Source organism: Macaca mulatta, chromosome 7, assembly GCF_049350105.2.
Source record: "Macaca mulatta isolate MMU2019108-1 chromosome 7, T2T-MMU8v2.0, whole genome shotgun sequence".
NCBI classification, from domain to species: Eukaryota; Metazoa; Chordata; class Mammalia; order Primates; family Cercopithecidae; genus Macaca; species Macaca mulatta.
This window is the reverse complement of record NC_133412.1, coordinates 179,011,784-179,082,195: the sequence shown is the minus strand read 5'-3', so window position 1 is coordinate 179,082,195 and position 70,412 is coordinate 179,011,784. Positions and strand designations below refer to the sequence as shown.

Genomic DNA, 70,412 nt, shown 5'->3' with positions numbered 1-70,412 from the left:
AGCAGGCATGTCACATGGTAAGAGGGAGCAAGAGAAGAGAAGTGGCATGTCCCAGACTTTTAAACAACCAGTTGTCATATGGACTAACTGAGGGAGAATTCATTCATCACCTGGGGGATGGTGCTAAACCATTCATGAGGGGTCCAGCCCTGTGATCTAATCACCTCCCACCAGGCCCCACCTCCAACACTGGGCATCACATCTCCACATGAAATTTGGAGGGACACATGTCCAACCCATTTCACCACAGGAAGCTGAAAGAGGCGGAGGGTCCTCTCCTGGAGCACTCAGAGAGAGACAGCCACCAACACCTTGGTCTCCAACACTTGATCTCAGACTCCTGACTTCCAGAACTCTGAAGACATTAATTTTTCTTGTTTGAAGCCACATTTGTGATATTTTGTTGCAGCAGCCACAGCACGGATGTAGCTGGTAACAGAGTTCTCTAGCCTCCAAAATACAAGCCTCGGGTAAATAACTATTGAATTTGACCACATGGAAATCAGGAAGAATGTAATGAGCATCATCAACAGACTGGATGACCTGGGAGACCGTGGCAAGTTTAAAGCTAATCGGAAGTTGGCAACCAAAAAATCCTGTCTTGCAAATTGCCAGGAAATTGCCACGAAAAACTTTAGAAAACAGGGTTAGAGAAAAGATGGAGAAACCCGGATGACTCCCTGGTTTCTGAAGAGAGGCTTAGGCATTTAAGTGAGACTGACGAGACTCCACACTGTACCCTTCAGAAGGGCAGACACTCATGAGATCGTCAACCACGGCTCCCTCGCTGGGAGGCAGACACAGAGCTGGAGGCGGCGGCCACAGTTTAAACTAGGTGGACAAAGAAGTGTCAGCACCGGGACTTGCAGGAGGCCTGGGAAGGAGCAGGCGGCAGTGGGGCCTGGACAGCCCTGGGGAAAGGAAGTTACTCGGAGGAGACCAGGGACTTGCATTCGGGCCAAAACCAAGGACAAGAGGTCAGCTGGTCCCAGGGAACTCTGGAGCCCAGCACCCCACCATGGGTGCAGGCCCTGACAACCCCACAGAGGGCTGTGGGCACCGGGCACCAGCCTGCGGGGGGTCTGAAGGCTGCTGCCCAGCCACACACGTCCTGTCTCTGAACAAAGGGTCCAAGAGGCAGCTGCAAACTCGCCCTCCTCAGAGCGGCCCGTTAGCTTCAGCTGGTGTTGGCCCCCGGTCACCACACATGCCCTGACAGTGGGGCCTGGCCTCAGAAAGGGGCCCCTCCATTTGTATTTTCTGTCTGATCCTTGACACAGTGCGGACACCAAAGACCAAACCCTAATCTTGATTCACATACTCTGCAAAGAAATGACTAAGACTAGTTCTTCCAGAGGTCAGTTTTAGAACATGTTTATTCTAATTCTGCCTTATCTCTATGCACCAAGAAAAATATCTGCACGTCTGTAGTAAAATGGGAAGGTACCTTCATTTTGTTTGTATATTAAAGAAAACTTTTAAACTATATCACGTTTTAAAACTTGGTTTTGTGTGTTTTGGATGCTTATAACATTTACCATAATAGATCATTTGGATGATGCAGTCAGAGTCTTCTGACAGAAAGCAGATCAATGGATTCCTGGCAATCAGGGAGGCGTTGATTGCAAAGGGGAGAGACTCTTCTTGTTACAACTGTTCGTCTGGATTACAGTGGTGGTTGCAAGACTCTGCATTTGTTGAAACTCACATGTAACAGGATGCATTATACTGAATGCAAACTACACTTGAATAAATATGACTTTTAAAACTTAAAAAAGTTGGAGAGTGGTTCACTGCCCCGGCTTGAGGCCCCCTGGCCACACTGCCTGGCCAGCCAGCCCCCACCCCAACCAGCGCTTGCCTCCAGCATCCCGACAGCCTCCTGACCCCCAGCTTTGTCAGCCCTGGGCCGCTCGGCACCCTCAGGAGTGCAGCCGTCCGGGAGCAGCTCGATGAAGATGTGGAGCCCAAAACTGGTGCCGCATCACGTCCTCCTGCCCCCACCAGCCACACACAGACGTCAAAGCTGCACTGTCCTCACACACGCTGCCCCCACCCACCCTGGCAGGGCCATTCCAGGCCTGCGGCAGGAGGGCAGATTCTCCCCTGTCACGACAAGCATACCTGCACACACCCCAGCACACACCCCAGCACACGTGCACGCGCACACACACACACACACAGGTGTGTACAGCTGAGACACAGCCCGTTCTCATGCAGTCTAGTCCCTGTCACTGAGGGAAAGGGGCAGCACTGTGGGACCACAGGAGGGGCAGCTGGACACAGAGCCAGGCCCTGGTGAAGGCCCAGGCCACTGGGGGAGACTGCCAGCATGGCTGGGCGTGAAGGCCAGAAGAGGGCAGGAGGGGCTGGGACACTGTGCCTGTTGGGCCTAGGTGGGAACACGCCAGGCAGGAGAGGAACAGCCCGGTCCCTCACACAGGAAGAGGTGGAGGCAAGAGCAATTTCTGGAGGCTGGGGCAGGGCCACCACCGCAAGGAAAAGCAGAGCAGGGTGAGAACGGACATGGGACTCGGAGCTGAGCAGGCCTGGTGGGCCCCAGGAGGGAGACACAGAGGACTGGGGGATCTCAAGGTTGGCAGAGGCCAGAGATGGAGCCCCAGCTGGGACTAGACCTGGGCTTATGGGAGCTGCAGGTGACCTGTTCTCCTTCCTGGGGGCCCACCCTGCCCAGAACCTGCAGCCCAGCACAGCTTGGGGCATTGGATAGAACCAGCAGAGAGCTGACCAGGCACTGAGGCCCCTGCCCCAAATGCCCATAGCCTGGGGAAAATGAGCAGGTAGATGTGGGCGGGGGGGCAAGTGGAGCCCCAACCACACCCACACAGTGCACACAGAGTCACCGGGACTGGAGGGGGCAGGAAGCGCGCCATCCCTGTGTGGTTTCTCTCCTAATCTCACCCTGGGTTTCTCCCACACTTGATGCAGGTGATGTTTAGCCGAGATTGTGGACGAAGAGTTGGTGCTGGAAGGGGTTAGCCATCTTGGAGGTGTTGCTATGGGATGCAAGGATTTTGCATGTGAGAAGGATGTGATCATGGGGGAGCGGAGGGCAAACTCTCACGGGTTAAAATGTGTTCCCCTATAAATTCATGTGGTGAAGTCCTAACCACCAGGATCGCAGAATGTGACCTTGTTTGGAAACAGAGTCTTTGCAGGTGCAATCAAGTTCAGATGAGGTCACCCTGGAGTAGGGCGAGCCTCTGATCTGATATGACTGCTGTCCCCATCAAAAGGGGGAATCTGGGCACAGACAGCATGTGGGGAGAACGCCCTGTGAAGATGGCGCTGCTTCCACAAGCCAAGAGCAGCAGAGATGGCCGGGAACGCCCAGCAGCCAGGAGAGAGCCTGGGACAGACTCTCCTGTCACACAGAGGAGTCAGCCTCCATCCCACATGCCCGGCCTCCAGAAGCAGGACAGAATAAACTTCTGTTTCAGCCACGCAGTCTGGGGTGCTGTGTTGCCAGGGCCGCAACTAACAGATACGGGTGTTGTCCTGATCCGCCAGCCCCAGAGGCTGCACAAGAACTCCCTACCCTAGCCCAGCACAGTCTCCCCGGCCCCCTGGGTGTGCCATGGGCAGTGTGGGGCTCCTCACTCCATCCTCCCCCAGTCTGGGAGGTTGAGCCCATAATGAGTTCCATGGGGTGAAGCCAGAGCTGGAGGCGGGAGCCAACTGGGAGCGCACAGCCAGAGATTGGATTTCCCCAGGGACCCACACGTGCACCTCCACCTGCCTCCTAGACATTCTCTCTGAGGGCACGGCTGGTGCCAGCTCGGGGATCCAGCAGGGACACAAGGGAGGGATGGATCCCTGTGGAGAGCACATTTAGTGGGAGCGACATGATTTCCCCTCGAAGTGTCCATTCTAGATGCTTCCTGTTCCATGCTGGATGCTTCCTGTTCCATGCTGGATGCTTCCTGTTCCATGCTGGATGCTTCCTGTTCCATGCTGGATGCTTCCTGTTCCATGCTGGACACTTCTTGTGCGACACCTCCTCAGGCTTTTGGTCTTCCCACTCCCTCTGGCTTCATCCCGTCCCCTCCTACCTCCCACCTCCACATCAGTCCTTGCCCAGCTCCTCCCTCTCTCCAGAGCTTCCGCCTGGCAAGGTCCCTGCTGAACTCAGTCCAGGCTCCCCCAGCACAGATGGGAACCTTGCACCTGCCCTTGGCCCTCCCCACTTTGCATGATACCAGCACCCCCAGGCCCCAGGGAGACCCCATTTCTCACTCTACTGCTGGCCCAGTGGCCCTGGAGTCCCACTGCAACTCGGGTGTGCCCCTGGCCTCTGAGGAAGCTGAGTGCCCTGCCCCTAGCCAGGCCATCCCCTCTGCTCAGCCCTGCCCCGACCCCGTCCCCTTACCTGCACCACAGACTCTGGCTGACTCTGCCCAGGCCCTGAATGGGCCCCTCTGACTCCCCTCTGCTGGGACACTGCCCTGCACCACCTCCACTCAGCTTCAGTGTGTTCATCCACCTGTTCCATGTCCCCTCGGTCCCTAGGAGCAGAGCTGGTGGCCCTGGTTCCTGGCAGTCCATCTTGTTCCTTCTGGAGCGCCAGCCTCAGGGGCCTTCCTGCCCAGGGTACACTCGAACCAGCCCTGGGACCCTCCTGGTCTCAAGCACACATTTCCCCTGCAGCCCGACCCACCCCTGCCTGTGAGCTCAGCCCTGAGCCCTGGAGCGCCTTCCCTTCTCCGTCCCAGCTCGCCCTTGCCAGCTGCTCAGCGGGATGGGCTGACACTCCCCTCCCTGCACCATGAGTGAGGGCCACCTGGAGAGACGCCCAGGCAAAAGCAGCCACCAGGGCCCAGTGGGGGCCAGAAGGCTCAGGTGGGAGGCCCACGTATTGAGAGGCTGAGACCTAGCCAGTCTCAGTCCAGCCCCAGGGAATCAGGGACAGAGAAAAGAGCAGCGCACAAGGTCCAGGCTCCCCACCTTCTCCCGTGAGTATGGGGGCACCCACCACCCCCATCCCCACACACCCAGGAGGCAGCCTCGGCTGTGTCTGGACTCCCCCTCGCCCTCTGACACACAAACCACCAGAAGAAAAGGGAACTTCAGGAAGTAAGCAGTGCCCCCGGTTTCAATCCTGTTCTTAGTCTTTGCAGGGTGCAGGGGTGGAGTTCCCACCTCTGGGGACCTGGGACCTGAGCTGTGATTTCCTAGGAAGACAAATAGCGGCTGACAGCGGGGGCGGGGCCACCCACATGTACCATGATAGAGCAGGAAGGGCTGGGACCCCCACCTCAATGAGTGGGGTCAGCACAGGGCAGGAGCACAGGCTTGGGAGGAGAAGGACAGAGCCTGGGGGCAGCCGTGGGTCCCCTGGACCTGAGCTGCCGAACAGGCTGCAAGGGGCTGGGGAGACGCTGGGGCGAGGCCGGCCCCACATGGAGGCCCAAGCGGAGCCAGCATGGGGGAGGTGGGCAGGCTTCAGGCACCGATGCCCACCCAGTGCCAGACGACGGGGCCCGCGGGCAGGTGCTTCCCAGCCAACAGGGCAGGACGCACTAGAGGCTGACGGAGGCCTCCAGGACCACCGGGCTGGGATCACGAGGAACATGACGGGATGCGGCAGAGCCGGCCGTGGGGCGATGCTAGGATGGCCAGGACCGACTTGAGCTGAGGAGGCAGCAGAGCGAGGGAGGAGGAGAGGACCCAGGGAGGGGTTGTCCAGGCCGGCAGCAGCACCGGAGCCCAGGGCAGGGTCAGCAGTGCTGGCCGTGGGGCCCTCTTCTCAGCCAGGACCAAGGACAGCAGGTGAGCCGGGAGCAGAGCAGGGAGGGTGATGTGGCAGCAGGACAGGAGGGTGGAAGTGAAGGAGCCTAGAGGCAGAGGCAAGGACAGGGGACGGACAGGGGCTGGGCTCAGAGCCAGCTGACGGGGCTGGGGCACCTGCTGGCGGGGAGCAGGGCTGTGGTCAGCAGCGGAGAGGAGCGGAGAGCTGTGCTGAGTGCATGGGCGGGAGGAGGGAAGAGCCCAGGGAGGCCCAGAAAGGCCCAGAGCACAGCAGGCCTGGGGCGAGGAAAGGGGCTGAGGCTCTGTGGGTTCCGGGAGCTGACCCAGCAGAGCAGAGGCCACTGAGGAGCTGAGGTTCAGGAGAGGCTTCCAGAGCAGGAGCAGTGCCGGGACGGGAGGATCCAGGAGCTCATCCAGGAGGGGGACATGGGCAAGGGCAAGGGGCTCTGCTGGGGAGACCTGACTGGACACGGGGTGCTCCACAGCGTAGGGAACAAGCCAAGTGCCACAAAAACAAAAATGAGGCCAGAAAAAAGAGCCCAAACCTGGACACAGGGTGCCAGGACAGGCAGGGGGCAACAGTGGCCTGAGTGACGTTGCTGCCCCGGGTTGAGGGAGGGTAGAATGAGCAGGGGGCAGGCATTGGAGCTCAGGGGACCGGGACCGAGCAGCCGCAGGTGAGCAGGGGCTGGTGGGGGGCAGGATGAGCAGGGAGCAGCTCCTGGAGCTCTTAGAGCCAGGGCAGAGCAGTTGCAGGTGAGAAGGGCTCAGTGGGAGATGAGCAAGTAGGGGCAGCTCCGGGAGCTCTGGGAACCAGGGCAGAGCAGCCCCAGGTGAGCAGGGGCAGGGGGGAGGCAGGACGCGCAGGGTGTAGCCCCTGGAGCTCAAGGAACCAGGGCAGAACAGCCTCAGGTGAGCAAGGCAGGTGGGAGACTGGAGGAGCAGGTGGCAGCTCCTGGAGCTCAGGGGACCAAGGCTGAGCAGCTGCAGGTGAGGAGGGGCAGGTGGGAGGCAGGAGGAGCAGAAGCCAGCCCCTGGAGCTCAGGGAACCAGGGCAGAGCAGTCGCAGATGAGCAGGGCTCAGGGGGAGGTGGGCAAGCAGACGGCAGCTCCTGGAGCTCAGGGAATCAGGGCAGAGCATCAGAAGGTGAGCATGGCTGGTGGGAGGTACGTGAGCAAGAGGCAGTCCCTGGAGCTCAGAGGATGAGGTAGAGCAGCTGCAGGTCAGCAGGTGCTGGTGGGAGGCAGAATGAGCAGGAGGCAGCCCCGGGAGCTCAGGGGACAAGGCAAGAGCATCGGAAGGTGAGCAGAACTGAGGCTTAGCCTCAGGGAGCCAGGACAGAGCAGCTGCAGGTGAGCAGGGCCGGTGGGAAGCAGAGGGAGCAGGTGGGCAGCCCCTGGAGCTCAGAGAGCCAAGGCAGATCACCCGCACGTCAGCAGGGGCTGGTGAGAAGCAGGAGAAGCAAGGGGCAGGCACTGTAGCTCAGAGGACCAGGGCAGAGCAGCCGCAGGTGAACAGGGGCAGGTGGGGGCAGGAGGACCAGGCGGCAGCTCCTGGAGCTCTGGGGACCAGGGCAGACCTGCTGCAGGTGAGCAGGGCGGTGGGAGGCAGGACAGGCAGGGAACAGGCACTAGAGCTCAGGACACAGCAGCCACAGGTGAGCAGGCCGGTGGGAGGCAGCACTCAGTTCCTACACTTTGGCAGGAGCTGGGCAGTTGCTGGCAGCCGACAGCTGAGGGCTGGTGAAAGCACAGTGCAGCTTCCTGGTGCAGGGAAGCGGGTGTGAGCCCATCCCACTGAGCAGTTGGCAAGGGCGAGCTGGGATGGAGAAGGGAAAGCATTCCAGGGCTCAGGGCTCAGCTCACAGGCAGAGGCAGGTCTGGATGCAGGGGGAACGTGTGCTGAGACCAGGGCTGGCCCCAGTGGACCCTGGGCAGGAAGGCCTCTGAGGCTGGCGCTCCAGAAGGAACAAGACAGGCTGCCAGGAGCCAGGGCCACCAGCATAATGAAGCTGAGTGGAGGTGGTGCAGGGCAGTGTACCAGCACAGGGGAGCCAGAGGGTCCCGTTCACAGCCTGGGCAGAGTCGGCCAGAGCCTGTGGTGCAGGTGAGGGGAAGGGGTAGTGAGCAGGGCCCTGGGGCTGAGCAGAGGGGATGGCCTGGCTGGGGGCAGGGCACTTAGCTTCCTCAGAGGTCAGGGCACACCTGACCTGCCGTGGGACACCAGGGCCACTGGGCCAGCGGCAGAGAGAAATGGGGCTTCCCTGTGGCCTGGGGGTCCTGGCGCCATGCAAGGTGAGGAGGACCAAGGGCAGGTGCAAGGCTCCTACCTGTGCGGGGGGGCCTGGGCTGAGCCCAGCAGGGACCTTGCCGGGTGAAGCTCTGGAGAGGGAGGAGGTGGGCTGGTGGCCGAGAAGGCCAGGCCAGGGCTGGGAGGGTGAGGGTGTGGGGACTCAGCCTCCGGAAGTAATGGAGGACACTGGGGAGGCAGGGGGCATCGATGCACTCAGGGCCCTGACCTGGGCTGGTGCACACTGGGGCTAAGGGAAAAGGGGGGAGATGCTGAGGAGGGGGCTCCCGGGGGCTATTCCAAGGCAGGAGGTTCCGGGGCCCTGGGGCTGAGGGTGCCGACCCTATGCAGTGTCTGGCCCCTCTGCTGCACAGAAAAACAGGGCCCTGGAGGGCAGAGGGCAGGCTATGACCAGGGCCCTGGGCAAGTCAGGCCCACTCACTAGGGGAGGGCCACGCTGGGGCGGCAGGGTCAGGGGCTGCAGGGGCCTCGGGGGACCCATGAGAAGCCCTCTGAGAACAGTGGCCACTGGTCAAGCCAGGCACCCATAAAAGGCTGGAGTGGGGCCGACGGGCATGAGCCGTTCCTGAGGTGGCACCGATGGCCAGAGCCGAGGCCAAGCTAGAGGCCCTGGGCTGTGCTGACTCCCTGCAGACACAGAGCACTAACCCGGCTGCCCAGCCCCGCCTCCTAGGCTGCAGGGGTGCCTGCAGAAGGGCACCGCAGGGCCGCCACTCCTGCAAGCCTTCTGGGGCAGGCTGGGCCTGACCTTGCCTTTGGGGCAGGGAGGGGGCCAAGGTGAGGCAGGTGGCACCAGCCAGGTGCACACCCAATGCCCGTGAGCCCAGACACTGGTCCCTCGCTGAGAGACAAGAACGGAGGGGCCTCTGCGCCCTGGGCCCAGCTCTGTCCCACACCGCAGTCACATGGCGCCACATCTCTTGCAGCCTCCACCAAGGGCCCATCGGTCTTCCCCCTGGCGTCCTCCTCCAGGAGCACCTCCGAGAGCACAGCGGCCCTGGGCTGCCTGGTCAAGGACTACTTCCCCGAACCCGTGACTGTGTCATGGAACTCAGGCGCCCTGACCAGCGGCGTGCACACCTTCCCGGCTGTCCTACAGTCCTCAGGGCTCTACTCCCTCAGCAGCGTGGTGACCGTGCCCTCCAGCAACTTGGGCACCCAGACCTACGTCTGCAACGTCGTTCATGAGCCCAGCAACACCAAGGTGGACAAGAGAGTTGGTGAGAGGCCAGCGAGGGAGGGAGGGGGGGTGTCTGCTGGAAGCCATGCTCAGCCCTCCTGCCTGGACAAACTCTGGCTGTGCAGCCCCAGCCCAGGGCAGCAGGGCAGGCCCCGTCTGTCTCCTCACCCAGAGGCCTCTGCCCACCCCACTCGTGCTCAGGGAGACAGTCTTCTGGCTTTTTCCACTAGGCTCTGAGCAGGCACAGGCTGGATGCCCTTACCCCAGGCCCTGCACACACAGGGGCAGGTGCTGGGCTCAGACGTGTCAAGAGCCATATCTGGGAGGACCCTGCTCCTGACCTGAGCCCACCCCAAAGGCCAAACTCCACTCCCTCAGCTCGGAAACCTTCTCTCCTACCAGATCCCAGTAACTCCCAATCTTCTCTCTGCAGAGTTCACACCCCCATGCCCAGCATGCCCAGGTAAGCCAGCCCAGGCCTCGCCCTCCAGCTCAAGGTGGGACAAGTGCCCTAGAGTGGCCTGTGTCCAGGGACAGGCCCTGCCCGGGTGCTGACGCGTCCACCTCCATCTCTTCCTCAGCACCTGAACTCCTGGGGGGACCGTCAGTCTTCCTCTTCCCCCCAAAACCCAAGGACACCCTCATGATCTCCCGGACCCCTGAGGTCACGTGCGTGGTGGTGGACGTGAGCCAGGAAGACCCCGAGGTCCAGTTCAACTGGTACGTGGACGGCGCGGAGGTGCATCATGCCCAGACGAAGCCACGGGAGAGGCAGTTCAACAGCACGTACCGCGTGGTCAGCGTCCTCACCGTCACACACCAGGACTGGCTGAACGGCAAGGAGTACACGTGCAAGGTCTCCAACAAAGGCCTCCCGGCCCCCATCGAGAAAACCATCTCCAAAGCCAAAGGTGGGACCCGCGGGGCCCGAGGGCCACGTGGACAGAGGCCGGCTCGGCCCACCTTCTGCCCTGGGAGTGACCGCTGTGCCAACCTCTGTCCCTACAGGGCAGCCCCGAGAGCCGCAGGTGTACATCCTGCCCCCGCCCCAGGAGGAGCTGACCAAGAACCAGGTCAGCCTGACCTGCCTGGTCACAGGCTTCTACCCCAGCGACATCGCCGTGGAGTGGGAGAGCAACGGGCAGCCGGAGAACACCTACAAGACCACACCGCCCATGCTGGACTCCGACGGCTCCTACTTGCTCTACAGCAAGCTCACCGTGGACAAGAGCAGGTGGCAGCAGGGGAACGTCTTCACATGCTCCGTGATGCATGAGGCTCTGCACAACCACTACACCCAGAAGAGCCTCTCTGTGTCTCCGGGTAAATGAGTGCGACACCCGGCAAGCCCCCGCCCCCCGGGCTCTCGGGGTGGCGCGAGGATGCTTGACCCGCACCCCGTGTACATACTTCCCAGGCGCCCGGCATGGAAATAAAGCACCCAGCGCTGCCCTGGGCCCCTGCGAGACTCTGATGGTTCTTTCCGCGGGTCAGGCCGAGTCTGAGGCCTGAGGGGCACGAGGGAGGCACAGCGGGTCCCACTGACCCCACGCTGGCCCAGGCTGTGCACGTGTGCCTGGGCCACCTAGGGTGGGGCTCAGCCAGGGGCCGCCCTCGGTGGGGCTGGGGGCTTTGCCATCGAGGCCCTCCCTCCAGAAGCAGCTGCCCTGGGCTGGGCCACCAGAAGCCTAGGAGCCCCCTGGGGACAGGCACACAGCCCCCGCCTCTGTAGGAGACTGTCCTGATCTGTGAGCTCCCTGTCCTCAGACCCCTTGCCCACTCGGGGGCATGCCTAGTCCATGTGCGTAGGGACAGGCCTTCCCTCACCCATCTGCCCCCATAGCACTAACCCCTGGCAGCCCTGCCCAGCCTCACACCCGCATGGGGACATAACCGACTCCTGGGGACATGCACTCTCGGGCCCTGTGGAGGGACTGGTCCAGATGCCCACACACACACACTCAGCCCAGACCCATTAAACCCCGCACTGAAGTTGGCCGACCACACAGCCACCACACACACACACACACACACGCGCGCACGCCTCGCACAGAGCCTCACACAGGCAACCTGCACAGCACCCAGACCACAGCAAGGTCCCCACACACGTGAACACTCCGCGGACACAGGCCCCCACGAGCCCCACGCAGCACCTCAAGGCCCACGAGCCACTCAGCAGCTTGTCCACACGCTGACCAGCTCACACAAACCCAGCCCTCCTCTCACAGCAGAGACCCTGCAGCCGCCGCACACACACAGGCCCCCACACACAGGGGAACCCACGCCACATCGCGTCCCTGGCTCTGGCCCACTTCCCAGTACCGCCCTTCCCTGCAGCTGGGGTCACCTGAGGGGTGGGCTTCACCATCCTCCTGCCCTCTGGGCCTCAGGGAGGGACACGGGAGACGGGGAGTGGGCCCTGCTGAGGGCCGGGTCGCTATCTAGGGCCGGGTGTCTGGCGGAGCCCCGGGGCCAAAGCTGGTGCACAGGGCGGGCAGCTGCGGGGAGCTGACCTCAGGACACTGTTGGCCCATCCCGGCCGGGCCCTACATCCTGGGCCCAGCCACAGAGGGAATCGCCCCCAGAGGCCCGAGCCCAGCGGGACACGGCACTGACCACCCCCTTCCTGTCCAGAGCTGCAACTGGAGGAGAGCTGTGCGGAGGCGCAGGACGGGGAGCTGGACGGGCTGTGGACGACCATCACCATCTTCATCACACTCTTCCTGCTAAGCGTGTGCTACAGTGCCACCGTCACCTTCTTCAAGGTCGGCGCACGTTGTCCCCAGCTGTCCCTGACACTGTCCCCCATGCTGTCACAAACTGTCCCTGACACTGTCCCCCAGTCTCTCAAACTGTCCCTGGCACTGTCCCCCATGCTGTCACAAACTGTCCCTGGCACTGTCCCCCATGCTGTCACAAACTGTCCCTGGCACTGTCCCCCAGTCTCTCAAACTGTCCCTGGCACTGTCCCCCACGTAGTCCCCACCTGTCCAACAGTGTCCCCCAGGCTGTCTCCACCTGTCCCTGATACTGTCCCCCATGCTGTCCCCACCTGTCCCTGATACTGTCCCCCATGCTGTCCCCACCTGTCCCTGATACTGTCCCCCATGCTGTCACAAACTGTCCCTGACACTCTCCCCCAGGCTGTCTCCACCTGTCCCTGACACTGTCCCCCATGCTGTCACAAACTGTCCCTGGCACTGTCCCCCAGTCTCTCAAACTGTCCCTGGCACAGTCCCCCACGCTGTCCCCACCTGTCCAACAGTGTCCCCCAGGCTTTCGCCATATGTCCCTGACACTGTCCCCCATGCTGTTCCCCATTCCTGACACTGTCCCCTATGCTGTCCCCATCTGTCCCCAACACTGTCCCCCAGTCTCTACCTGTCCCTGACACTGTCCCCCCCATTCCTGACACTGTCCCCCACTCTGTCCCCTACAGTCCTTGGCACTGTCCCCCATGCTGTCCCCTCCTGTAGGCAAACCTGTCCCCCACACTGTCTCCACCTTTCCCCTTGCTGTCCCACATGCTGTCCCCTATTCCTGACACTGTCCCCAACACTGTCCCCAAAGCTCTCCCCCATGCTGTCCCCCACATAGTCTCCACCTGTCCCCTATTCCTGACACTGTCCCCACCTGTCCCTGTTGCTGTCCCCCCATGCTCTCCCCACCTCTCCCTGACAATGTCCCCGACACTGTCCCTCACGCTCTCCCTACCTGTCCCCGACACTGTCCCCCACACTCTCCCCACCTCTCCCCGACACTGTCCCCCACACTCTCCCCACCTCTCCCCACCTCTCCCCGACACTGTCCCCCGCACTCTCCCCACCTCTCCCCGACACTGTCCCCCACACTCTCCCCACCTCTCCCCGACACTGTCCCCCACACTCTCCCCACCTCTCCCCACCTCTCCCCGACACTGTCCCCCACACTCTCCCCACCTCTCCCTGACACTGTCCCCCACACTCTCCCCACCTCTCCCCGACACTGTTCCCCACACTCTCCCCACCTCTCCGACACTGTCCCCCACACTCTCCCCACCTCTCCCTGACACTGTCCCCCACACTCTCCCCACCTCTCCCCACCTCTCCCTGACACTGTCCCCCACTCTCTCCCCACCTCTCCCTGACACTGTCCCCCTCTCCCCACCTCTCCGACACTGTCCCCCACACTCTCCCCACCTCTCCCCGACACTGTCCCCCACACTCTCCCCACCTCTCCCCGACACTGTCCCCCACACTCTCCCCACCTCTCCCCGACACTGTCCCCCACACTCTCCCCACCTCTCCGACACTGTCCCCCACACTCTCCCCACCTCTCCCCGACACTGTCCCCCACACTCTCCCCACCTCTCCCCGACACTGTCCCCCACTCTCCCCACCTCTCCGACACTGTCCCCCACACTCTCCCCACCTCTCCCTGACACTGTCCCCCACACTCTCCCCACCTCTCCCTGACACTGTCCCCCACACTCTCCCCACCTCTCCGACACTGTCCCCCACACTCTCCCCACCTCTCCCCGACACTGTTCCCCACACTCTCCCCACCTCTCCGACACTGTCCCCCACACTCTCCCCACCTCTCCGACACTGTCCCCCACACTCTCCCCACCTCTCCCTGACACTGTCCCCGACACTGTCCCTCACGCTGTCCCTACCTGTCCCCGACATTGTCCCCCACACTCTCCCCACCTCTCCCTGACACTGTCCCCCACTCTCCCCTTTCCCTGACACTGTGCCCCACTCTCCCCACCTTTCCCTGACACTGTCCCCCATGCTGTACCCACCTCTCCCTGACACTGTCCCCCATGCTGTACCCACCTCTCCCTGACACTGTCCCCCACTCCCCACTTCTCTCTGACACTGTCCCCCACTCTCCCCACCTTTCCGACACTGTCCCCCATGCTGTACCCACCTGTCCCTGACACTGTCTTCTGTGTTGTCCCACATGCTGTCACTACCCTGGCCCTGCTCTCCATGTCCAGGCCTGGGGGCAGGCAGTGTAGACACCCTGGCACCTGGGTGGCCTGAAAAGCAGATGGGCCTCAGGGGCAGGGCTGTGGCCTCGGCAGTCTGAGGGGTGGGTGGGACTGGGGGCAGGGCTGTGGTCTCAGTGGCCTGAGGGGTGGGTGGGACTTAGGGGCAGGGCTGTGGTCTCAGCAGTCTGAGGGGTGGGTGGGACTGGGGGCAGGGCTGTGGTCTCAGTGGTCTGAGGGGTGGGTGGGACTTAGGGACAGGAGTGTGGCCTCGGTGGTCTGAGGGATGGGTGGGACTGGGGGCAGGGCTGTGGCCTCAGTGGCCTGAGGGGTGGGTGGGACTGGGGGCAGGGCTGTGGCCTCAGTGGCCTGAGGGGTGGGTTGACACAGGGGCAGGGCTGTGGTCTCAGTGGCCTGAGGGGTGGGTGGGACTGGGGGCAGGGCTGTGGCCTCAGTAGCCTGAGGAATGGGTGGGCCTCGGGGGCAGGGCTGTGGCCTCACTCACTCCTGTGCTGTGCCTTGCCTACAGGTGAAGTGGATCTTCTCCTCGGTGGTGGACCTGAAGCAGACCATCGTCCCCGACTATAGGAACATGATCGGGCAGGGGCCCTAGGGTCAACCTCTGTGGGGTATCCAGGGCCACCCAGACCCCACACAGGAGCCAAGGGCCATGCTTAGCCACCACCCAGGCCACTGGTGCCCCCTGACCTCACCGCCCTCAACCCCATGGCTCTCTGGCCTAGCAGTTGCCCTCTGACCCTGCTATACCAGACACGCCCCCCTTCCAGACCCTGTGCATAGCAGGTCTACCCCAAACCTCCGCTGCTTGGTGCATGCAGGGCGCTGGGGGCCAGCTGTCCCCTCAGCAGGACATCCCTGCCCTCCAGCCCGCCAGGTGCTCACACAAAAGGAGGCAGCGGCCGGCATACCAGGTGCCCACCCAGGCAGGAGCTGGCCCTGGAGCCACCCCGTCCACGCCAGCCTCCTGAACACAGGTGTGCTTTCCACATGGTGAGTGGGAGCATCAGCCACCAAGGCAGAGAAGCCACAGCACCATCAGGCCCTGTTGGGGAGGCTTCGGAGAGCTGCGAAGGCTCAGTCAGACGGCCTTCCTCCCAGCCCGCAGCCAGCCGCCTCCATTCTGGGCACTCCTGGGAACAGACATGAGGAATGAGGTTGTTCTTATTTCAAGCCAAGCACGCTGCTCTCCGGCTCCTGGGAAGAAGCCTCCCATGGAACAGGGTCTCGGTGCCAGCACCGCCCCTTGGCTGCCGGCCCACGCTGCTGGATTCTCGGGTGGAAGTCGACCCACAGGGACAGCCAGCCCCAGAGTCTGCACTGGGAGAGGAGTGACCAGGCCCAGGACACGGCCACCTCCCACCCACTCCACTCTGCCAAGATCACTCAGAGAAGAGCCCAGGCCACGTGGTCGCTACAGGAGCCCTACAGGGCAAGGGTGAGGACAGCCCAAGAAAGGGGTGGGCATTGCCCAGACAGGTCTGCCAGAGGAGGCCTGGTGACCAGGTCCCAGGCAGGCAAGGCTCAGCCTTGGTGGGTCCTTGGGACAGAGGAGGCCCCGGAGCACCGGGGAGAGAGGTGGAGGGACACCAGGAGAGCCAGGAGCGTGAACACGGCGGAACTCATCACAGAGGCTTAAGTCCAGCCCCAAGTCACGTGCAGCAGGAACAAGCAGCCACTCTGGGGCATGAGCTGGAGGCGAGACGGCAAAGAGGGTGCCCGCGGCCTGGGGAGAGCGGGGCTGCCGGCCACGACTGCTGGACAGAGGCTCCCACGCTCTGCTGCCCGCGTCACGCCGTTCGGTGAATGTCACGCAGAGTCTGCAGACAGGAAGGGAGGCACGAGCGGGAGCGCGGCAAGCACCTGCCTCGGCCGTCAGGGAGGACTCCCGGGCTCACTGGGAGGAGGTGCCACGATTTCAGCTTTGGTAGCTTTTCTCTTCTTTTAAATTTTCTAAAGCTCATTAACTGTCTTTAATGTTTCTCATTTTTGATGACAATAAAATATCCTTTTTAAGTCTTGTACTTTGTGATGGGAGCAGCCTTCCTGTGTTCACGCGCGTCCTGCGCCCGGTGGGAAGCAGAGTCAGGAGGCAGCTGGTCGAGCTGTACCTCGGGGGCTCCCTGCACACGGCCCCCGCCTCCTGCGGCCACACGCACTGCCCACGCGGCCCTCCCTGGCCCCGTCACTACATGGACCCCCGGGGCTTCTCCTCTTGCCTACGTGGATGCAGTTTCTCCTCCTGCTGGGCACGGTGCTGCCTGCCCTGGTCACTCTGCATGGGGCAGGGCTTCCAGGACAAGCTGGGTTGGGGCCTGGGAGCTGGCTCAGACTGGCCAGGCAGAGCCACACAGAGGGCCTTCCAGAATCAAGAGGTGGGTGTCAGATCTGTGTGAGTCAGCTCAGGACCACAGAGGGGCGGCTCGCACCGCAGACCTGGATCCTCCCAGGCCTAGGGACCAGGAATCTGAGATGGGGATGCAGGCAGGGCTGGTTTCTCTCAAGCCCTCTCTCCTTGGCTTATACACACTGTCTCCTCCCTGGGTCCTCACATGGCCATCCCTCTGTGTGCCCGTGTCCTAAGCTTCTCTTCTCAGAAGAACACACATCAGATTAGATTCACCTCATAGGAATGTAATGACCTCTGTAAAGACCCCATCTCCAAATACAGTCACATTGCGAGGCCAGGGATTAAGACTTCAATATATGAATTTGTAGCGGTCACAATGTAACTCATAACAGTCCATACTCTGGCCCCCCAAAATTCATGTTTTTCTCACATGAAAAATACATTCATCCTAATCTCAGCATCCCCCAAACTTAGCCCTTTCAGCATCAATTCTCAGCCTGAAATCTCATCAAAATATCACCTTAATCAGGTATGGGTGAAACCTGGTGTGATTCATTCTGGGGTAAAATTCAGCCCATAAGAGACATGTTGGGCCAGAAACAAGGACCAGGCAGGAGAGGCAGAGGTGGAGACAGACATTTTCAAAGATAAAGCTGGGCACTAGGTCATGTAGCAAGGACCGATTTTCAACAGAAATAACTATTGCAACAGAAGAAAGAGTCCGGCAAGACCTGAACTCACCTCCATCTGTGCAGAGGCGACAGCCTTGTAAAGGGAGACGGTACGGGGAGCAGCGAGGGTGCTCGGGGCTCAGGCATCGGGGAAGGGAAAAGTTGCCCAGCGCTGGTCAGCGTCCCTGGGATGGGGCCCGCTGTGTCCGCGCCGGCCATTGTTGAGGTCAGGATTCTGTCCTCCCAGAGCCTGGAGACACCGGCCCCATCTTCCCAATGGGGACACTTCAGGGAGTGGCTCTCAGGTCCCGAGAAAGACCCTCCTGGGTCACAGGAAATGCACAGACATCGGGAACGGACAGAAGGACGTGTGGTTGCAGCCCTTTCAGCAGACGCCCTGAGAAAGGGAGGTCGGGGTTGGAGCAGTCAGTCAGTTCTGGTGCACGGAGCTTTCTCACGCAGATGTTGACGGGGCAGGGGTCGGCCTAGGGGTGCAACCAGAAGCTGTTAGACACTGTTAGTGTCTGCTCAAGTCTTTACGAGCCAAAGCTGAGGCCGAGTGGAGAGGCTCCAAGGAGCCTGGCTGGAACTCAGTCAAGGACATGGTCTTGTTACCGAGGTGGCTGCGGTGGCTGGGCTGGGAAATGCCATCGGAGTTTCCTGTGGCAGGAGAGAGACCATCTCACCCAGGAAAAGGGGAGTGGTTGGATTCGTTGGTGTGGCATCGAGCAGCAGGAGCTGCACCAAACACAGAGTTGGGGTGAAATCCCCAGACTCCAGGCCCTGCGGTGCCGTGGGAGGCCTCACCGCTAGAGAGGGCTCCAGGGGGCCTGGCCTCAACTGGGTGCTGAAGCCCAGCCCTTTAACTCCCAGGACACACTGCTGCAGCCGCGAGGGGGTGAGGGAGACAGCACCTGGGGTCAGGGCGGGCAGCTGCTGCCTCACCGGCTCTATCCGAAGCCCAAGGATGGCGTCCCAGAGATGCAGGAGAGCTTTGCCCAGAGAACGAGCCAGCCTGCAGGGACCCTGCTGGACAGGTCTCCACCCTCTGCCCTTCAGGCGGCCCTCGGGGCCTCCGGGTGCTCTGGTGGGATGGGCTCCAGTCCACTCTCTGATGACAGACGGCCCGGCCAAGCTAAGGAAGGGAAACCCAGGACAGTGCTGGGCGCTGTGTCATTCCGTGCCCTGAGCAGGCCGAGTTGGGAAGAAGCAGATGCTCCCTGCAGCTCCTGCCCCCTTCAGGGCCTGGCGCCTGGACCAGGTTCCCTGGGGAAATTGGGCCCCTCCCTGAGGCACCCAGGCCCCACCTGCCCCTTTCCACCTGGGACCGAGCATCCTCCAGAGGGCCAGCCCTCCTGGAACAGCCCTCCTGCAGGAACACCATGCCCAGCCCCAGGACCCTCCCTCAACTCTCCAGCAAGGCTGCACTGTGGGTGACCCCTGCACACCCTCCAGCCATCCATGCTGCGATGTAACACAACATGGTGTGACGTGGTGTGATGTCCGTGGTGTGACAGGGTGTAATGTGGTGTGATGTGACAGGACATGGTGTGATGTGCTACGATGTGGTATGACAGAGTATGACATCCCTGGCGTGATGTGATGTGGTGTGATGTGGTGCAATGTCCCTGGTGTGATGTGATGTGGTGTGATGCAGTGGGATGGAGTATGACATCCCTGGTATGATGGGGTATGACATGTGATGTGGTGTGACAGAGTGTGACATTCCTGGTGTGATGTGGTGTGATGTGGTGTGATGGGGTATGACATGGTGTGATGTGGTAAGGTGTGACATGATGTGATGTGCTGTGACTGGGTGTGACATCCCTGGTGTAATGTGGTGTGAAGTGTAACTAGGGGTGATATAGTGTGATGTGGTGTGACATGTGACGTGGTGAGACATGATGTGATATGATGGGGTGTGATGTGGTGTAACATGTGATGTGATGTGGTGTGACATTCCTGATATGACAAGGTATGATGTGGTATGATGTGGTGTGACATAATGTGATGCAGTGTGATGTGATGGAGAGTGATGGGGTGCAACACTCCTGGTGTGATGTAGTGTGATGTGGTGTGACATAATGTGATGGAATGTGATGAGGTGTGATGGGGTGTGACATGTGACATGGTGTGATATGATGTGATATGATGGGGTGTGATGTGGTGTAACATGTGATGTGGTGTGATGGGGTGTGACATCTCTGGTGTGATGGGGTATGATGTGGTGTGACGTAATGTGATGCAATGTGATATGGTGTGACAGGGTGTGACATCCCTGGTGTGATAGAGTATGATGTGGTGTGACAGGGTGTGACATCCCTGGTGTGATGGGGTATGTGTTGTGACATGGTGTGACAATGTGATGAGTGTGCCTCCCTGGTGTGATGTGGTGTGATGTGGTGTGACATATGTGATGTGGCATAACATCCCTGGTGTGATGGGGTATGATGTAGCTGATGTGGTGTAATGTGATATGTTGTGATGGGGTGTGATGTGGTGTGACATAATTCGAAGTGGTATGTTACGGTGTGACAATGTGCTGTGGTGCGACATCCCTGGTGTGATGGAGTATGATATAGCTTGATATGGTGTGACGTAATGTGATGTGGTGTAATGGGATGTGACATCTCTCGTGTGATGGGGTGTGATGGGGTGTGGTGTGACATGATGTGACGTGAGATGTGCTGTGACAGGGTGTCACATCCTTGGTGTGATGTGATGTAGTGGGAGATGGTGTGATGTGGCATGATGGGGTGTGACAGGGTACGACATCCCCAGTGTGATGATTTCCATGGTGGGATGTGGCGTGACATCCCTGGTGTGACATAGTGTGATGTGCGACATGTGACATGGTGTGACATTCCTGGTGTGACTCTTGTGTTGACATTTGTGGTCAGCCCAAGATACAGAGGTCCCTGTGGCCGAGGGAAGGGGGAGAATGGAACCATCTGAGCATGTTGACCTGGAGGAATCGGTGGCCCTTGAATCCACGAAGCCCACCCTGCCAGGTGCCCCTGCCCCACGGGACCCAAGTGGGCTTGCAGAGCAGCAAGCAGGACTCTGGTTAGACTGGAGGAAGGACCTGCCACCACGTGGCCTTGTGAGGGGACACAGAGCGAGGCTGTGACCTCAGCGTCCGCCCAGCACAGGGTGCTGCTGAAGCGCCTCCTGTCCTCTCAGCAGGGGTCCCAGAGCAAGGCCCGAGGCAGGCTGAAGAGAGGGGCAGAGAGAGGATGCTGGGGAGGCAGAGGTGAGGGGAGTGAGAGCCCAGGTTTCAGCTGAGCCCCTGCACAGGGAAGGAGCCTAGCTGAACCCCCGTCTCCCAACACGCTCCCGACCCTGCCCCTGCCCAACCACCTCCCAGAGGGCACCTCGGCCCCTCTGCTACCCACACCCAGCAAGGGGTGTGGGGTCCCGACCGAGCCCAGCCAGCGAGGCCCGGCACGGCCACACCTGTGCTCACCACTCCCATGGCCAAGATCCCTGCTAACATGGCAGGGCTGGGCCTCGAGGAGACAGAACGCCCAGTCTGGCATGGCACTCCACGCGTGGGGGCCACGTGACAATGCCTGCCATGCATGGGAGCCACGTGACACAAACGTGTACTCAACACAGGCCTCGCACAGGGACACAAGCCTGTGCGACTCCAGCACTCACCCTGCAAACTCAGGCACGGGCTCCCCAGGCAGGTCACAGCCTCACATCTGGAGCCGCTCCATGTGCCAGGCCCTCCACCCACGTTCCCGTCCCCAGTGCTGGCTGCTGAGCCACACCGTCTTCTCTGTGGATCCCTCCCAGCCCGCTCAGCACAATGGACATGCTCTCTCCCGTCCTGCGACTGCACCGGCCTCTTCCCCTCAGCACCCACGTCTGGCTGTCTCCCAGGAAACGCGGACCACCACAGTCAGGGACCACCTTCCTAGCTGTCCACGTGGACCACACCACACCTGACCCCAGGTGGAGTCACACTGTGTCCTGCTTCAATATTGAAAAGGGGAAAAGCTGGAGGAGGGGAAAGATAAGGGAGAAAAAATCAGGAGGGGAGGGTCACATTCTTGTGAGGCTTTGATTAGAGCTCACTGAGCCCCCACGTTGCATGAAAAGGAGGGGTGGAGGAAGCAATTACTCGTTCGCCTTGTGCTCAGTAAATCTCCACTGGATAAGAAAATAAACAGAGTAGAAGACGTCAAATATGCGTTCGTCTCAGGGGCGGGAAGGACGATGTCTTGTCTCCTTTTGTCCCACGTCATGAAGACCGGGCTGTTAATTTATATTGTCAGGCTGAGGGAGGCCACCTGGGGAGACCCAGCCTACATGCTGCTGCTATCAGTTTAGAAACAAAAGGATATTGGTCTAAAATTCTCTTTTTTTGTTGTGTCTCTGCCAGGCTTTGGTATCAGGATGATGTTGGCCTCATAAAATGAGTTAGGGAGGATTCCCTCTTTTTCTATTGATTGGAATAGTTTCAGAAGGAATGCTACCAGCTCCTCCTTGTACCTCTGGCAGAATTTGGCTGTGAATCCGTCTGGTCCTGGACTTTTTTTGATTGGTAGGCTATTAATTATTGCCTCAATTTCAGAGCCTGCTACTGGTCTATTCGGGGATTCAACTTCTTCCTGGTTTAGTCTTGGGAGAGTGTAAGTGTCCAGGAATTTATCCATTTCTTCTAGGTTTTCTAGTTTATTTGCGTAGAAGTGTTTATAGTATTCTCTGATGGCAGTTTGGAAAACAGTGTGGCGATTCCTCAAGGATCTAAAACTAGAAATACCATTTGACCCAGCCATCCCATTACTGGGGATATACCTGAAGGATTATAAATCATGCTACTATAAAGACACATGCACACGTATGTTTATTGCGGCACTATTCACAATAGCAAAGACTTGGAATCAACCCAGATATCCATCAGTGACAGACTGGATTAAGAAAATGTGGCACATATACACCATGGAATACTATGCAGCCATAAAACAGGATGAGTTCATGTCCTTTGTAGGGACATGGATGCAGCTGGAAACCATCATTCTCAGCAAACTATCACAAGAACAGAAAAGCAAACACCGCATGTTCTCACTCATAGGTGGGAATTGAACAATGAGATCACTTGGACACAGGAAGGAGAAGATCACACACCGGGGCCTATTATGGGGAGGAGGGTCGAGGGATAGCATTAGGAGATATACCTAATGTAAATGATGAGTTAATGGATGCAGCACACCAACATGGCATGTGTATACATATGCAATAAACCTGCACGTTGTGCGCATGTACCCTAGAACTTAAATAAAAAAAAAAAAAAGAAACAAAAGGCAAGGCATGACTTTTGTGTTTTCTTTTTCTTTTTTTCTTCCCATGACTCAGCTTCCCAGCTCAACTTTTCTTTTTGGCATGGTGAGTTTGGGTTCCTGAGATTTTACTTTGCTTTCACAATGGTCAAGGTCATGCCCTCAGTATTCAGGAGAGCTGGTCCACACGCAGACCCCTGCCATCCCTGGACACTTTTCAAATGCATGCTGCAGTCTCTGACACTCTCTTACTACTACAGAAACTGAGGCCTTGGTGAGGCTGCAGCCCGTGCTCATGGGGACAATGCCAGGCTGGAACCCGCATTTCTGACTCCAAAGCTCCTGTTCCTTTCACTCACCCCACACCACCTCTGAGTCCAAAGCTTTGTCCTTGCCTGAGTCCTATCCTCAGGGACAGGGGCTCAACACAGCCACCAACACATCACACCCTGAGAAGGTCCCTTGAGCCCAGACAGGTTTGGAGAGCACAGAAGCCCTGGAAGCTCTGTGGAGGGGCTGCACAGTTCTCTATTCAACACATACTCACCAGGTGGTCACCAGCAGAGATGTCACATGGCATGGAGCTCGCCTCGGCCAACAGGACAGGTGTGGGGTTGGGCGGCGTTCCCAGGGCACTCTTTGAAGCAGAGCTGTGGGGAAAAGTTGTGGCCAACCTCAGATCTGCTCATCAACACCTGGTCTCCCGCCCTCCGGGGCCACAGAACACTAAGCTTCCTGGATACTGAGGCTGGGTGAGGCCATGGGGGAGAAGAAATCTCAACGAGATAAAAGATCATTTTTTTAAAATATGAGGATCATGACTCACATAAACATATGATGACACATTTCAGAGGTGTTCTTTATCTCATTAATTAAGGTGTTACAACCAGTTCAAAGTGGAATTCAAAGTACTACACTGACATAATTGATTCAGGAATGCTATACGGAGTTCATAGATGCAAAACTGGCCTTTTCCCTGGGAGGTGAGGAGGAATCCATTGTCCTTCCAAAGACGAGAACTTGAACTTCTACCAATTCAAAGAGTTTTTGCATCGCTATCAATTATCTACAGCTTCGAGCAGTGGTCCCCAACATTTTGGCACCAGGAACCGGTTCCATGGACGACAATTTTTCCACAGACCAGGATCGGGGGATGGCTTGGGGACAAAGCTGTTTCATCTCACATCATTAGGCATTAGGGTCTCATAAGGAGTGTACAACGTAGATCACATGAATCTGCAGTTTGCAATAGTGTTCGCTGCTATGATAATCTAATACTGCCACTGATCTGACAGGAGGTGGAGCTCAGACAGTAATGCTCACTCACCCCTCTCCTCCTGCTATGTGGCCCAGGTCCTAACAGGCCACGAACCGGTTCCAGTGCATGACCCAGGGGTTGGGGACTCCTGGCTTATAGAGTTGTAAAATAGTTCAAAGAAAATGAAAGATGCAGAGCTCCATAGAATGAAATAGCCTAGAAGAGTGTATAACACGATGCCTTGCTTTCCATTGAAGGCACCTAGTAATCTTTTGGTCCATTTCAGTTTTTCTCAATGTTTCCCATAAACATATATAACTGACTGACAGAAACACATCCATAATATAGAGAAGACCCCTGTAAACCAATGAGAAAAAATCAAGTAATTCAACAGAGGAATAGGAAAGAGACGTGAACAGATGTTTTACAGAAGCTATCCAAATAGCCACTAAATGTATGAAAAGATGTTGAACCACACTAGTCAACAGGGAAATGAAAACGAAAAACCACATGAGAGAAAGTTGTTCTGATTCCAATAATGCTGGAGCAGCTAATATCAGACCAGCCCTTCGGCAGATGGCAATTATAAACACTGGAAAAACTGTAAGCACACACAACACACACACACCAATTGCAAGCACTGGAACATGAGCAAAAGTAGGCAAACACCAGTAAGGATTATTCCTTGAAATATTTGTCTGAAGTCACACCCCAGTGCATGTAACACGTGCAGCTAGAGTTCAAGCAGGAAACTGCAGCCCTCCTGCTGAGGATTGGGATGCAGGGCTGCATTTTCAGAGCAGCTGGAAATGAAGAGAAGATGTCCATAAAGGAAAAGGTCACCAAAGGGAAACCCCACAATCTGCAGGTAAACTCCACGGAAACCTCTGGCTGATCCCTTAGGTGTGCGTGGGTAGGGAAAACTCCAAAGGGCCCAGCAGAAAACAACACTTGTAAGGTTGAGAGAACTGAGATTCCAGCTACTGACAACTGCCAGGCAGACAGACTTTGGAGTTCGAGTCAACTCAAGCTAACTGCTTCCTAACATTGAAAAAAACAATCGATGCCCTGTTAAGGAAGAATGAAAAACCCATAATCTGTACCACATTATCGACAACACAAGGAGCACATCCAAAATTACCATGTATGCAAAGAAATATGGAAAGGTGATCCATAGTCAAAAGAAAAAGGGGTCAGTGGAGATCAATGCCAAGATGACCTAGATGCAGACTCAGTTATCAGACAAGGACTTTAAAGAAGTTATGGGAAATATGTTCAAAGACTTAAAGGAAAATACAGTTATAATGAATGATTAGATGAGGTATCTCTAAAAAACTGAAAATATTTACAAGAACCCAATGAAAATTCTAGAACTAAAAGTACGATTCTGAAATGAAAAACATCATTTGGCCAGGCACAGTGGCTCATGCCTGTAATCCTAGCACTTTGGGAGGCCAACAAGGAAGGATAACTTAATCTCAGGAGTTTGAGACCAGGTTGGGCAACATGGTGAAACCCCATCTCTATTTTATTAAAAAAGAAAAGAAAGAGAAAAACATTACTCAAGTTTAATAACAGATTGGAGAAGACACAGACGGAACTGAGAACTTAAAGATGCATCAATAGAATATATCAATTCTTTTTAACCCAATCCAAAGGAGAGAGAGAAAAATGCTAAAAAATGAAAAGAGACTCTTCCTGCTGGACAAGGTGAAGCATTCTAAAGCATGTGAAACTGAAGTCCAGAGGGAGATGTGATATTTCCATGGGAAAGGTCAACCCTAAGCTATATGCAAATGTACCAGCCTAGGCTGGTGTGGTGGGCTGATAGCATCTCCCTGGCCAAATATATGCCCACCTGGAACCTCAGAATGTGACCTTATTTGGAAATAGGGTCTTCACCAATTAGGTTAAGGACTTGAGATGATATACTAAATTTTAGATGGGTCCCAAGTCCAAAGACTGGTGCCCTCATAAGAGGACAGGACATAGATACACATGGAGGTAAGCCATACAATGACAAAAGAGAAGATGAGGGGTGTCAGGAGCCACCTGTGTTTTTCCATTTGCATTACTGTAAAGGAATACATGAGGCTGGGTAACTTATAAAGGAAAGAGGTTGAATTGGCTCACAGTTCTGCAGGCTGCATAGGAAGCCTGGCACCAGCATCTGCTTCTGGTGAGGGCCTCAGGAAACTTACAATCATCACAAAAGGTGAAGGGAGAGCAGGTATGTCACATGGCAAGAATGGGAGCAAGAGGCTGAGGGGGGGCCTCAGACTTAAACAACTAGATTGTGTGTGAACTAACTGGGGGAAAACTCACTCATCACCAAGGGGATGATGTTAAATCATTCATGAGGGATCGGCCCTCATGATCTAATCACCTACCGGGCCCCACCTCCAACACTGGGAATCATATTGCAACATGAGATTTGGAGGGGACAAATATATAAATCATATCCTTCAACCCCTGGCCCCCCAAATCTCATATCCTTCTCACATTGCAAAATACAATCATGCCTTCTCAACAGTCCCCCAAAGTCTTACCTGATTCCAGAATCAACCCAAATTTCCCAAGTCCCAAGACTCATCTGAAGATGACTCCCTTCCACCTATCAGCATATGAAATCAAAGACAAATTATTGACTCCCAAAATACAATGAGTGTGCAGACATTCGGGTAAACATGCCCATTCCAAAAGGGAGAAGTTGGCAAAAAGAAAGGATCTACATGCCCCATACAGGTCAGAAATTCAGCAGGGCAGTCATTAACTCTTAAAGCTCCAAGGTAATCTCCTTTGACTTCATGGCCCATATCCAGGGAACACTGGTGCAAGGGGTGGGCTCCCAAGACCTTGGACAACTCCACCCCTGTGGCTTCTCTGACAGGATAAAGTTGAGTGCCTGTGGCTTTTCCAGATTCAGGGTGCAAGCTGCCAGTGGATCTACCATTCTGGGGTCTGAGGACAGTGGCCCCCTTCACACAGCTCCACTAGGCAGTGCCCTGGTCAGGACATTATATGGGGGTTCAACTCCACATTTCCCTTTGGCACTGCTCTAGTAGAGGTTCTCTGTGAGGGCTCCATGCTGTTGGTAGGCTTCTGTCTGGGCACCAACACTTTCTCATACATTTCTGAAACCAAGAGAGAAGATGCCAAGCCTCTTTCACTCTTGCATTCTGGGGGCCTACAGGCTTAACACCAGGTGGAAGTTGCCAAGGCTTATAGTGGCTTGCACTCTCCAAAGCAGCAGCCTAAGCTATACTTGGGGCCCTTTGAGCCAAGGCTAGAGCCAGAGCAGCCAGGATGTGGAGAGCAGTGTCCCAAGGCTGCACAGGGCAGTGGTGGCCATGAGCATGGCCCAAAAAACCATTCTTTCCTCCTTGGCCTCTGGGACTGTGATGGGAAAGACCACCTCAGAGATTTCTGAAATGCCCTTCAAGGCCTTTTTCCCTTTGTTCTGGATATGAGCTCTTAGCTCCCTTTTAGTTATGCTAATCTCTACCAAGTGGTACAGCCTGCTTATATTTCTCTCCTGAAAATACCTTTTTCTTTTCTATCACATGGCCAGGATGTGAATTTTCCAAATTTTTTATGCTCTGCTTCCCTTTCTTGATGAAAAAAGACAAATTCTATAAAACACTTGAAAAGATTTATTCTGAGCCAAATGTGAGAGCCATGAACTATGGCACAGCCTCAAAAGGTCCTGAGAACATGTGTGCAAGGTGGTTGGGTTACAGATTGGTTTTATGTTTTAGGGAGACATAAGACATCAATCAATACATGTAAAGTATACATTGGTTTGGTTTGGAATGGCAGAACAATTCAAAGTGGGGAATTCCAAATCACAGGTGGATTTGAAGATTTTCTGATTGGCAATTGGCTGGAAAAGTTGTTACCTAAAAAGTTGAAGTCAGCAAAAAGCAAAGCTTAAGATAAAGGGGGTTGTGGAAGCCAAGGTTCTTCTTATGTAGATGAAGCCTCCAGGTTTCAGAGAGAAGAGATGGTAAATGTCTCTTATCAGACCCTAAAAGGTGCCAGACTCAAATAAATATCTCCTGAATCAGGAAGAGGTCTGAAAAGGGAAGAAGATTCTCTACAGGATATAAATTTCCTCCACAAGAGACAGCTTTGCAGGGCCATTCCAAAATGTGTCAGAGAAATAGATTCTGGGATAAAATACTTTAATGTTCTTCCATGCCTGCCACCTGTCATGTGATGCTATACCAGAGTGAGATTAGAATTTGATATCTTATTGCTACAAGGAGTCTGCTTTGTCAGTCTTAAGCTCCTTGTTTTAATGTTAATACTGGTCAGCTGAGCCTAAATTCCAAAAGGGGGAGGTTATAGTGAGGTACCTCCAACTCCTCCCCTTCCTGTCATGGCCTGAACTGGTTTTTCAGGTTTCTTTGGAATCCCCTTGGATTAGCATTTTATTTTTTCGTTTACACCTTTTAAATATAAGTTCCAACTTTAAGTTATTTCTTTGCTCCCACATCTTATCATAGACTGTTAGAAGCAACCAGGTCACCTCTTAGAAATGTCTGCTTAGAAACGTCTTCCACCGGCCAGGCACGGTGGCTCACGCCTGTAATCCCAGCACTTTGGGAGGCCGAGACGGGCAGATCACAAGGTCAGGAGATCGAGACCATCCTGGCTAACACGGTGAAACCCCGTCTCTACTACAAAAAATACAAAAAACTAGCTGGGCGTGGTGGTGGGCACCTGTAGTCCCAGCTACTCAGGAGGCTGAGGCAGGAGAATGGCATAAACCCAGGATGCGGAGCTTGCAGTGAGCTGAGATCTGGCCACTGCACTCCAGCCCGGGCGACAGAGCAAGACTCCGTCTCAAAAAAAAAAAAAAAAGAAAAGGAAAAAAAAAGAAAAAAGAAATGTCTTCCACCAGATGCCCTAAGTCATCACTCTTAAGGTCAAACTTCCACAGATCCCTAGGGCATGAACACGATGCAGCCAAGTTGTTTCTTAGGATTTAACAAGGGTGACCCTTACCCCAGTTCCCAATAACTTCCTCATTTCCATCCGAGATTTCATCAGCCTGGCTTTCGCAGTCCATATGTCTATCAGCATTTTGGTGATAACCATGTAATCAGTCTCTAAGAAATTCCAAACTTTCCCTCATCTTCCTGTCTTCTGAGTCCTCCAAATTCTTCTAACCTCTCTGCCTGTTACCTAATTCCAAAGCTGCTTCCACATTTTCAGGAATCTTTATAGCAATGTTCCACTCCTCAATACCAATTTTCTGTGTTAGTTTGTGTTATTAGAAGAAAAAAAAAATATGTGAGGCTGGTAATTTATAAAGAAAAGAGGTTTGCGCCAGGCACTGTGGCTCATACCTGTAATCCCAGCATTTTGGGAGGCCAAAGCAGGAGGATCACCTGAGCTCAGAAGTTTGAGACCACCCTGGGCAACATAGTGAGAACTTGTCTCAAAAAGAAGGGAAGGGCAGGGTAGGGAGAAGAGAAGGAAGGAAAGGAGGTTTAATTAGCTCACAGTTCTGCAGGCCATTCCAGAAACATGGCCCCGGCATCTGCTTCAAGGCCTCAGGGAGATTGCAATCACGGCAGAAGGCGAAGTGGGAGCAGGCATGTCACATGGCAAGAGGGAGTAAAAGAGAAGTGGCATGTCCCAGACTTTTAAACAACCAGTTGCCGCATGGACTAACTGAGGGAGAACTCACTCATCACCTGGGGGATGGTGCTAAACCATTTATGAGGGGTCCAGCCCTGTGATCTAATCACCTCCCACAAGGCCCCACCTCCAACACTGGGCATCACATCTCAACATGAAATTTAGAGGCACATGCATCCAAACCATTTCACCACAGGAAGCTGGAAGAGATGGAGGGTCCTCCCCTGGAGCACTCAGAGACAGCCACCAACACCTTGATCTCAGACTCCTGACTTCCAAAACTGAAAAAAATTGTTTTAAGCCACATTTGTGATATTTTGTTACAGCAGCCACAGCATAGATATAGCTGGTAACAGAGTTCTCTAGCCTCCAAAATACAAGCCTGGGGTAAATAACTATTGAATTTGACCACATGGAAATCAGGAAGAATGTAATGAGCATCATCAATAGACTGGATGACCTGGGAGATCGTGGCAAGTTTAAAGCTAATCAGAAGTTGGCAACCAAAAAATCCTGTCTTGCAAATTGCCAGGAAATTGCCACGAAAAACTTTAGAAAACATGATGAGAAAAGATGGAGAAACCCAGATGACTCCCTGGTTTCTGAAGAGGTGCTTAGGCATTTAAGTGAGACCGACGAGACTCCACACTGTACCCTTCAGAAGGGCAGACACTCATGAGATCGTCAACCACGGCTCCCTCGCTGGGAGGCAGACACAGAGCTGGAGGCGGCGGCCACAGTTTAAACTAGGTGGACAAAGAAGTGTCAGCATCGGGACTTGCAGGAGGCCCTGGGAAGGAGCAGGCGGCAGTGGGGCCTGGACAGCCCTGGGGAAAGGAAGTTACTCGGAGGAGACAAGGGACTTGCATTCGGGCCAAAACCAAGGACAAGAGGTCAGCTGGTCCCAGGGAACTCTGGAGCCCAGCACCCCACCATGGGTGCAGGGGCCTGACAACCCCACAGAGGGCTGTGGGCACCGGGCACCAGCCTGCGGGGGTCTGAAGGCTGCTGCCCAGCCACACATGTCCTGGTCCTGAACAAAGGGTCCAAGAGGCAGCTGCAAACTCGCCCTCCTCAGAGTAGCCCGTTAGCCTCAGCAGGTGTTGGCCCCTGGTCACCACATATGCCCTGACAGTGGGGCCTGGCCTCAGAAAGGGGCCCCTCCATTTGTATTTTCTATCTGATCTTTGACACAGTGCTGACATCAAAGACCAAACCCTAATCTTGATTCACATACGCCAAAGAAATGACTAAGACTAGTTCTTCCGGAGGTCAGTTTTAGAACGTGTTTATTCTAATTCTGCCTTATCTCTATGCACCAAGAAAAATATCTGCACGTCTGTAGTAAAATGGGAAGGTGCCTTCATTTTGTTTGTATGCTAAAGAAAACTTTTAAAATATCTCACTTTTTAAAACGGTTTTGTGTGTTTTGGATGCTTATAACATTTTCCATAATAGATCATTTGGATGATGCAGTCAGAGTCTTCTGACAGAAAGCAGATCAATGGATTCCTGGTGATCAGGAAGGCGTTGTTTGCAAAGGGGCTGGTGGAATTTTCGGAGAGATTCTACATCTTCCTACAACTGTTTATCTGCATTACAGTGGTGGTTGCATGACTCTGCATTTGTTGAAACTCACATGTAACAGGATGTATTATACTGCATATAAACTACACTTGAATAAATATGACTTTCAAAACTTAAAATAATTGAGGGGTGGTTCACTGCCCTGGCTCAAAGCCCCCTGGCCACGCTGCCTGTCCAGCCCACCCCCATCCCTGCCAATGCTTGACTCCAGTGTCCTGACAGCCTCCTGACCCCCCAGGCTGCTCTGCACCCTGAGGAGTGCGGCCATCCGGAAGCAGCTGGATGGAGATGGGGAACCCGAGACTCATGCCACACCATGTCCTCCCGCCCCCACCAGACACACACAGATGTCTAAAGCTGCACTGTCCTCACACACGCTGCCCCCACCCACCCTGGTAGGGCCATTCCAGGCCTGGGGCAGGAGGGCAGACTCTCCCCGTGCCCCGACAAGCATACCTGCACACACCCCAGCACACACACACACACCCCAGCACACACACACACACAGTGTGTACAGCTGAGACACAGCCCACTCTAGTCAAAGTCTACCCCCGTCACTGAGGGGAAGGCACAGCACTGTGGGGCCACAGGAGCGGCAGCTGGACACAGACCAAGGCCTTGGCAAAGGCCCAGGCCACTGGCTGGGCATGAAGGCCAGAAGAGGGCAGGAGGGGCTGGGGCACTGTGCCTGTTGGGCCTAGGTGGGCACATGCTGGGCAGGAGAGGAACAGGCCGGCCCCTCACACAGGAAGAGGTGGGGGCAAAGGCAATTTCTGGAGGCCAGGGCAGGGCCACTGCACCAAGGAAAAGCAGAGCAGGGTGAGAACGGACATGGGGCTCGGAGCTGAGCAGGCCTGGTGGGCCCCAAGAGGGAGACACAGAACCTGGGGATCTCAAGGCTGGCAGGCGCCAGAGATGGAGCCCCAGCTGGGATGCCATCCTCCTTCCTGGGGACCCACTCTGCCCAGCCCTTGCAGCCTAGCACAGCTTGGGGCATTGGATAGAACTGGGAGAGAGCAGGCCAGGAGGGTCTCACTGAGGCCCCTGCCCCAAATGCCCACAGCCTGGGGAAAATTAGCAGGTAGATGGGGGGGCAAGTGGAGCCCCAGCCACACCCACACAGTGCACACAGCCTCACTGGGGCCGGAGGGGGCCGGAGGCTCGCCACCCCTGCTGTGGTTTCTCAGAATCATGGGTCCTTCCAGGGAACTCAGCGTTTCCTCCTCACCCTCCCACACGGCACCTTTCCCCAGGGCCACGAGCAGGGCATGGGGGCCTTGGACAGCCTGGGAACAGGACACTCACACCCAGCCTGGATTCCCTGAGCCTCACATCATAGCCCTCCAGGGCTCTGGCAGCCAACAGCCCTTCCAGGGTCTTCCACACGTGCTGAACATCCCTCTGAGGGTGCCAGGCCTGACAGCCCCTCTCCCTCCACAGGACCACCAGCCCTGGGAACCCGGGGTCCTGGGGGCAGGGTCCCAGTGTCTCCCTCCCCAAAGGTTCTATACACCCCACCCCTCCCCGGTGGCCACTCCACGCATGCTGGCCTCCGGGGGACAGGCAGGCCAACGGTGTGAAGGAAATCATCTCGCTCAGGGCTGCAACCAGGGACAAATGCCATGGGCGCCTCCAGGAAGACCACTGAGTCCGAGCCCAGCCTTCATGTGCCCACACCCATCCACGGCATAGATGGGGCATGGCATCCCCAGCCTCCAGCAGCTGCAGGGACCTTGCAGAGCCACCAGCCACCTCCGCCCAGCTCCCTGCCAGCCCGTGGCCAGGCCCCCGCCTTCGTGTGCTTGCCTTGAGGAGCAGCCCAGCTGGGGACCCCCGGCTGCAGGACGGTGACCTGGGAGTGAGTACAAGGTGAGGCCACCGTGCAGGGTGCCAGCTCCAAGCGGGTCATGGGGACAAGGGCTGTGGCCATCAGGAAGCCCTGCACGCACACCTTGGACACGCGGCCCTTGAGTTCACCTTAGTGCGCCTCATTCTCCTGCACAAAAGAGCCCCCATCCTTTCTTCACAAGGCTTTTGTGGGAGCAGAGGTGGCATTGCCCAGTACCCTCTCCCTTTCCCAGGCAGCGGGACCCTGAGTTTGCTGACCGGCACCACCAAGCCCAGGCATGCATCAAGAGTGACAGTCTGGGAGCTGGGCAGGGGCCCCAGGGTGGGGGCTGAGAGGGCAGAGAACCTCCCCCAGCACTCGGTGTGCGTCCGTAGTAAAGGAGCCTCACCTGAGCCCCCACTGTTGCTCAATCGACTTCCCAAGAACAGAGAGAAAAGGGAATTTCCAGGGCGGCCCGGGCCTCCGGGGGTTCCCACCCCATTTTTAGCTGAAAGCACTGAGGCAGAGCTCCCCCTACCCAGGCTCCATTGCCTGGCATAAAAATAACCACCATGGTTACTGATCATCTGGGAGCTATCCAGGAACGCGACAGGGAGCCAGATGGGCCATACCAGCCACAGGCACCAAATGGAGGACCCGGCACTTCAGGTATCCCAGGCCACAGGGAACCCCAATCGAGGGGCTGGCCCAGGCAGCAGTGAGGGAGAAGCTGCCTGGGCCCCTGACAGGGAGGGGACTCCTGGGCCACCCTCACAGCATAAACCAAGCTTCTTGGTCACTGCATGGACTCTAGGCACCCCTTCCCTGCATGGGGACACAGGAAAGCTAGAAACAGCCTAACACCGACCTGGAGAAGGCAAGGGGCTGGGAATCTTGGCTGGGACAGAGCTGGGCCCAAGACTAAAAAGGTCAGAGGCCCCACACTGGGCAAGGCTAGGCTGGGTGCAGACTGCCACCCCCAGGACAGGGATAGCTAACCCAGAGCCGGGAGGGAGGGTGGGTAGGCGGCAGCAGGGATCTGTCCTGAGCTGCACTGCACAACTGGCAGATCTGGGCAAGTCTGAGCTGGATGGACTGAACGGGGCTTGGCTGAGTGGACTAGACAGACAGGGACTGAATGGGGCTTGGCTGAGTGGACTAGACAGGCAGAACATACTGAGCTGAGGCAAGCTGGGTGGGCTGAGAGGGCTACCCTGTCCCTTTAGAGGATAGGCTGGCCAAGCTGAGCTGTACTGAGCCAGGGCGATCGGGGCTGGCCTGGGCCAGGTGGGTTTAGCTGAGTTGAGTGAGTGGACTGGGTAGAGTGAAATGATCTACCCTCAGTTGAGCCAGGTTTGAGCTGGGTTATTCTAAGCCCTAAGGTGGACTGAGCTGGGCTGAGCTGGACTTATCTGGGGGGCAGGGCAAAATCAGGCTGAGCTGAGGTGGCCTGCACTGAGTGGTCCAGGATTGGGTTAAGCTAAATTAGGCTGACCTGGACTCGGCAGGACTTGGTTGAAATAAGCTGGGCCGACACAGGAGTAGGGACAAGCTACAGTTCTCTACTTAGGATAAAAGGGGTGTTCGTGGACTATCTGGACTGAATGACACCAAGCTAGAGTATTACCTGTTGAGCTTACCTGACCTGGCCTGGGCTTAGCAGGGCTGCACTGAGCCGGGCTGAGCTGAGCTGAATAGACCTGAGCCAAGCTTAGCTGGTTAGGCTAAGTTGGACTGAGCTAAATTGGATTGAGCTGAGGAGGGCTAGGCTGGATGAGAGACCTGATGATGGACAGGGTTAAAAGCTGGAGTGAGCAGGGCTTAAATTATTGAACTAAATTGGGCTGGGGTGATCTAAGTGAGTTCAGCTGGGATGAGCTGGGCTGGGCTGAACTGTGCCAAAGTGAACTGGGCTAAACTAGGCTCACCTGAGTGGACTAAGCTGGGCTGGGCTCAATTGGGTTCAGCTGAACTGTGTTGGGTTAGACTAAACTGGGTTCAGCTGGGCTGAGTCAAGCTGAACTGGACTAAGCTGTGATTGGAAGGGCTGAGCTGAGCTGGGTTGAGCTGGACAGACCTGAGCCAAGCTCAGCTGGTTAGGCTAAGCTGAGCTAAGCTAAATTGGGTTGACCTGTGGAGGGCTAGGCTGAGTGAGGGATCTGAGATGGACAGGGTTAGAAGCTGGACTCAGCTGGGCTTAGATTGCTGAAGTGAGTTGAGGTGGGGTGAGCTAAACTGGGTTTAGCTGGGATGAGCTGATCTGAGCTGGGCTGAACTGAACTGAGCCAAAGTGAACTGGACTGAACCAGGCTAGCCCTGAGTGGTCTGGGCTGGGCTAACCTAGGTTCAGCTAGGCTCATATGGGCTGGGCCAGGCTAAGGTGAACTGAACTGAGCTGAGCTGCGCCAAACTGGGTTCAGCTGGGCTGTGCTGAACTGACCAGAAGTGGACCTGGATGGGCTGAGCTGGGCTGAGCTAGGCTAGCCTGAGTGGGCTGAGCTAGGTTGGACTGGGGTGAACTGAGCTGAGCTGAGCTGGGCTGGGCTAGGCTAGGCTAACCTAACCCAACCTAACCTGGGTTCAGCTGGCCTAGATTGGGCTGGGCTGGACTAAACTGGGTTCACCTGAGATGTGCTAATATGGGCTGGGCTGGGTCAGGTTGAGGTTAACTGAACTGGGCTGACCTGGGCTGGGCTCAATTGAGTTCACATGGGCTGGGCTGGCCTGGTCTAAACTGGGTTTGGCTGGGCCAGGCCAACTGGGCTGAGGTGGATGGAGCGGAGCGGAGCTGAGCTGGCCTGGCTGGGCCTGAGCTGTGACTGGAAGACGTGGGCTGAGCTGGACAGACCTGAGCCAAGCTTAGCTGGTTGGGCTAAGCTGGGTTGAGCCAAATTGGGTTGAGCTGGGGAAAGCTAGGCTGAGTGAGTGACCTGAGATGGACGGGGTAGAAGCTGGAGTGAGCTGGGCTTAGATTATTGAACTGAATTGGGATAGGGTGATCTAAACTGGGTTCTGCTGGGATGAGCTGATTAGGGCTGGGCTGAAATAGGCTAGCCCTGAGTGGGCTGGGCTGGACTAACCTAGGTTCAGCTGGGCTCATATGGGCTGGGCCAGGCAAAAGTGAACTGAACTGAGCTGAGATGTGCTAAACTGGTTTCAGCCGGGCTGAACTAAGCTAGCCCAAGCGGGCTGAGCTAGGTTGGACTGGGGCGGGCTGGGCTGGGCTAACCTAACCTGGGTTCAGCTGGCCTAGGTTGGGCTGGGCTGGGCTACACTGGGTTCAGCTGAGATGTGCTCATATGGGCTGGGCTGGGTCAGGTTGAGGTTAACTGAACTGGGATGAGCTGAGCTGGGATCAACAGAGTTCACATGGGCTGGGCTGGCCTGGCCTAAATTGGATTTGGCTGGGCCGGGCCAACTGGGCTGAGGTAGATGGAGCTGAGCTGGCCTGGCTTGAGCTGTGACTGGAAGACCTGGGCTGAGCTGGACTGTCCTAAGCCAAGCTTAGCTAGTTGGGCTAAGCTGGGTTGAGCTGAATTGAGTTGAGCTGGGGAGGGCTAGGCTGGGTGAGGGACCTGTGAGATGAACAGGGTTAGAAGCTGGACTGAGCTGGGCTTAGATTGCTGAACTGAGTTGAGCTAAACAGGGTTTAGCTGGGATGAGCTGATCTGAGCTGGGCTGAACTGAACTGTGCCAAAGGGAACTGGACTGAACCAAGCTAGCCCTGAGTGGGCTGGGCTGGGCTAACCAAGGTTCAGCTGGGCTCACATGGGCTGGGCCCAACTAAGATGAACTAAAGTGAGCTGAGCTGTGCTAAACTGGGTTCAGCTGGGCTCATATGGGCTGGGCCAGGCTAAGGTGAACTGAACTGAGCCGAGCTGTGCTAACCTGGGTTCAGTTGGGCTGGGGTGGGCTGAACTGACCAGAATTGAACTGGGCTGGGCTGGGCTGAACTAGGCTAGCCTGAGCGGACTGAGCTAGGTTGGACTGGGGTGAGCTGGGCTAGGCTGGGCTGGGCTAGGCTAGGCTAAGCTAACCTAACCTGGGTTCAGCTGGCCTAGGTTGGGCTGGGCTAAACTGAGTTCAGCTGAGATGTGCTAATATGGGCTGGGCTGGGTCAGGTTGAGGTTAACTTAACTGGGCTGACCTGAGCTGGGTTCAGCTGAGTTCACATGGACTGGGCTGGCCTGGCCTAAACAGGGTTTGTCTGGGCCAGGCCAACTGGGCTGAGGTGGATGGAGCTGGGCTGAGCTGGACAGACCTGAGCCAAGCTTAGCTGATTGGGCTGACTAAGCTGGGTTGAGCTAAATTGGGTTGAACTGGGGAGGGCTAGGCTGGGTGAGTGACCTGAGATGGACAGGGCAAGAGAAGCTGGAGTGAGTTGGGCCTAGATTATTGAACTGAATTGGGCTGGGGTGATCTAAACTGGGTTCTGCTGGGATAAGCTGATCTTGGCTGGGCTGAACTGAGCAGAGCTGAACCTAGGTGGGCTGGGCTGAATTGGGCTGCTGGGCTGGACTGGGTAAGCTGGGCTGAGCTGAGCTAGGCTAAACTGAGTTGGGATGGGCTAGGCTGGGCCAAACTGGTTTCAGCTGAGATGGGCTAATATGAGCTGGGCTGGGCCAGGCTGAGCTCAACTAAACTGGGCTGTGCTGGACTGGGCTGAGCTGGACTGAACTGTATTCAGCTGGGCTGGCCTGGCCTGAGCTAAGCGGAGTTCGGCTGGGCTGGGCTGAGCTGAGTAGGATTAGTTGAGCTGGTCATAACTGGATTTAACTAGCTAGGCTAGACTTAGCTGACTAAGCTGGTCTGGACTGTATTCATCTGTGTGAAGTTGGGGTAAGGTGGCTATTTTAAGTCCAGCTTTGCTGAGCTAAACTGGACTGGGCTAAATTGAGCTGGACTGACCATTCTCACCTGGCTGACTAAGAGGAGCTGAGACAGAAGCAAAATGGTTGAGCTGGCTGGACTGAAATAAGAGTTTGCTGCCTGCAAGGGGAGGTCCTGGGCTGACTTGGGCCAGGCTGAGCCAGGTTGGTCTAGAGTGCACTCCAGAGGGTGCCTCCTGCAGTGGGCCAGTCTCAGCTGAACTTGGCTGTCCCGGTGGGCAGAGTGGGACTGGATACTGTGATTTTCAGGGTGCCCAGAGCAGACTTCAAGACCAAGCTAAACTGGGCTCCAGGGGCAGGATGGGCTGGCGACTTGGGGCTCTGGGCCAGGGGCGAAGGGCCACGCTGTGCAGACAACAATGTCTGGGCCAGGGTTCTGTTGTGGGAGGGACTGCCCGGGGCATCAGGGCAGGTCTTCCCGCCCTCCCCTAGAGGTCAAGGGTAGGCAGAGCACCAGGGGCGCCTGGCAGGTCAGGGGAGGGCTGCCGTGATGGGGAGATGGGGGCTCGGCACTCGAGAGCCCGAGGAGCTGAGACCACAGCCTCGGGGGATGGGAGTCGGTTGGAGGGCAGGCAGACCATCCACCATGAGCCCAGAGAGAGTGTGAAGGGGGAGGGCTCTGGTGTTCCATGTCCCATGGGGTCCCCGGGCTTCAGCCTAGGGGCATGGCCCAGTGCCTCTGCTTCTGAATGCCCACGCTGCAGCGGCCTTGATGGGGACGCTGGGGTCATCCTGGAGGCACCCCCTTCCTGAGCCCATCCTGAGGATAGTGGCTGAGCAACAGCTTCTGGTGGGGGAACGGCGGCCCTGGGAGGTGCCCTGGGCCAGGGGCTTGTAGGGATAAAGGCCCAGAATGACCCTGGCCATCTGGATCCCTGGGCTGCCACGGGGTCCCTAGCTCCTCCATCCAGACCCCCAGGCCTGATGGGCCCTGGCCCGAGGCTGGCACTGACTAGGTTCTGTCTTCACAGCCTCCATACAGAGCCCCTTCGTCTTCCCCTTGATCCCCTGCTGCAAACACATTGCCTCCAATGCCACCTCCGTGACCCTGGGCTGCCTGGCCACGGGCTACTTCCCGGAGCCGGTGATGGTGACCTGGGACGCAGGCTCCCTCAACAGAAGCACTATGACCTTACCAGCCACCACCTTCACGCCCTCCGGTCACTATGCCACCATCAGCTTGCTGACCGTCTCGGGTGCGTGGGCCAAGGAGACGTTCACCTGCCATGTGGTGCACACTCCATCGTCCGCAGACAAAGAGGTCAACAAAACCTTTGGCGGTAAGAGAGGGCCAAGCTCAGAGACCACAGTTCCCAGGAGTGCCAGGCTGAGGGCTGGCAGAGCGGGCAGGGGGTGAGGGGGTGGGTGGGAACACCCAGCATGCTTGGGGACCCGGGCCAGGAACGTGGGGGCAAGAGGGAGGGCGCACAGAGCTCAGGGAGGCCAACAACCCTCATGACCATCAGCTCTCCCCCAGTCTGCTCCAGGAACTTCACCCCACCTACCGTGAAGATCTTACAGTCATCCTGCGATGACGACGGGCACTTTCCCCCGACCATCCAGCTCCTGTGCCTCATCTCCGGGTACACCCCAGGGGCCATCAATGTCACCTGGCTGGAGAACGGGCAGGTCATGAAAGTGAACTCGCCCACCCCTCCTGCCACGCAGGAGGGTGAGCTGGCCTCCACACAAAGTGAGTTCACCCTCGCCCAGAAGCACTGGCTGTCGGACCGCACTTACACCTGCCAGGTCACCTATCAAGGTACCACCTATAACGACAGCACCAAGAAGTGTGCAGGTACGTTCCCACCTGCCCTGGTGGCCAATACAGAGGCCAGAGAAGGTGGCGGGCGGGCCTCACACAGTCCTCCGGTGTACCACAGATTCCAACCCGAGAGGGGTGAGTGCCTACCTAAGCCGGCCCAGCCCGTTTGACCTGTTCATCAGCAAGTCGCCCACGATCACCTGTCTGGTGGTGGACCTGGCACCCAGCAAGGAGACCGTGAACCTGACCTGGTCCCGGGCCAGTGGGAAGCCTGTGCCCCACATCCCCACAACGGAGAAGAAGCAGCGCAATGGCACGTTAACCGTTACGTCCATCCTGCCGGTGGTCACCCAAGACTGGATCGAGGGGGAGACCTACCAGTGCAGGGTGACCCACCCCCACCTCCCCAGGGCCCTCGTGCGGTCCATGACCAAGACCAGCGGTGAGCCACAGGCAGGCCAGGGTCGTGGGGGAGGAGGGAGGGAGCGAGCGAGCGGAGCCTGGGCTTGACCCCACGTCTGGCCACAGGCCCGCGTGCTGCCCCGGAAGTCTATGTGTTTGCAACGCCAGAGAAGCTAGAGAGCCGGGACAAGCGCACCCTCGCCTGCCTGATCCAGAACTTCATGCCTGAGGACATATCGGTGCAGTGGCTGCACAGCGACGTGCAGCTCCCGGACGCCCGGCACAGCGTGACGCAGCCCCGCAAGACCAAGGGCTCCGGCTTCTTCGTCTTCAGCCGCCTGGAGGTGACCAAGGCCGAATGGGAGCAGAAAGACGAGTTCATCTGCCGTGCAGTCCATGAGGCAGCGAGCCCCTCATGGATCGTCCAGCAAGCGGTGTCTGTAAATCCCGGTAAATGATGCACTCCTGCCTCCCTCCCTCTCAGGGCTCCATCCAGCTGTGCAGTGGGGAGGGCTGGCCTGTCCACTGTTGCAACCACTCCAGGAAGCCACCCCCAATAAACCGTGCCTGCTGAGAGCCCTGGGTACACCCATTCTTGGCAGCGGGCAGGGCTGTGGGCAGGGGATCTTGGCACAGGAATGGGCCCCCCAGGAGGGGCAGTGGGAAGAGGTGGGCAGGGCTGAGTCCCCCCAGGAGAGGTGGTGGGAGGAGGTGGGCAGGGCTGAGGCACCATTTCATCCATCTGTCTTCATGTCGGGGGTATTTGTCAAACAGTGTATCTGCAGGGACTCATCACAGATACCCTGGGCCCTCTCTGCCCCTACTCTGGATTCTCCCCCTCCAAGGAGTCCAAAGACCCAGGAGAGGTCCTCAGGGAAGGGGGCAAGGGAGCCTAGCCCCCACAGCCCTCTCTCTTGGGGACTTGGCTTCTACCCCCCTGGACAGGAGCCCCTGAACCCCTAGGTGTAGATGGGCACACAGGCCCCTCCAGGTGGAAAAACAGCCCTAAGTGAAACCCCCACACAGGTACACAGGACCCCAGACAGCCCTCCCCCGAGTCTGTGCCACTGCGGTTCGCCTCTCTGCCCTGTCCCGCCTTGCAGAGCCCTGGCCCCAGCACAGGGGCCAGTGGGGCCGAGCCCACTCACACCCCACAGCCTCCGCCACCCTGCCCTGTGGGCACACCAGGCCCAGGCCAGCACCCAGGCCCCCTCTCCTACTGCCCCTCCCCTGCCCCTCGGTCCATCCTGAGTCGGCCCCCAGGGAACTGCCAGCCTCACACACCCAGTCACACCCAGTCACGCCCACTCAAGGCACAGTTGCGCATGTACCAGGCCCCATAGCAACTCCACAGCGCCCTGCACCACCACCAGGATGCCAAAGGCACCCCACACATGGTCACATGTGGCCCACACTCTGCCTCCCATGCTGCCTCCAGCCAGGCTACTCCCAAGCACTTCCTCTGAATCATGCCTGGGCCGCTGGATCCCAGACAGAAATGGAGAGGCCCTCACATGGTCTCCTCCAGTCCAACCCTCCCTGTCACCCTGTCAAACACAGGATGGATGCACCCCAGGACCTGGGCTCCATCCCACTCCCCCTCTCACCCACACCAGAATCCCAGAGCAGGCTACATGCCCCTCCCAGGCCTCAAACCCACGGGTGCATCTGACACCCCCGATCCAAACGCTCCCCGTGGTCATGCATACCAAGTGCACAGCACCCACCAAATCCACACAAACACAGGCACCGGGCACCCCGTGAGCACAAAGCCCCTCCATGTCTGAAGACAGTCCCTGCACACCATCACAGCCACGCACTCAGCTTCACTCTCACATCCCGGCCCACCTGCACCCAGCTCCGGGCCGGGAGCAGCAGAAAGAGGTGTGAGGGGCCGAGGCTGGACCTGCGCCTGCTGGTGGCCTGTGACCAGCAGGCAACTCAGGGCATTGGGGAAGGGAGTGGAGGGGACCCAGGGCAAGAGGATCCAGAGGGACCAGGCTGGTAGGCGGGGCCGGGCCAGGGTAGGGCCAGGAGGCCGTTCTGGACTCCCACAGGCCTGGGCTCATAGTCTACACCAGGACAGCCCCTTAGAGCACCCACGCAGTGAGTCCCAGGTCTTGGGAGCCAGGCTGCAGAGCTCACGCATCCTTCCGAGAGCCCTGAGTGAGGGGGCCACTCCTGTGCCAAGGGGCTGGGTCCTTCTCTGGGGGAGGGGTGGGGTCTAGAGAGAGGTGGAGTAGAGGTAACCAGAGAAGCCATAAGGAACAGAGGGAAAATGGGGCCAGAGTGGGTCCCACAGACGAGAGGTCAGGAGTGGTCAGCCTGGTCCTGGGCTGTTGACTGACTCGGGACCTGGGTCCCCACCCTCAGGGTTGGCTGGCGGCTCTGCGCAGTCCCAGAGGGCCCCGGATAGGGTACTCTGCCACTCCGAACAGCAGCAAGGGCTGCCGAGAGCAGCAAGGGGCTCTGTGCCTGACCACCACTGCCACTGTGGAGCCGGGAGGGCTGACTGGCCAGGTCTCCCAGAGCTGGACGTGTGCGTGGAGGAGGCCGAGAGTGAGGTGCTGTGGACGTGGACTGGCCTCTGCATCTTCGCCACACTCTTCCTGCTCAGTGTGAGCTACAGCGCTGCCATCACACTCCTCATGGTGGGCACCCACCTCCAGGGGCCAGGCCAGGGCAGGGGGCTGGGCAGAGCCAGCAGAGCGCCCTGACCCACGCCCTCCCCTCAGGTGCAGCGGTTCCTCTCAGCCACGCGGCAGGGGAGGCCCCAGACCTCCCTCGACTACACCAACATCCTCCAGCCCCACGCCTAGGCCACGGGCCACTCGCGCTCCACCAGGCCTAGCTGCTTCTCTGCCGGCACCCGAGCCTCCCTCGGGCTGTGCCCTGCCCTGGGTGGGAAAAGGGAAGCAGACAAGAAAAGGGGGTGCAAGGTCACTACTGTGGGCTGATGGCCAGTGAATCTGAGCCCAGAGGGGCCCGCTCAGCCGCAAGGTTAAAGGTTCGGACAGAACCACCAGTCGCAGCCCCCACCCCAAAACAGTGTCTGTCCTTTCAATGGAGTCATCGAGGAGGGGGTGGCTGCTAGCCGTTCTGAGCTCATCCCAGGCCCCTGGGTCTCAGGGTCACTCCCATTCTGACTGTACAATCACCAAAAGCCAAGGAGGGCCCAGCACCCAGCCCAGGACACAGCTGAGTCTGCGTCCAGCCCAACACCAGCCCACAGCCTCGCTCTGAGTCTGCGTCCAGCCCAACGCCAGCCCACGGCCTCACTCTGAGTCTGCGTCCAGCCCAACGCCACGGCCTCACTCCCCAGCCTTGCTCTGACCCTTCTACCCCTGAGGTCCAAGTGCCTGGCATCCCCGTCCCCCAGGCCTCACCCACCCTCTTTCCCTTCACCCACCCCTCCATCCATCCACAGCCCCCATCCCTGCAGCGTGAAGGAACAGGGAAGCCCTCTGAGGCCAGGCCACAGGACTGCTGGGGACTTCGGCCCCTGGAGTGGGTAGAGGGGCTCCCACAGCCAGAGGAGGGGTTTCCTGCAGGGACAGCGCTGCTGCCCTCATCCCTGTGACCTCGTCCAGCCTCTGGCTTCAGCAGTCCTATTTCTTTCCCTCTGGTTTCCTAGTAAAGTTCCTTTTCACAAACCCCACGTCTCCAGAGTGCTCTTTGGGAGGTGTCTGTGGCCCTGGAGTGGCTGGTGGGAGGCAGGACCCCTGAGGATGTGGAGGAGGAGCCAGAGGGGAAGGAAGGGCAGGGGCCATTCTGGGGTCCTGAGAGCCAAAGTGTCCAAGCAGTGGTTCCCATCAATCACCCCTCAGCACCCCAGAGACTCCCCAGCTCGGCCCTGTCATACCTGGTCTGCTGGTCTCCAGCCCAGAATCATGCCTCTTCTCAGGTAAAGTCAAAGCAACAATCAACATCAACCCCTTTGTGGGCAAAACCAGAAGAGGGGCCCATGCTGTGGTCAGCACAGGAGGCCCCAAGAATGTGGCTGCACAGTCACCAAGGTGGAGGCTGGTGGCAGCCCCCAGGACCACTGGCCACACACCCTGATCCACCACCCACTGAGCACAGACAAAGTTGACTCCCCATCCCACAGCTGTCCACCAGCCTGGACCTCCTGAAGAGCTGAGAGATGACACAGGAGCAGGCTAGGGCCCCAGAACCATCGGGGTCACAGGTGGGCATGACCCATACCTGGCCTCAGGGCAAACATGCAGCTTCCCTGGCTGGAGAGGCCTGCTCACAAGGGTGTCCACAATATCCTAAATATGGGAGAGAATACATAATAGGCATGACAAAGGGCAGGGTTCCCTCATATACAAAGAGCACTCAGGGATCAATAAGAAGAAAGGTGAGCAATAGGTTCTTCATGGAAAGGAAAAACCCAGTGGCTGATAATACAAAGAACCCATTTTAACAATTAGAAAAGTGAAAGTAAGGAGGAGGGGATGAAGGGGGTGGAGGTGCTTCTTGGCCCTGACTGAGGGCACGTGAATTGCTAAGACCACTTTTTAGGGCAAGTTGGCAAAATGCCCCAATGCAGGAGAGTTCTCTCACAGTGATGGCCCCACAGGGAGAGCCTCGCTCTGTGCCAGGAGACCCACATCACATGGAGTCTGGCGCAAAACGGAATGAAGCAAGCCTGCCACAGTCTGACAGCAGTACCTGGGTCCCCCGCCCTGTCCTCCACTGGGACCTCAGAGCAGCTGGGCACAGGGGAGAAGGTGAGGAGCGACGGCTCCCTATGGGGTAGAAAACTCCAAAGTGGGCAGTGCTGAGGCCGACTGGGTCCAAACAACACCAGAGGAGGGGGCGTCGCAGGACATGGCCAAGGCCACAGCCGCTGCCCAGCTCTCCCCACACACTCCCTCATTCACACACACACACACAGGCACACACTCACACATGCAAAAACACACACAGGTTCACACACACAGACTCAACCTCTCCTACACATTTGCACTCACACACCAATCATGCACTCACAAACACACACTGACATGCTCAGGCGTGCTCACACCCACACTCACACAGTCTCAGGAAGCCAGGCCCTCAGTCTACCCCATCACCAGCCCAGGGTCTCGCACACCCATGTCTCCTACAGCAGACCGGCCCTCCGCAGCCAAGGTCCCTTGGACCGGGAGCCCCTTCGGCGGGCAGGGCTCAGTGACTCCTTTCTCTGCCCTCACTCTAGATCACGAGACCCCCATGGCCCCACAGCAAGGGCAACAAGGAGCCAGCTCGCTGCCCCACTGTGTGGCAGATATCCTCACACAGAAAACTCCCCCTCAAAGGCCTGAGAGGAAGGCGAGATGAGCACCCACGTAGAGGAGACAGACGGGGCCCGTGGGGAGGGCAGAGGCCTGGATTCACACCCAGGCTCAGAACAGCGCCCCTGCCTTCCACATGGCCTGGCCTCCTGGAGGCAAGAGGATGCCGTCTCCGGGTTCCTCCATCCCCATCTTTATTCCCCTATTAACCCACCAGTGGGTACAACCATGGCCCCCAAAAGACAGAGCCACATCCTAGCCCCTGGGGCCATTGAGTGTGGCATTATTTGTCAAAAGGGCCTTTGCAGATCCCATCAAGGTAAGGATTTCGAGATGAGGGCACCCTGGATTATCAAGGAGGCTAGGTTCAAGGACAAGTGTCCTAGCTGGAGACAGACGAGGAGACACAGGGATGGGGAGAGGCAGAGGCAGACAGGGGTGGTGCTATGGACTGAGCGTCTGTATCTGCCCAAAACTCATGTGTGACAGCCCTAATCCCACAGTGAGAGCATGCAGAGCTGGGGCCTTGGGGAGGTGGTTAGAGCCTGATGGGGGAACCCTCAAAAATGTGATTCGTTCCCTAATCTCACTAGAGACCCTAAAGAAAAGGGACCGCAGAGAGCAGCCCTGCCCTCTTTCCGCCACCCGAGGACACAGCGAAAAGACGGGGGTCTGTGAACCAGGAAGCGGCCCTTACTGGAACTTGACCCTGCTGCCATCCTGACGTTGAACTTCCAGCTTCGAGAACTGTGAGAAATGAATGTTGCCGATGAACCCACCAGTCTATGGTATTTTTGTTATTGCAGCCAGAAATGACTAAGACTCAGCAGCCACGTCCCGCTGGTGAGGGCTGGGGCATCCCAAGGTTCATAAAAGCTCCAGAGCTTCCTTGAACCACCAGGATGTGTCTTCCCAGGACCCTGGGGCAGCCCCAGGCTACCTCCCTCCTCCTCTGCCCCCCACCTGCCCTGATCCGGCCTCACTGACACTCCCTGGATTTCACCCGATAGCCTCCGCCAGGGCGGCCCGGCCCCATGGCCAGGGCATCTTCCATTCATGCCCACACTTTCCAGGACTCTGCGGCAGCAGCTCCTCTGTGAAGCGCCCCTGGCCTCCCGTTGCCAGTGCCACCCGAGCCCCCAGAAAGAGCTGGCCTCCCCTGACTCCAGGACCAGCGTCACTGGCGGGATCTCTCCAACGCCACGGCCAGCTCCCCAGTGATCCACAGCAGGAGTGCCACCTGGGCAGCGCTGGACAGGGTAGAGCAGGCACCTTGGCCAACCTGACCTGCAGGGCTGCAGCTAGGAGACGGGGTGCCCCCCATGTCCCCACCCTGGGCTGCAGTCTGGGACCCCCCGTGGCCCATGGGGCAGGCTGAGGGAGGCCAGGCCGGAGTGGCTCCAACCCAGCAGCACAAGACTCACTCTCCCCAGCCGGATGCCCACCCTGGCGGCCCAAGGCCCCTCACTGGGGGTCCACTCACAGGTGCCCTTCCCCTGCGGGCGGTGGGGGATCCTCTCTGGCCCTGTGTCTCCCCTTGCCATCTCTGTCTCAGGGTCTCTGAGCCTCCAACCGTGTCTGTTCCTGTTTCCCTGAATTGTGGCCCCCACCCCGCCCTGTGGAGCCATGTGGAGCCGTGAAGCTCCATGGCCGGTGGGGTCACAGAGCCCTGGCCATACACACCTGGCCCCACCACAGCCAGACCACAGACCAGACATGACGTGGAGCCGCACGGCCGTGTCTGCTGGGGCAGGAAGTGGGCGAGTGACCCCATCTGTAGGCCAGACATACAGGCATGCAGGCCCTCCCCTCCAGCCCCTCAGCATCCAGCCACATCTGTGGACACAGGCAGAGCGGCGGAGCAGGGGTCTGCTAAGGACAGACGGCCATCAGGGCAGGGCCTGGGCCGGGCCTGGGCACCCTCCCCACAGCAGCCCCTCTTCGCCACACGCCTGTGAGGGTGCACCTGCCATGACGGCCTGCACACCGGAGGCCACCCACTCAGCCCGGTGGGTCCTCCAACAGCCTGACCAGGTAGGTCTTGGAGGTCTCCAGGCCTGCATCTCCTCCTCCGCACATTGAAGAGTCCAGCCAGGCTGGTCCTGGCCCCTTCTGGAAGCAAAAGGTGGATAACAGGCACCAAGATAAGAGGGAAGGACAAAAGAGGCCACCACAGAGACTCTGGAACCACAGGACAGGACTTCCTAACCGGGCAGGAAGGATCTGGGCACTGGGGCTAAGCCAGGCTGGCCAGGCCTAAACTGGGATGACCCAGCCCTTCCTGGGATACAAGGTGAACAGCTTTCATGGCTGAGCTGAGGCCTAGGCTGAGCCGAGCCAGAGGGCAGAGGAGAAGATGACCTGGAGCCAGTTGATACACGTCCATGTGGGCTGCCCTGGGCTGCCCTGGGCTGAGCTAGGCTGAGTTGGATGGGGCTGAGCTGAACTGGGCTGAGCTGGGCTAGGCTGAGCTGAGCTGAGGCTGGGCTGAGCTAAGCTGGGCTGAGGCTGAGCTGAGCTGAGCTGAGGCTGGGCTGAGCTGGACTGGGCTGAGGCTGGGCTGGGGCTGAGCTGGACTGGGCCGGGCTGAGCTGGGCTGGGCTGGGCTGGGCTGGGCTGGGCTGGGCTGGGCTGAGCTAAGCTGGGCTGAGGCTGAGCTGGGCTGAGGCTGAGCTGGGCTGAGCTGGACTGGACCAGGCTGGGTTGGGCTGGGCTGGACTGGGCTGGACTGGGCTGGGCTGGGCTGAGCTGAGCTGGGCTGAGTCAGGCTGAGCTGAGCTGGACTGGGCTGGGCTGGGCTGGGCTGGGCTGAGCTAGGCTGACCTGGGCTGTGCTAAGCTAGGCTGGGCTGAGCTGATCTGGCCTGAGCTAGGCTGGGCTGGGCTGGGCTGGGCTGGGCTGGGCTGAGCTGGGTAAGCTTAAGTGGACTAAGCTGGGCTGAGCTGGGCTGAGTTGAGCTGAGCTGAGCTGAGTTGAGCTGGGCTGGGCTGAGCTAGGCTGGGCTGAGCTGGGCTGGGCTGAGCTGAGCTGGACTGGGATGGGCTGAGCTGGGCTGAGTTGAGCTGAGCTGAGTTGAGCTGGGCTGGGCTGAGCCAGGCTGAACTGGACCAGGCTGGGCTGAGTTAGGCTGGGCTGGGCTGAGCTGAGCTGGGTTAAGCTGGGCTGGGCTGAGCTGGGCTGGGCTGAGCTGAGCTGGGCTGAGCTGAGCTGGACTGGGATGGGCTGGGCTGAGCCAGGCTGGGGTGAGCTAGGCTGGGCTGAGCTAGGCTGGGCTGGGCTGAGCCAGGCTGGGGTGAGCTAGGCTGGGCTAAGCTAGGCTGGGCTAGGCTGAGCTGAGCTGGGTTGAGCTGGGCTGGGCTGAGCTGAGCTGGACTGGGATGGGCTGAGCTGAGCTGAGCTGAACCAGGCTGGGGTGAGCTACGCTGGGCTGGACTGGGCTAGGCTGAGCTGGGCTGGGCTGGGCTGAGCTGAGCTGGGCTGGGCTGGGCTGGGCTGGGCTGGGCTGAGCTGGGATGGGCTGGGCTGGGCTGAGCTGGGCTGGGCTGAGCTAGGCTAAGCTGAGCTACACTGGGCCGAACTGGGCTGGACTGAGCTGGGTTGGGTTGGGTTGATCTGGGTTGAGCTGGGTTCAGTTCAGCTAGGCTAAGCTGGGCTGGGCTGAGCTTGGGCTGGGTTGGGCTGAGCTGAGCTGGGCTGAGCTGGGCTGGGCTGCGCTGGGGTAGGCTGAGTTGGGCTGGGCTGGGCTTGGCTGGGCTGAGCTGAGCTGAGCTGAGTTGAGCTGGACCCGGCGGGGCTGGGCTGGGCTGGGCTGGACTGGGCTGGACTAGGCTGGACTGAGCTAGGCTGGGCTGGGCTGGGCTAGGCTGAGCTGAGCTAGACTGACCTGGACTGTGCTGAGCTGGGCTGGGCTGGGTTGAGTTGACCCAGGCTGAGCTGAACTGGGTTGGGTTGACCTGGGCTGAGCTGGGTTCAGCTGGGCTAGGCTAAGCTGGGCTGGGCTGGACTGAGCTGGGTTGGGCTGAGCTGAACTGGGCTGGATTGGACTGAACTGGGCTGAGCTGAACTGGGCTGGATTGGACTGAACTGGGCTGAGCTGGGCTGGGCTGAGCTAGACTTAGCAGAGCTGGGTTGGTTTGGGTTGACCTGGGTTGAGCTGGGTTCAGCTGGGCTAGGCTAAGCTGGGCTGGGCTGAGCTGGGCTGGGCTGAGCTGGGCTGGGCTGGGCTGGGCTGGGTGAGCTTAGGTGGACTGAGCTGGACTGGGCTGACCTGAGCTGAGCTAGGCTAAGCTGAGCTACACTGGGCTGAGCTGGGCTGGGCTGAGCTAGACTGAGCTGAGCTGGGTTGGGTTGACCTTGGCTGAGCCAGGTTCAGCTGGGCTAGGCTAAGCTGGGCTGGGCTGGGCTAAGCTTGGGCTGGGTTGAGCTGGACCCGGTGGGGCTGGGCTGGGCTGAGCTGGGCTGGGCTGGGCTGGGCTGGGCTGGGCTGAGCTGAGCTGAGCTGGGCTGGGCTGAGTCGGTCTGAGCTGAGCTAAGCTGGACTGGGCCGGGCTGGGCTAAGCTAGACTGACCTGGACTGTGCTGAGCTGGGTTGGGCTGAGCTAGACTGGGCTGAGCTGGGCTGGGCTGGGCTGGGCTGGATTGGGCTGGATTGGGCTGGATTGGGCTGGGCTGGGCTGGGCTGGGCTGAGCTGGACTGAGCTGGACTGGGCTGAGCTGGGGGAGCTTAGGTGGACTGAGCTAAGCTGGGCTGGGCTGAGCTGAGCTGAGCTAGGCTGGTTTCAGCTGGGCTGGGCTGGGTTGGGCTGGGCTGAGCTGAGCTGGGCTGGGCTGGGCTGGGCTGGGCTGGGCTGGGCTGGGCTGGGTGAGCTTAGGTGGACTGGGCTGGGCTGGGCTGGACTGGGCTGAGCTGGCTGAGCTTAGGTGGACTGAGCTGGGCTGGGCTGAGCTGGGTTGGGTTGACCTGGAACCAGGCTGGGGTGAGCTAGACTGGGCTGGACTGAGCTGGGCTGAGCTGAGCTGGGTTGAGCTGAGCTGGGTTTGGCTGAGCTCAGCTGAGCTGGGTTGGGCTGGACTGGGTTAGACTGGGCTGGGCTGGGCTGAGCTGAGCTGAGCTGAGCTGTACTGAGCTAGGCTGTACTGAGCTAGGCTGTCCTGGGCTAGGCTGACCTGGGTTGAGCTGGGCTGACCTGGGTTGAGCTGGGCTGAGCTGAGCTAGGCTGACTTGGGCTGGACTGGACTGGACTGAGCTGGACTAGCCTGGGCTGGGCTGGATGGGCTGAGGTGGCTGCTAATGTGGGAAGGAGGCTGTGGGTTGAGTGTGACTCCACCTGCAGAGCCCTGAGCCCAGCTGTGTTCTTAGGGTTCTGAGGGCCATGCAGCTCTGTTGCACCATGATTCTGTCTTTCCTCTTGCCCATTGCCTGAAGGAAATTTGGAATGGGCTCGGCCCAGAGCTCCCTGGTGTAGCAGGCCCTGCCCTGGAGGGCCTGGCGGGGACATGGCTTAGCCTGTTGGCCTCTGGTCCTGAGACCTCATAGGCCACAGGGGTCCACTGTGGCTTGTTTGGGCCTGGGGTGGGGCTCGTGGAGTGGTGGGTGTTGGACTGAGACCCTGACTGGGGACAGGGAGGTGGGGTCACAGCCAAGCCGTCCCACCCCTACCCCAAGCACACAGCACTCAGAGCCCAGGCTACCTCCTCAGAGCCCCCGCCAAGATCCTCTCTAGCTTCAGGGGAGAGAGCAAGATATGTCCCCCACCCAGAGCAGGAGCTGCAGTCAGGGAGCTCAGGGGACTCGGCCACTCCATAGCAGAGCCCTGTTTAATACAACTTGTGTCTGGGATGGCCTGGGTCAGAGGCCCTATCTGAGGAGCATGTTCAGAAACCGTGTCGCTGGGATCAGACAGCCAGGTCCAAATGCAGGCCTGTGGTGCAGGAGCTGTGTGACCTTGGGGCCGTCACCAGGCCTCTCTGTGCTGGGTTCCTCCAGTGTAGAGGAGAGGCAGGCGCAGCCTGTTCTCCTGGGGACATGGCATGAGGGCCGCGTCCTCACAGCGCATTCTGTGTTCCAGCATCCCCGACCAGACCCAAGGTCTTCCCGCTGAGCCTCGAGGGCACCCAGTCAGATAACGTGGTCGTCGCCTGCCTGGTCCAGGGCTTCTTCCCCCAGGAGCCACTCAACGTGACCTGGAGCAAAAGCGGAGCGGGCGTGACCGTCATAAACTTCCCGCCCAGGCAGGACGCCTCCGGGGGCCTGTACACCACGAGCAGCCAGCTGACCCTGCCAGCTGCACAGTGCCCAGCCAGCGAGTCCGTGACATGCCACGTGGAGCACTATACAAATCCCAGACAGGATGTGGCTGTGCCCTGCAGAGGTCAGAGGGCAGGCTGGGGAGTGGGGCGGGGCCATCCCAGCCTGCCCTGACACTGCGCCTGGACCTGTGTTCCCCACAGGGAGCCGCCCCTTCACTCACACCAGAGTGGACTGTGGGCCGAGCCCCAGGAGGTGGTGGTAGACAGGCCAGGAGGGGCAAGGCGGGGGCACGGGGAAGGGCGTGCTGACCAGCTCAGGCCATCTCTCCACTGCAGTTCCCCCACCCAACTGTCGCTTATGTGACAAACCCCGACTGTCGCTGCGCCGGCCGGCCCTCGAGGACCTGCTCCTAGGTTCCGAGGCGAACCTCACGTGCACACTGACCGGCCTGAGAGATCCCTCGGGTGCCACCTTCGCCTGGACGCCCTCAAGTGGGAAGAATGCTGTCCAACAGTCACCTGAGCATGACCCCTGTGGCTGCTACAGTGTGTCCAGTGTCCTGCCCGGCTGTGCCGAGCCATGGAACAATAGGGTGACCTTCAACTGCACTGCTAATCACCCTGAGTTGAAGACCCCACTAACTGCCACCATCTCAAAATCCGGTGGGTCCAGACCCTGCTCGGGGCTCTGGTTTGCAAAGCATATTCCCAGCCTGCCTCCTCCCTCCCGGTCCTGGGCTTGGGTGCTCATGCCAAGTGCAGAGGGAAACTGAGGCAGGCTGAGGGGGCCAGGACACAGCCCGGGGTGCCCACCAGAGCGGTAGAGGCTCTCTCATCCCCTGCCCAGCCCCTGACCTGGCTCTCTACCTCCAGGAAACACGTTCCGGCCCGAGGTCCACCTGCTGCCGCCGCCGTCGGAGGAGCTGGCCCTGAACGAGCTGGTGACGCTGACGTGCCTGGCACGCGGCTTCAGCCCCGAGGACGTGCTGGTTCGCTGGCTGAAGGGAACAGAGCAGCTGCCCCGTGACAAGTACCTGACTTGGGAATCCCGGAAGGAGCCCAGCCAGGGCACCACCACCTTCGCCGTGACCAGCATACTGCGCGTGGCAGCCGAGGACTGGAAGAAGGGGGACACCTTCTCCTGCATGGTGGGCCACGAGGCCCTGCCGCTGGCCTTCACACAGAAGACCATCGACCGCCTGGCGGGTAAACCCACCCACGTCAATGTGTCTGTGGTCATGGCGGAAGTGGACGGCACCTGCTACTGAGCCGCCCGCCTGTCCCCACCCCTGAATAAACTCCATGCTCCCCCAAGCAGCCCCACGCTTCCATCCGGCGCCTCTATCCATCCTCAGGGTCTCAGCACGTGGGAAAGGGCCGGGGCACGGAGAGGGAAGAACACCCCTGCCCTGAGCCTCGGGGGGCCCTGGCACTCCCGTGAGCCTTTCCACCCTGGTGTGAGTGTGAGTTGTGAGTGTCAGAGTGTGTGGTGCAGGAGGCCTCGCTGGTGTGAAATCTTAGGTCTGCCGAGGCAGGCACCGCCCAGGGTGGGTTCTGAGAGACGCACATGCCCCGGAGAGTTCTGAGTGGGCAGCGGCATGGCCGTTTGTCCCTGAGAGAGCCGCCTCTGGCTGCAGCTGGGAGGGAATAGAGAGTGTGAGAAGAGCAGGCTGGCCGAGAAAGAGGCAGGTAGCGGGAGGAGCAGCGAGGGAGTGAGGGGCTGGACTCCAGGGCCCCCCTGGGAGGACAAGCTCCAGGAGGGCCCCACCACCCTAGTAGGTGGGCCTCAGGATGTCCCCACTGACGCATCCAGAAAGGGGCACCTCCCCTTAACCACACTGCTCTGTACGGGGCACACGGACACACGTGCACACTCACAGCCACATATACGCCTGAGCCCTGCAGGAGCAGAACGTTCACAGCCCAGACCCAGCTCCAGAAAAGCCAGGGGAGTCCCCTCCCAAGCCCCCAGCGGGCATTCCCAGGCTCAGCCTGCTGCCCCAGGCCCCTCTGGCCTCCCTGTGTTTCCATTGTGCACAGCTCAGGGACCAACTCCACAGACCCCCTCCCAGGCAGCCCCTGCTCCCTGCCTGGCCAAGTCTCCCATCCCTTCCTAAGCCCAACTAGGACCCTAAGCATAGACAGGGAGGGGCCGCGTGGGGTAGCATCAGAAGCAGGCCAGTGAAACAGGGCCTGCCCAGGGCCCCTCTGCCTGTCTCTGGCTTCTGCTTGGGGCTCCCAGGAGTGGAAGAACTGTGCCACAACCACTGTGGGGACACCTGGCACCAGGACTCCCACAAGGGGGCAGTGGGGCCCCTGCTCTTGCCTTAGACATCTTCCGGGCCTCCCCAGGGGCCCCCGCCTTCTGGCTGCCTCCCTCTGTTCTCAGGGCCAAGGTGAGGTGGAGGTTACTGTCACCCTTGAGGGTCCAGTCACCAGAGGGTGAGAGCAACAGGTCACCCAAGGAAGCCCTGCCACAGAGAAGCCTTCCAGCCCATGGGACCCAGGACCTGGCCCAGAGGAGGGGCTTTTAAAGAGACAGGGAAAGAGGGAGAATCAATAGATGAGGGGCTGAACCAGCAGACAGAGATCAGGCAGACACATAGGTAGATCCTAGGACATATAATGAATGGATGGGCGGATGGATTGGTAGATGGAGGATGGATGGGTGGTAACATGGATGGGTGGGTAAATGGCTGATGGAGGGTGGACGGATGGATATATGATGGATGGATGGATGAAGGATAGGTGGACGGGTGGATGGAGAATGGATGAGTGGATGAATGAAGGATGGGAGATGAATGGATGGATGGATGGATGATGGATGGGTGGGCAGATGGAGGATGGATGGGTGGATGGAGGACGGAAGATAGATGGAGGGGTGAATGGAGGATGGGTGGATGGATGGAGGATTGAGGATAGATGGGTGGGTGGGTAGATCTATGGAGGATAGGTGGATGGAAGATAAATGGATGGAGAATTGCTTTATGGATGGATGAGTGAATGGATGGAAAATAGCTTTATAGATGGATGAGTGGATGGATGGATGGATAGATGGAAGAAGGATGAATGGATGGAAAATAGCTTTATAGATACATGGGTGGATATTTAAATGATAGCCTTATATTAATAGATGAATGGAGGATGAATGGATGGGTGAGTGGGTAAGAGTGTTATCAATGGAGGGGTGGATATACAGATAATAGCTCTGTAGATGGATGGATGGATAGATGGACGGAAGGATAGAAAGATAGGTGAATGACTGGATGTATCAGCATGTGACAAACAGGTACAGCTGTACGAGGGAGGTCTATGCCCTGAGACCCTGAGGAAAATAAGAATGCCCGTGCTGGTAGCCCTCACCTGGCCCTCCCTTGTAACCCCTCAGCCACATTCCCTGGGAAGGCAACAGAGGCCTCTGGTCTTGCCCATTCAATCTTTGGCACACTGAATGTCAGACCCAGGTCTCCGTCTTGGATCCAGATATCCCTGAGGGTGGGTGTATCTGGTCCTCTCTGGCCCCAGGACCCAGTCACTGAATACGTGGCTGGGACTGAGATGGGGTGGGAGTGGGGGGCTGGGGGGGTGGGAGGGTACCTTGGGCTCAAACTACCCTTGGAGAAGCAGATGGTGTCCACTTTCTGCCCTGCTGAGTCTCTCCCTGAAGTGCCCTAAGAACCTCAAAGACAGAAAGTCCCAGCCCCTCACCTGGGACCCTGCCTCCTCATCCTCCCTGGGGGAGTCTCAGGCCTTAGATGGGGACCCAGACCCCACTGTCCCCAGACCCCAAGGAAGCATACCCACTATTCACATGAGTCTGGGCCTGGAAGGCTCTTGCTGTGTTACAGATTGGCAGATGCTGCCTCCCTATGTGGTGCTGGACTTGCCGCAGGAGACCCTGGAGGAGGAGACCCCTGGTGCCAACCTGTGGCCCACCACCATCACCTTCCTCACCCTCTTCCTGCTGAGCCTGTTCTATAGCACAGCACTGACCGTGACCAGCGTCCGGGGTCCATCTGGCAACAGGGAGGGCCCCCAGTACTGAGCGAGAGCCAGCAAGGCACAGGTAGGAGCCCAGGAGAGGGATGAGCCCACAGTGGACGGGGTGGGCTGCAGTGCTTGGCTGTGAGGAGAGCACCACCTGCTCCCACTGTGGGGGCACGTGCTCTCCTGGGGGGCCCTTCACAGACACTGAGGACACAGGCAGGCCCAGGGTCAGGGCTGAGCTTCCCTCCAGTACAGTAACCAGGATTCCGTCCAGGCTCCCATGAGCCAGGCCAGGGCTAGGACAGAGGGCATTGGCAAGGGTGCTGCTCCTTCAGGCTGTGACCCCTCTGTCTTTGCAGGGAGGAAGTATGGAGGAACCTCTTGGAGAAGCCAGCTATGCTTGCCAGAACTCAGCCCTTTCAGAAATCACCTACCCGCCCTTACTCACATCCCTTCCAGGTGCAATAAAGTGGTCCCAAGGAAAATGTTCACGGACTCTGAATGAGGAGATGGGGGTCAGGGAAAGGGTGGTGGCTTTAGACCGGAGGACGCCTGCTTCAAAGTCCCCCTGGGTGTCATGGTGGTCATGGTGGGCATGGACAGAGGGTACCCCTAGTCCCAAAACCAAGAAACAACGTGATCTTGAATGAGGCTGAGGCCCAAGGATGAATGCTGGATTCACCAGAGACCATGGCAAAGAAGCCTGCTCCCAAGAACTATGTGGGATCCCTGTTCCCCATAACCTAGATAGCCCTAGTCCTCCTCACTAAGTCCTCATCCTGATCACAAGGCCCTGGTCCTGACCAGTGGGCCCTTTTACCGATCACTGAGCTCTGGTCCTACTACTTGGGCCCTGTTCCTGATCACTCAATTCTAGCCTTGATCACTGAGCCTTAGTCCTGATCACTGAGTCCTACTCCTGTTTTTGACCCTGGACCTGATCACTCAGCCCTGGTCCTGGTCACTCAGCCCTGGTCACTCAGCCCTGGTCCAGATCACACAGCCCTGGTCCTGGTCACTCAGCCCTGGTCCTCATCACTCAGCCCTGTTCCTGGTGACTCAGCCCTAGTCCTGATCACTCAGCCCTGGTCCTGGTCACTCAGCCCTGGTCCAGATCACACAGCACTGGTCCTGATCACTCAGTCCTGGTCCAGATCACACAGCACTGGTCCTGATCACTCCATCCTGGTCCTCATCACTCAGCCCTAGACCTGATCACTCAGCCCTGGTCCTGATTATTAGACCCTGATCCTGGTCACTGGGCCCTGGTCCTGATTACTGAGCCCTGATTCTAATCACTGAAACCTGCTCCTGATCAATGAACCCTGGCCCTGATCAAAGGGCCTTGTTTCTGATCACTGGGCCCTGGTCATGCTAACTGTGCTCTGGTCCTTACCCCTGAGCCCTGGTCCTGATTACTGAGTCTTGGTCCTGATCACTCAGTCTTGGTCCTGATCCCTGAGTCCTAGACTTGATCACTCAATTCTGGTCCTGATCACTGGGCCCTGGTCATGATCACTGAGCCCTGGTCTGGATCACTAGGCTCTGGTCCTAATAACTCAGTCCTGGCTGGATTGCTGAGTCTTGATCCTGATCTCTGGGCAATGTTCTGGATCAATGAGCCCTGGCCCTGATCACTGGGCCCTGGTCCTGCTAACTATGCTCTGGTCCTCACCACTGAGCCCTTGTCCCAGTCAACACTCAATAACTGAGCTCTGGTCCTAGTCAATAGTCAATCACTGAGCCCTGGTCCTGATCACTGGGTCCTGGTCCTGATCATTGAGCTCTGGCCCTCATCACTGAGCCCTGGTCCTAATCACTGGGCCCTGGACCAGATCACTGGGCCCTGGTCCTGGTCACTCAGTCCTGGTCTTATCACTGAGCCCTAGTTATGATCACTGAGCCCTGGTCCTGATCACTGGGTACTGGTCCTGATTTTTGAGCTCTGGCCCTGATCACTGTGCCCTGGTCCTGATCACTGGGTCCTGTTCTTATCCCTGAATCTTGGTCCTGACCACTAAGCCCTGGCCCTCATCACTGGGTCTTGTTCCTAATCACTGGGCTCTGGTTCTGACCAATGGTCCCTGGTTCTGGTCCCTGAATCCCGGTCCTGATCGATGGGCTCTGCTCTTGACTTCTGAGTCCTGGTGCTGATCATCCAGTCCTGGTCCTGATCACTGGGCCCTGATTCTAATCACTCAGTCCTACTTTTGATCACTGAACCCTGGTATTTATCACTGAGCCCTGACCCTGATTGTTGGGCCCTATTTCTGGTAACCGAGCTCTGATCCTGACCACTGACCTCTGTTTCTAATCACTGAGCCCTGGACAGATCACTGGCCCCTGGTCCTGATAACTGGCCACTGTTCCCAATCGTGGAGCCCCAGACCCGATCACTGGGCCCTGTTCCTGATCACTGAGCCCTGGTTCTGATCACTGAACCCCAGACCCGATCACTGGGTCCTGTTCCCGATCACTGAGCCCCGGACCCGATCACTGGGCCCTGTTCCTGATCACTGAGCCCCGGACCCAATCACTGAGCCCCGGACCTGATCACTGAGCCCCAGACCCAATCACTGAGCCCCAGACCCGATCACTGAGCACTGGTCCTGATCACTGAGCCCTGGTCCTGATCACTGAGCCCTGTTCCTGATCACTGGGCTCTGGTCCTGATCACTGGGCCCTGTTCCTGATCACTGAGCCCCGGGCCCAATCACTGAGTGCTGGTCCTGATCACTGAGCCCTCATCCTGATTACTGAGCCCTGGACCCAGTCACTGACCCCTGTTCCTGATCACTGAGCCCTGGACCAAATCACTGAGCCCTGGACCAGATCACTGGGCCCTGGTCCTGATCACTGAGCCCTGTTCCTGATCACTGAGCCCTGGTCCTGATCACTGAGCCCTGTTCCTGATCACTGAGCCCTGGTCCTGATCACTGAGTCCTGTTCCTGATCACTAACCCCTGTTCCTGATCACTGAACTCTGTTCCTGATCACTGAGCCCTCATCCTGATTACTGAGCCCTGGACCCAGTCACTGACCCCTGTTCCTGATCACTGAACTCTGTTCCTGATCACTGAGCCCTCATCCTGATTACTGAGCCCTGGACCCAGTCACTGACCCCTGTTCCTGATCACTGAGCCCTGGACCAAATCACTGAGCCCTGGACCAGATCACTGGGCCCTGTTCCTGATCACTGAGCCCTGTTCCTGATCACTGAGCCCTGGACCCTATCGCTGGGTCCTGGTCCTGATCACTGGGCCCTAGTCCTGATTACTGAGCCCTGGTCCTGATCACTGGGCCCTGATCCTGACCACTGAGCCCTGGACCAGATCATGAATCCCTGTCCCTGATCACTGATTCCTGATCCTTTTCTTATACATATTCATTTTGAAGTCTTACTCCTTTTCTGAGCCTGTATCAGTCTGTCTAGACACTGAGTCCTGTCTGATTTCTGAACCTTTGCCCTCATTAGTGAGTGACCTGCAGCAGTGGAGTGAGGTCTCCAGGGAAGCCGAGACCCTCTCAATGCATGCACTTGGTGGTAGATGAAGAAATGACCCCCATGACTTGCTCCATTTTTTTCTAGGCTCAGAGGGGTGTGTAGGCCCCAGGAGGACTTGGTGGGAAGAGGACCAGCCCAGGCCCCATGATCTACAGCCCCAGCCCCTAAGGGGTCCCCAGGTCTGGATTTACCACTGGGGAGGGAGTACAGTACAGGAGTGGGTACAGGAAGGTGGGGGGAGGACATGCTGTTTGTATTCTCTTGTTTTTCTCTTTCTCCTGAAGCCTCTTGTACCCCATCACCTGCAGAAATACCCAAAATAGCCCTGTGGGGCGGCTGAGTCATTGTGAACACAGCCCAGGCAGGTGTACCAGCCAGAGAACTGCTGTTCTGAGAAACATGCCCCAAAACCGAGACCTGGCCAGGTGCGCCTGGGGCCTGAGCAAGGGGCTACAGCCACAGGGAGGCCCCGCCCCAAGCCACCCAGGGTCAGCCAGGGCTTTCCAGGTCCAAGGTTGGCAGAGGTCAGCCAGGGTCAACTATGGTCTATCTGAGATCATCCAGGGTCAGACAGGATCAGCCAGGGTCAGCCAGGGTCAGCTGGGGCCAGCCAGAGCCAACTAGGGCCAGCCAGGGTCAGCCAAGGTCAGCCTGGTTTCTGCCAGGGTCAGCCAGGGTCATCTGGGGTCAGCCAGGGTCATCTGGGGTCAGCCAGGGTCAGCCAGGGTCATCTGGGGTCAGCCAGGGTCAGCCAGGGCCATCCAGGGTCATCTGGGACCAGCCAGGGCCAGCCTGGGTTCCTCCAGGGTCAGCCAGGGCTATCCGGGGTCATCTGGGACCAGCCAGGGCCAGCCTGGGTTCTGCCAGGGTCAGCCAGGGCTATCCGGGGTCATCTGGGACCAGCCAGGGCCAGCCTGGGTTCCTCCAGGGTCTGCACAGGTCATTGTCCACCTGTCCAGGCTCTCCAGGAGGCAGGCGTCCTCCATGGGCAGCCCTCATGAGGGCTGTGCCCACCACACAGCAGACCAAGGGAGGCACTGGCACTGAGCATCTGGCAGTGACCATGGTGGGCCCCACACCCTGCATGCACCTCCCTCAGCTCTCCCCAGGGCCCTTGGCCAGAGCCAGGATGCAGTGCCCAGTCCTGGGGCTTGAGCAGCTGCCCCAGCAGGCTGTGTCCAGCACAGGCACAGCCCACAGGGCCACAGCAAGACCTGCACCCCACACCAGGGAAACAGGGGTTCTGGGAAGGGGACATTGGACCAGGGACCCAGAGAGACACAGAGACATAGACAGATACAGGGATGGGGAGAGATAAGAGACACAGAGACATAGAGAGACAGGGATGGGAACAGATAAGAGACACAGACAGAGACAGGGATGGGGAGAGATAAGAGACACAGACAGAGAGAGACAGGGATGGGGAGAGACAAGAGACACAGACAGAGAGAGACAGGGATGGGGAGAGATAAGAGACACAGACAGAGAGAGAGATAGGGATGGAGAGAGATAAGAGACACAGACAGAGAGAGAGATAGGGATGGAGAGAGAGAAGAGACAGGGACAGGGAGGGACAGAGGCGAGAACAGTGAGACACAGAGACACAAGAGACAAAGAGAGAGATGAGGTGAGAGAGATAAGAAGAAACAGAGACAGGGAGAGACAGAGATGGAAGAAAAAGAGAGGAGATGGGAACAAGGAAAAGGAGACACGGACACAGAAATACAGAGAGAACACAACAGAGGCAGAGAACACAACAGAGGCAGAGAACACAACAGAGGCAGAGAACACAACAGAGGCAGAGAACACAACAGAGGCAGAGAACACAACAGAGGCAGAGAACACAGGGAGAAAGAGGCAGCAAGCTGGGCCCAGGAACTCAGGGGCAAGCCCCGTCACACACTCACACAAACGCACACCACACACTGCAGCTATTATACAACATTCACACACAAACACACACAGAAACATACCCCACACACACACCCCCATACACATTCACACCCTCACCCACGCTCACACCCACACACTAAGTCACTGTCACATTCATATCCACACTCACACCCAAACACACATGGCCCAGGAGCAAATGGGCAGAGTTCAGCTTGCAGCTGGGAGCGGCCGAGCGGGTGATGGGACAGAGTCGGGGCCTCTCTGTGGGTGGGGGGCACGGCAGCTCGGGCCCACCTGCACCTCCAAGGCTTGGCTCCTGAGGTCACTGGGCCACCACCCAGCCCTCACCCTGTTCCCTGTCTGTGCCGGATGGGGCAGGCCTCTGAGCCTCAGGGAAACCCACAGACCCACACGGGACCCCGAACATCAGGCTGGGGAGCCTAGGGTGGGTAACAACATGCCAGAGGCAGGAGCAAGAGGTCCCGGGACCCTGGGCACTGCGACCCCAGCCCTGGGCGCTGAGGCCTGGGACAGCCTCGGGTCCCAGGAGGGACTAGACAGTGGGGGATGGTCAGAGAACAGGACAGACAGCAGGGTGCAGCCCGAGGACAGGGATGGACGCTGGCAGGTCAACAGGACAGGGGCAGGGGCAGGAGCTGTGGAGTGGGTGGAGGGCCTGGAGGGCCTGGAGAACCTGCGGGTCCGTGTCTGTGGGAAGGGGGCCAGGAGCAGCCCAGAGTGCCCAGACTGGCAGAGGTGAGGCGGTGGGGGCAGTGAGGTGAGGGTGACCAAGCCAGTGAGGCCTCTGGCCAGGGAGGGGACCTTGGCTGGACTCTGACTGAACCCAGGGCTCCTGGAGAAGGGGCCCCAGGCGAGGATGAGGATGTGGGCATCTGATCCCATCAACACTGGGACTTCCAACACACACAGCCTGGGCCTCGGAGACCTTGGCCCTGACCCGCCTCCTCCTGGCACTGGGCCGGGCACCTTGCGTGGTCCCCAGTCCCCGCAGAACCTCCCTCACCCTGGTCACGTTCCAAGGCCCCTCTGAAGCACCTGCTGTGAGGGGATGTGGGTTGGGGGACAGGGACTTGGGCCTGAGCTGTTGGGTGTGGGGGGGTCGGGAACTCAGGCTGAGCGTGTGGCTGGGGACCAGACAGATGAGGACGGAGGAGGACATGCCGTGTACCCACTGCCTGCTGAGGGGCTGGACCCACGCCCAGTCTAGGCCATGTCCCCCGAGGCCTGTGAAACTTCACTGTGACCCACTAAAACATTCGGGAGCTTTGAAAGCAGCCCCCGTCCTTGTCACTACACGATGACTCTGAGCGTCACGCCGTCCCTGCTGGATCCACCCTCCAGCCCCAGCAAGGCAGGCTGGGCCCCGGGCAGCAGGTGGTGAGGGCAGTGGGCACAGCCACCCTACAGCACACACAGGGTCACGGGGACGCACCCACCACACCCTGTGCACACGCTCCTCACGGCACTGAGTTCACTGAGGGCGCTGGCCGTTTGTCTTCAGGAGTCCCACTGTGGCCCCCACCCTCACCCGTGTCCTGCTGGGGCTGCAGCTGGGTCCCGGGGCACAGGGCGGCCCTGGGCACCTTGTCATCTTGGTCCCTGTCAGGTGAGCTGCTGGCTGTCTGTGGAGCTGGCAGAGCTGTGGTTCAGCCTTGGAGGCCGGTCCTGGGGCCCAGCAGCCGTGGGGAGCACTGCCCGGTCCCGTGCCCACAGGGAATCACCTGGGCTGAGGAAGGGCCCACACACCGATGGGATTGGGGTCAGGCAGCGCACACCTGGCACTGAGATCCCGTGTCCCAAAGTGGGGACATGGCCCAGGGGCACCGTTCCGTGAGGGTCTCAAGATGGGGTCTCCTATTTCAATTTTCACTCCTTCTGCACCTGTTAGCTGGGAACCTTCTAGAAGGAGGGGTGTCCTCAATCATGGAGTGGTTGTGAGCTGAGCACAGATCATGCCGGAAGGTACATGGCTTCTCCTTCACCAGGAACCCAGTGCGGAGAGACCGAGACACAGAGACAGAGAGACGCAGAGACAGAGACAGAGTAACAGAGATAGACAGAGACAGAGAGAAAGACAGGGTCACAGAGAGACAGACAGAGAAAGAAACAGAGACACAGAGAGACACACAGACACAAATAGACACAGAGACAAAGATGAGGAGTTAGAGACAGAGACAGAGAGAGAGAGAAAGAAACACAGACAGATACAGAAAGAGACATTGGCAGAGACAGAGAGAGAAAAACAGGCAGAGACAGAGAAAGAGACAGAGAGAGAGAAAAACCGAGACACACAGACACAGAGACAAAGACAGAGATAGTTACAGAGAGACAGAGAGACACAGCGACAGACAGATAGAGACAGAGATATAGACAGAGACAGACAGAGAAAACCAGAGATAGAAACAGAGAGACAGAGACAAAGTTACAGAGAGACAGAGACGAAGACAGAGATAAAGAGAGACAGAGACAGAGTGAGAGAAACAGGCAGTAAGAGATAAAGAGAGTTACAGAGACAGAGACAGAGTGAGAGAGATAGAGATAGAGGCAGAGAGACAGATGTAGAGACAGAGAGAGATCGAGACAGATTGGCAGAGATAGATAGAGAGATAGAGAGACAGAGAGACAGAGACAGAGAGTCACCGTCACGTTCACACCCACGCTCACACACTCACGCTCACACACCCACGCTCACACACTCACGCTCACACACCCACGCTCACACACTCACGCCCTCACACACCCACGCTCACACACCCACGCTCACACACCCACGCTCACACACTCACGCCCTCACACACCCACGCTCACACACCCACGCTCACACACTCACGCCCTCACACACCCACGCTCACACACCCACGCTCACACACTCACGCTCACACACCCACGCTCACACACCCACGCTCACACACCCACGCTCACACACCCACGCTCACACACTCACACTGAGGTTCCCTCAAGCCCTGTCACTTCCTATGGGGCCCACAGCATGTCCAAGCCTCTGGGCCACCAGCCCCATGGCTCACGGGAGTGTGCCCACCACACCCCGCCTCAGAGGTCCTCTCTGGGAGCTGGGCACATGCCCTACACTCTGCTCGTGGGCGGCCTGGGGGAAACAGGGCCACCCAAGGCCTGGCTCAGGAAAGGCTCCAAACACACATGGCCCAGGAGCAAACGGACAGAGCTCAGCCTGCAGCTGGAAGCGGCTGAGCAGGTGCTGGGCCAGAGCCAGGGCCTGTCTGTGAGTTGGGGGCACGGCAGCACGGGCCCACCTGCACCCCCAGGCCTGGCTCCCAAGGGGCCACCATCCAGCCCGCACCCTGTTCCCCATCTGTGCTGGCCGAGACAGGCCTCTGAGCCTCAGGGAAACCCACAGACCCACATGGGATGGAGAGACAGAGATACAGAGAGACAGGGAGAGATAGAGAGAGATAGAGAGGCAGAGACAGAGACAGAGAGAGATAGAGAGATAGAGAGACAGAGATAGAGACAGAGATACAGAGAGACAGAGAAAGACAGAGACAGAGATAGACAGAGGTAGAGACAAAGAGATAGAGACAGATTACAGAGACACAGAGAAAGACAGAGAGCGATAAAGAGGCAGAGATAGAGATGAGAGAAACAGAGACAGAGATACAGAGAGACAGAGAAACACACAGAGATAGAGAGACAGAGATAGAGACAGAGAGACAGAGATAGACAGAGATGGAGACAGTGAGATAGAGATAAGAGAGAGACAGAGATAGAGACAGAGAAAGAGATAGACAGAGATAGAAACAGAGATAGAGATAAGAGACAGAGATAGAGAGACAGAGAAAGACAGAGAGAGATAAAGAGGCAGAGATAGAGATGAGAGACAGAGAGATAGAGATAAAGATAAGAGAGAGACAGAGATAGAGACAGAGAGATACAGAGAGAGAGAGAGAGATAGAGAGACAGATAGAGACAGAGTGATGGGATAAGAGAAAGACAGTTAGAGACAGAAAGATACAGAAAGTGAGAGAGACAGAGAGATAAGAAGAGAGACCGAGATGGAGACAGAGAGACAGAGAGAGACAGAGAGAGAGACAAAGAGAGACAGAGAGAGGTGAAGAGAAACAGACAGACATCAACAGAAAGACAGAGAGATGTCTACAGAGAGGACGAGACAGAGACAGAGAGACACAGAAAGACAAAAAGAGAGAAAGAAATAGAGAGAGAGAGATAAGGAGAGACAGAGAGAGGGAGAGACACAAACAGAGAGACATACAGAAACAGACACACAAAATGACACAGACAGGCAGAGACAGACAGAGATGAAAAGACAGAGAGAGATAGAGACAGAGGCAGAGAGACAGACAGAGACACGCACAGGAAGAGACAGACGAGAGAGACAGAGATATAGACAGAGATACAGAGAGACAGAGAGACACACACAGGAGCACGAACAGAGAGACAGACAGAGACACAGAGGCAGAGAGGCAGATATAGACAGAAACATGGAAAGACAGAGACAGAGAGAGACACAGAGGGACACAAAGAGACAGAGAAACAGAGATAGAGAGATACAGAAAGACAGAGACAGAAGCAGAGAGACAGAGACACACACAGAGACACGAAGAGACAGAGAGACAGAGGCAAAGAAAGACACAGCAAAGGGCCAGGCACGGAGGGAGGGATAGACAGGAAGAGAGAGAGGGATAGAGACAGACACAGGGAGATGGATGGAGAAAGGAGGCGCAGACGGAGACACATAGAAAGAGAGAGAGGCCAAAACAGGCAAGATGGCGGAACAACGCCCAACAGACAGGCTTGACAGCGATGAGTCCGAGACACCGACGACAGGACAGAGACAGAGACTCAGGCAGGGAGATGCCTTCAGAGAGGCAGAGAGAGAGACAGGGAGACATAAGGGTGGCCAGAGACAGGGACAGCAGGAAAGACAGAGCTGGAGGCTCAGATGGAGACGGGCGTGGCAGAGCTGGGAGCAGGGAGGCCACAGCCCACAGTCCGGGTGCTGCACCCACCACGGCCCCCAGGCCCGGAGACCCAGCCCCCATCACCATGTAACCTCAGGCCATGTCCCTGGCCCTGCTGAGCCTCGGTGTTCTCTCTGCACAGTGGGGACCACCAGGCCCTGAGGATGGGGGAGGTTGGGGCCTGCACCAGACAGGCCCTGTACCAATAGGGTTGCCAGTGCCCAGGCCACCAGGGCCATCTCTGCTCAGCCTCCTTGGGGCACCTGGGGTAGGAGTTGGCTGGGGGCCCTGGGGACTTGAGCATACTGCCCTCTCCAGCCCTGCCAGCGCTGGGTCCCCTGCCCTTCCTGCCAACCTGGGAGCTGCCCCTGGGGCCCTGGTCCCAAAGATGGCAACAAGTTGAAAACCACTGTGTTCAATAAAGTTGACATTGGCAGGGTGGGCCCAGTGTCAGTAACCCAAGTGCACCTGTCCTGGGGGAGAGGGCAGGTGTCCCCAAATCTGGAGGCCTGGGCCAGCCTGGCCATGCTAGGGGAGGGGGCAGGTGTCCCCAAATCTGGAGGCCTGGGCCAGCCTGGCCACGCTGGGGGAGGGGGCAGGTGTCCCTGAATCTGGAGGCCTGGGCCAGCCTGGCCATGCTGGGGGAGGGGTTGGATATTCCCGAATCTGGAGACCTGGGCCAGTCTGGCCACGCTGGGGGAGGGCACGGGTGTCCCCGAATCTGGAGACCTGGGCCAGTCTGGCCACGCTGGGGGAGGGGGCGGGTGTCCCCGAATCTGGAGGCCTGGGCCAGTCTGGCCACGCTGGGGGAGGGCGCGGGTGTCCCCGAATCTGGAGGCCTGGGCCAGTCTGGCCACGCTGGGGGAGGGGGCGGGTGTCCCCGAATCTGGAGACCTGGGCCAGTCTGGCCACGCTGGGTGAGGGGGCGGGTGTCCCCGAATCTGGAGACCTGGGCCAGTCTGGCCACGCTGGGGGAGGGGGCGGGTGTCCCCGAATCTGGAGGCCTGGGCCAGCCTGGCCACGCTGGGGGAGGGGGCGGGTGTCCCTGAATCTGGAGGCCTGGGCCAGTCTGGCCATGCTGGGTGGGCAGCGGCTGCAGCTGCAGGTGGAGAATCGTGCAAGCTATTTCTGGAAACAGCCTCAGAGGGCAAGAAACATGTTTTCGGTGTGGAACAAACAGCCATTTGCATGTGCCCTGAGGGCCAAGTTTGCCCAGAATGAGTCACTCAAGGAGAAACAGATCAGAGCCCTCACACCTGCCTGGGGGAGGGGTGGGCGCCGCACCAGGGACCTGCTGTTGAGTCCAGAGATGCCGAAAGTTCAGCCCACCCGGCCGCCATGGCAGGACCCACTTTCCTCACCAGCTTGCCCAGAGCTGGGACCCACAGGACCCCTGGGAAGCCCCCAGCAGCCCTTGGGCAGGTCCCACCCTGCAGAGAACACGAAGTCTCAAAGGCCCACTTGGGCTGAGACCGCAGGGAGCCCTTGGCCACTTGGATGCAGACCCCTGGGGCGCCAGGCTAGGCTGTGGGAGGGAGCAGCTGTGAGACCCCCACTGGCCCTCAGGGCTCGCAGGTGCCCGGTGAGGGTTCAGGGAGCAGGAGAGCCTGCCAAGCAGGAAGGCGGAGGGCCCAGGACTGTCATGGCACCATTCCCACCACAGGAGTCAGCACCACTGGTGCACAGAAGACTCGCCCATGAGGAGCTGGTGCTGGTGGACGCAGGGGCACCCTCCAGCCTCCCTGGGGGGCTGGGAAGGGAGGGCAGGGCCAGGCAGACCTAGGGTGAGGTAGGAGGACTGGCAAAAGGCCGGTATGGCCAAGGGAAAGCCACGTGGGGGCTGGAAGGGTGCAAGGTTCGGGCCCAGCCAAAGCGTGGGTGCCAGGTACGATGCCCACCAGGGCCGCGCAGCTTGTACTGAAGACCCCGGAGCGAAGGACGGGCTTGCCATTCTGAGATCTGGAAAGTAAAGAGAGGCACTTAACGGCAGCATGCCAGCCTGCGAGATCTGTGCTCGTGCCCGCCCATCGTGAGCAATGTCCTACTTCTAGAAGGTTCCTCACTAACGTGCACAAGGAATGAAGGGAATGGGGGATCCCGTCTCACAGCCCTCCGTGTAATGGTGCCCTCAACCAACCCACTGCTCCCTGCCAGGCCCAGCCCTCAGCCCTGCGGCCCATCTCTGCCTGACCCCGGCCCTGCTCTCCTCCTGGCAGCTCAGGGATTCGGGCACTGCCTGGGCTCAGCCGGAGCAAACCCAGTGTCCCCCAGCACCCCACGCACCCTAGTCACCCCTCCCTCACTGCCCTGACCTCCTCAACCCTGCCAGCCCGGCCACACTGGGCTGCTCCTGGGCCCCCTTCCCAGAGACACCGGAGACCTGCAGGCCCTCCAGTCCCTCTGCCCACTCCACTACCCTGCCCACTCCCAGCTGCAGGCTGAGCTCTGCCCCTTTGCTCCTGGGCCATGTGTGTTTGAGGCCTTTCCTGAGCCAGGCCTTGGGTGGGCCCTGTTTCCCCCAGGCCACCCATGAACAGAGCGGACAGCATGTGCCCAGTTCACAGAGGGGACCCCCAAGGCAGGGTGTGGTGGGCACACACCAGTGAACCAGGGGCTGGTGGTTCAGAGGCTTAGACATGCCATAGGCCCCATCGGAAGTGACAGGGCCTGAGGGAACCTCAGTGTAAGAGTGTGTGAGTGTGCGAGCGTGTGAGTGTGTGAGAGTGTGTGTGCACGAGTGTGCGAGTGTGTGTGCGCAAGTGTGCAAGTGCGAGTGCGCGAGTGTGCGAGTGTGTGAGTGTGTGAGCAGGTGACCATGGGTATGAATGTGACCGTGACTATCTCTATCTCTGTCTCTGTTTCTGTGTATCTTTCCTTATCCCTGTGTCTGTCTCTAGCTCTCTCTGTCTCTCCATATCCCTGTGTCTCTGTCTCTATCTCTGTCTTTCTCTCTGTAACTCTTAATCTCTAGCTCCCTCTGCCTCTGTCTCTCTGTAACTCTCTGTCTCTGTCTGTCTCTGTGTCTCTGTTTCTGTCTCTCTCTGTGTCTCTGTGTCTCTCTGTCTCTGTCTCTCTGTGGCCCTGTCTTTCTCTCTGTCTCTGTCTATCTCTGTTACTCTGTCTCTGTCTCTGCGTCTCTCTGTCTCTGTCTATCTCTGTTACTCTGTCTCTGTCTCTGCGTCTCTCTGTCTCTGTCTATCTCTGTTACTCTGTCTCTGTCTCTGCGTCTCTCTGTCTCTGTCTATCTCTGTTACTCTGTCTCTGTCTCTGCGTCTCTCTGTCTCTGTCTATCTCTGTTACTCTGTCTCTGTCTCTGCGTCTCTCTGTCTCTGTCTATCTCTGTTACTCTGTCTCTGTCTCTGCGTCTCTCTGTCTCTGTTTCTCGGTTACTCTGTCTCTGTGTCTCGGTCTCTCCGCACTGTGTTGCTGGTGAAGGAGAAGCCATGTACCTTCCGGCATGATCTGTGCTCAGCTCACAACCACTCCATGATTGAGGACACCCCTCCTTCTAGAAGGTTCCCAGCTAACAGGTGCAGGAGTGAAAATTGAAATAGGAGACCCCATCTTGAGACCCTCACGGAACGGTGCCCCTGGGCCGTGTCCCCACTTCGGGACACGGGATCTCAGTGCCAGGTGTGCGCTGCCTGACCCCAATCCCATCGGTGTGTGGGCCCTTCCTCAGCCCAGGTGATTCCCTGTGGGCACGGGACCGGGCAGTGCTCCCCACGGCTGCTGGGCCCCAGGACCGGCCTCCAAGGCTGAACCACAGCTCTGCCAGCTCCACAGAGAGCCAGCAACTCACCCGACAGGGACCAAGATGACAAGGTGCCCAGGGCCGCCCTGTGCCCCGGGACCCAGCTGCAGCCCCAGCAGGACAGGGGTGAGGGTGGGGGGCACAGTGGGACTCCTGAAGACAAACGGCCAGCGCCCTCAGTGAACTCAGTGCCGTGAGGAGCGTGTGCACAGGGTGTGGTGGGCGCGTCCCCGTGACCCTGTGTGTGCTGTAGGGTGGCTGTGCCCGCTGCCCTCACCGCCTGCTGCCTGGGGCCCAGCCTGCCTTGCTGGGGCTGGAGGGTGGATCCAGCAGGGACGGCGTGACGCTCAGAGTCATCGTGTAGTGACAAGGACGGGGGCTGCTTTCAAAGCTCCCAAATGTTTTAGTGGGTCACAGTGAAGGTTCACAGGCCTCGGGGGACATGGCCTAGACTGGGCGTGGGTCCAGCCCCTCGGCAGGCAGTGGGCACACGGCATGTCCTCCTCCGTCCTCATCTGTCTGGTCCCCAGCCACACGCTCAGCCTGAGTTCCCGACCCCCCCACACCCAGCAGCTCAGGCCCAAGTCCCTGTCCCCCAACCCACATCCCCTCACAGCAGGTGCTTCAGAGGGGCCCTGGAACGTGACCAGGGTGAGGGAGGTGTTGCGGGGACTGGGGACCACGCAAGGTGCCCGGCCCAGTGCCAGGGGGAGGCGGGTCAGGGCCAAGGTCTCCGAGGCCCAGGCTGTGTGTGTTGGAAGCCCCAGTGTTGATGGAATCAGATGCCCACATCCTCATCCTCGCCTGGGGCCCCTTCTCCAGGAGC

The 70,412-nt window shown here is 58.3% G+C and overlaps 1 long non-coding RNA gene and 2 gene segments (V, D, J or C); 2 read left to right on the top strand and 1 right to left on the bottom strand.

Annotated features, from left to right (window-relative positions):
• Window positions 1-16,182: 16,182 nt before the first annotated feature.
• On the bottom strand, window positions 16,183-37,920 carry LOC144330507 (uncharacterized). The gene is made up of 4 exons (XR_013396768.1): window positions 36,155-37,920; window positions 34,522-36,110; window positions 23,107-23,209; window positions 16,183-17,931 (listed from the first exon to the last, which is right to left on the bottom strand). It is a non-coding gene; the product is annotated as an uncharacterized LOC144330507 (long non-coding RNA).
• Window positions 35,544-43,590, top strand: LOC114679689 (immunoglobulin heavy constant epsilon-like). The segment is given in 7 exon segments: window positions 35,544-37,914; window positions 38,742-39,050; window positions 39,248-39,568; window positions 39,654-39,977; window positions 40,064-40,387; window positions 42,311-42,588; window positions 42,673-43,590. Coding segments are annotated over 6 exon segments (1,524 nt in total).
• Window positions 43,591-46,935: 3,345 nt separating this feature from the next.
• LOC720839 (Ig alpha-1 chain C region-like) lies at window positions 46,936-52,785 on the top strand. The segment is given in 4 exon segments: window positions 46,936-46,975; window positions 51,322-51,590; window positions 51,805-52,131; window positions 52,342-52,785. Coding segments are annotated over 4 exon segments (1,031 nt in total).
• The last annotated feature ends 17,627 nt before the right edge of the window (window positions 52,786-70,412 follow it).